We start from the raw sequence: 72,089 nt of genomic DNA, 5'->3' as shown, positions 1-72,089 counted from the left end.
GTCTGTCATCATACTTAAGTGGAGCATTGTCTAGGCCCTGCAGCTCCCCCAGATAAAACTGCCAGTGGTGCAATTTCCCCAAGACCCCTAAGGGCCCATAATTCTCTTTGTAGGTTGTCTGACAATTTGCTAAGCAGTTGAGTCAGGGACACAGAAAGACTGAGAAGTGCTGGAGCAGTATTGTGCATTCACTGAACAAGAGGTTCTACAGACGATTCTGCAAGGTTACATGAACCATTTAACTTTCACATTTCATGTATGGCAGGGAAAAACGGAAATATCGACAACTCTCAGTATGAAGCATACTGCAGTGCTCAGACATGCAAACACACAGGAAATGTATCAATTCAAATAACACAATATGTTATTTCTGAGAGGTAATATATGTTTAGGGGTGATCATCAAAAGAAGGGGAAATCTCACAGATATACAGCAGGAGCCTGAGGAGCCAGTAGGCAAAAGAAGAAAAGGATTTTGAGTTCCACTCTATCAAGCACTGGTGCTTTCTGGGCAACCCAGATTTAGTGCATTACATGCGTTAATCATCCTGCCAAGTGTAAAAATTGCACCGAAGGAGTGTGTTGGCTGTAAGCTAGAATAACATACATGCAGCACGCATGAGACGCTTCGACTGATGGACAACTGTACGGGGAGGGAGCCAAGTTCTGCAATGATGCTCAGTGTTCCCCTCCACTTGTCATGTTGCGGACGTGTTTATGATTCATGAGTGCTTCATATCAAGCCATCTGTAATTCTGTAAAACTCTCACTATGCCATTCACAACGACACTTGTTACTCCGAAAACTTAAATTTATGCAAAAATCTGTCGGTGCTGCCTGTAAAGAACTTTATATTTGTGGTGATTTGTGTGTATGAGAGCAAGAGACAAGAATAAAATCATTTATTTTTCATCTTACTACAGTTCGTGATGGAAATAAAATCATATTTCCCATCTTTTTCACATTTTTTTCCCCTCACAATAAACTATTCACAATCAACCTGTAATTGATTGTAAGAATGAAATTGCCTGTTACAATCTGGGATAGAATTGCCGCAGGGATGGCGTGAGGGAACTAAATAACAAATGAGAGGACAGGATGAAAGACACTGCTTTAATTCACCACAACTGATTTGATAATAAAACTCGAGCCAATTTCACACTATAGCCAATTATGTCTTCAGTGAGTTCCGCCATCACGGCTGTTAGAGTTTTATGCCTCACAATCAACTCCGTGGCTTATTCCACACCAGTGTGTCGTCTGATTTGAAACACCTTCACATAGCCAGTTACAGGGATATTATACATAATTAAACAGCAAACAATAATTACGTTATTACCTTGCATTATTCTAAGTTGTCAAAACATTTTAAAGCCCTCTCCACTTTGAAAACTTATATTTTATCGTGAGCCGTCTTGACTAGTTTTGCAATTCAAAACGCACAAGAGGGCTCCAAGGTGACATGAAGTATGACTCAATTCTTCATGTGAGGGAAGTAATTAATTAGGATGTCAAATTCAAGGAGCATCCATGCCTTCATTTTTCTTCTTAATTGGGGAATAATTTGGAATTTGGAGAGGTGGCAGATCGCATTTAATGAAGATTGACACCTGTTATTTCTCCCTGTCTCCGCCACCCACCACTGACTACGATTTATTAATGGCCGTGCCCTTCTGTAAGGTACATGCGCTGCCTCCGAGCTCGCTGTCAAAGGGGTCGTGTCCCAACACACAGCGACGATTGGTGGGCCGCTGGGTGCCACCTTTAAGGGCAGACCTGATGACAGAATAGGACTCTTCTCTGGCTTGACTACTCATATCCCACGTAACAGCTGTCTCTCACAGAGTGATGACTTCATTTTGGCATCAGTGGTCCCTCCTGAATGGCTCCTCCATGCAATTGCCCCCCTGAAACTAATATCAGCGTTAACATATGTCAAAAGGTCAAATACGTGTGTTTTCACCTTTCACTCAGCACACGATGGCAACGATCAGCCCACACTGAAATTAAAGCTGCCGCCTGGACGTGGAAGGAACATTAATTGCCCTCCACAGTCTGGTTGTACTTAATCTCGCATCCTCAAAGTGTGGCTATGTGAGATTAGGTTGCTCTAAGCCACTAAGCGCTTGGTGTACACACAGTCAGGGACACGTTTAGGTACGCGCACGCATATGTAAAACATAAAGCTCTGTGGGTGGTTGCCCAAACATATACGGGTTCAACATGCACAGATTCACTCTGAAACAAATGAGACCCACGCACACACACGCGCGTGCATGCACACACACGCACACACACGCACGCACAGCTGTTAAACCAACTACCAAATGTCAATCTTCAATCCAGAGTAATTCACCGGAGACAGACCCGTATGGGTTTGTCACAGGACAGAGAATCTTAATCAAACCTGAGCTCTGTCAGTCCGCTGCTCACCTTTTTTTTCCCACACAAAATCAAATTAAATGAGACAGGGGGGGGATGTATGTGTCTGTGCATGTGTGTGGGGGAAGAGTTACTGGTCTGAAACAAGAGCCACGGTTCCATCAAAAGCAGGACTAAATAATCATTGTTTGTGTGTAGCAGATTGGGCAGCTTGAAAGGGTTAAGCATGAGTGGATTAAAACGCTGGCACACATCCGTTTCCATACTTTAATCCTCTTAGTGCCCACTCCTAATACGTTTTTATATCTTTCCTATCTCTCACTGAGGTGAAATATCAGATTAGTTGCCAGGCTTTGACTATATCTTATTACAACCTTATCTAACACTGAGGAGTTGTGAGCTTCCAGTGAGGCGGGGTGTTCGCTGTGCTGGGCACTGCTCTCACTGACGGTTGTTTATAAAATGCTAAATTAAGATTTTGGAGATGCTGTGGTCTAAAATGGATAATTTCTGCTCTTGATGGGATTGTTTTCCTTCAAACCTATTAAATGGCAGTTAGCAGTTGTCATTACTCCTATAATTATGCTGCAGACTGTATATAAAAATAAATAAATAATTATAAATTATATAAATAATTAGATATTAGGCCTCAAACAGAGCTATGTGGGCATAGTGTTCTCAGGTTTTCTGTCAGATCCTCCCCTCGTTCATCCCCAGCTCGTCCAAATATGGTCACTTGTGGTTCCAAAAAACAAGATGGTGGCGGCCAAATTGCTAGAACTGAGGCATTGAAACAGCTGTTCACAAACTTGGGCAAACTGTACCTATTTGTCGGTCAGAAGGTTACTTATTTATTACGACCTCTCTTAGCTGTTGTAATTATGATGACAGCAAAGGAGGAAGTCAGCCATTGCACAAAGAGTGACAAAGTCCATGTAGGGAGGAGATCGAGAGGATTTGGACGATTTAAACATAGAACTTTCCCCCATGTAAAAACAAAAGTTATTTTGAAGTTTCGAACACAAGCGAACTTATGTCATTTTTAAAGCCCTACTGAGCCGACTAGGAGGTGGAACAGTAGCTGTATCTATAGGCAAGTCAATTTGTCCATCATCTTCTGATTTGCTTGTGTTTTACAGTTGCAGCCTGTTTGTTTACGGTTTGGTCTGATGTCCCTTCTCACCAGTGAGGAGGCTATTTGACATAAATTAGTGTTGATGACGGTAGCAGGAGATGTGATACAAATGCTGGATTTGGTAGAGGCAGGTGAAAATTAAGCTGAGCTTTCCTTTTTGTATCCGAGGCCTATTCTGAGAAAAACAAAGGGCTCTCCAGACATGACGTTTATTGACTCTATTGAAATGTACACACACACACACACACACACACACACACACACACACACACACACACACACACACACACACAGACATGTAACAATCCACACCTAGTGTAAATACTGTAAACAAATAGTCTATCAACCTGAGACCTAAATTCAATTTTAACATTGCCTCCAGCTGAACGAAATCTCATACTGTTAAAATCAATCATCTTCTTGCAAAAGTTAATGAAACATATGAGAACACAGGAGGTGAATCAATGAAAGTGTTCTCATGGAAGGTTCTTGGATGCCATTTAACAGCAATCTATAGTTCACAACTGCCTTGTATAGACAGAAAGTGCCACAGTATTGATTGTGTACTGTAGTATAGTGATTTATTTGGCATTACAAACTGTAGACTAAGTGCTTACAAACAAACTTGTCAATTAGTTTTCGGCACAATGACGAGCAATACAGTTTGTGTGGTGAAGTAGTGCAACTTGAGTCACACCAAAGATTATGAGGTGTACCTTAACCTAACTTGGTGCAGCTGGAGCAGAGCCTATAATCAGGTCACCATCACACAATTTAATTCAGAGCTGCAAAAGACAGACCATGACCACTTTCCTGCATTTTCTGTAGTGCAAGTAGTAGTATACATAACCCTGTGCCTCTGAGTGGCCTTCAGCTTCATCATGACATTTCTTGGGAATCATAAAACATCACACAGAAGACGATTTTGTGGCATTTTAGGAGAAGGAAGCAAAAGAAAGCATCCTTTTGATGCATTACAAGCATTCCTACATCATTAAAAAATTAGTACTTACTAGCCCTGTTTTCACACCATGTAAATGGAAGAGTAGCAAAAATTTGCAGATGGAATTGAATCCTAATTGGCCATTTTAACCAGATATAAACTCTATTTAAACGAACTAGTTCACTTGTAATTGTGGTCATATTAGATTCTGTTCACATATTTGTTTGTCGAAGCTTTCGTTCCGGAAAATATTGCAGCTGTTGGTATTTCCCTATTTCTCGTACTTCTAATAACCACTGGGAGGCTGTACACAGTGTTTTTCAAACATATAGGACTAGTAGCTATAATCGGTGGTCACATGTTTAATGCTCTTTCTTCTTCCTTGTTATTGCTTTACTATTTCATTGTCTCGTTATGATTTCTTTATTGTTGACATTTATGGAACAGCAGTGGTAATTTTACTGTTTTCATTTCTTTTGCCATCACTTCTGTTCTCCGTTGTGAATATTTACATTGGTTTAACAACAAACTATTGAATGCATACTTCTGCCACCATACTTGCCAACTAACAAAATACTATCAGTTACCTATTCACCGTGATACAATGCAGAGCAATTCAACTTTGACTTACAGTGTACAGTCTGCCCGCAATGCTCTTGCACTGTCCCTGCAATGCAGTGCACTTTCATATCGGCATAGAGAAAGGACCAGTTAATCCACAAGGTTAGGATAGTGAAAGTTGTTCTTTATCCACCTTAAGATGATCCTGCTTTTGCAGTCCTGTGCAGCCCAGATATCAGTCAAGAGCTGAGGGGAGAAAAAGTACACAGGTATGCGCTAAATGCACATCCTGAGGTCTGCAAAGGGCCGTGATGGCAAACAGTGTGGAATTGTTCAACCTGTGTGATCACTGAGGGACACAGCAAAGGAGGGCCAAGTTGTAGTACTGACAGCAGTATAAACACATATTGATGGGGAAGTTTAACAGTGTGGCTGTGTGAGAGACTGGAAGAAGCTGTTCCTATCCCTTCTGTAGTTTGACTACACAAGTGGTAAGAAAAATGGTCCATGTGAGATAGTTGCAGAGTGCATAATTTAGAAGTACCCTGCGGTATTGCGCAAAGCAACTTGGCAATGAATTAAAGGCTAAGGAGAAGAAAAGTGCAATCTAATTAACAAGGATGTAAACAATCCACCATTTAAAATAGTCTGTAACACAGAAAATAAGTTGTATGAGGAATGAATGCATGCAACGTGTTTGTTAGGTGTCAGGGATACACACGCTGAATACATATGTTTACGGGCCACCTTTAATCTAAAGCGACTCAAAATTGCCCTTTTTCACAAACTGTATTTCTAATGTGAGATAAAAACCACACTGGAAAAGCATTACCTCCAGAGTGAGAAAATATAAGCAGAAGTATTAAAGAGGAGGCACCTCTGCTCTCTACCTTGTGAAATATCTAATTTCTAACGTTTCTACACAGTCGATGCTCAGGTCTGAGTGAGTTTTACCTCCAGTGCCGCTATTCGGAGTTCACTTCCACAGTGCATTGATCCTGAACTACGTCTTGGAAAATAGCCAGATCCTATAGGGAGCAAGAAGAAAACTGTTGAGTAGCGACTCCAGAGATGTCCCCCGCTCGCCCAGCCCACCCCACCTCTCCTCTTTCCTTAGAGAACTGCTGACATCATCTGCATCTCTTGACTTATATAGCTCATAAATTCAAACACGTGGTTGGTTAAAACACAAGAATGAGAGGGGACACCTCAGGTGGAATACAAATAGCGACGCTTTACAACCGAATCATGAAGCGGTTTCCAGGGAAGCAGAGCAGAGCACTTGAGTGTGGACATCGCTCTTGCTATCTCTTCCTTTCTCTCCCTCTCCCTCTCTGTCTCTGTCTCTGGCTGCAACGTAAGGCTAGCTATGGGGAAATTACCCATGAATGAAACAACTGTTGACACAAAGAGAATTATTTTTTTGCCCTTGCTCCACTGTACAGGCAGTGGATTATGAAATCCTGTGATCCAACCTCAGTCCTCCGGCCTCGGTAAACATTAGCTGACACATGGGGGAAAGGAATCCCCATAGCCTCAGGCCTAGATTGCCTCCTGCCAAAATAGGCAGAGCCTCCCCACGACACAGTAAGAGAGATAATGAAGCCAGGAGGCTCCAGAAAGAGCAATTATCTTAAACATTCAGGTATTAACGACCTTAGCATACCTTGAGCTTGTATTGAATAAATGAAAAACTGAAGAAACGCGGCTGAAATAGAAAGATATATTAAATGTAACCTTGATTTTTATGATGACTTATAACCTTGAAACACCTCTGAATGGCGTCCTTTATACTTAATACACCTTTTGTCAATGACCGGTGACTACTAATCAAGAAGTGGCTGTAACCTAAAGACTAAATCAGGGTTAGTTAGTTGTTCATCACCATCGGTTGTTCACTCAGATGCCCATTACGACTTGTTTACCTGACAAGGACCTCTAGTGGCCATGTCAATTATAGCCGTTACCTGACAAGAAGGCAGTGAAAACATGTCAACAACCGAGCGTTAACACATAAAACCTAACACAGCATACTGTTAGAATATATTAGGATTTTACTGTACCATGCGGTAAAAAAGCATTGACCTTAATTGGCCCCAGTAACCTCGCATAGAGATGACCATAGAGATGATATGCATATCAGTATGCATGTAAAACTCCAACATGACTTTAAATAGATAATATATTAATTTGTAGTTTTCTTTACTTGGGAATTATAATTTAGTGCTTCCCTCAGAACTGTAGGGGCTTTACATTTTTCAAATTCTCCCTGTTTACAATTCCAATAAAACCATCAGGATTATCTTATCTGGTAGTTTCAACATAAGATACGTTTCTGAGTTTCCCTTTTGAATATGGCTTCATGTTGTACTTTTGCACTGTGAATGCTGCTAGGGTAATTTTTTACCTCAACTAATTTATCATGGCTGTGACGGAGGCGGAAGTCATGAAGTCGTGACTCACTCGACATACAAAAGTAAAATTATTAGCATGCTGTCTGCTGTTTTCAGAAATATGTATTGCTGTGTTGGATTTATGTTTAAAATGAAATAATTTTCAAATTTTTATTGATTAATCATTTTGAATCTTTGAAGACCCTTTAGTTTGCTGCCGCATAATTTAAATATGTACCATTTTGTCATCAGTCCTAATGCGCAGAACAAGTGAGGAAATGTTCAGAATTTAAACCAGACTCATCTCAGGCCCGGGCTTGCCTCCATCAGGTAGATGTTACAAATGCTAACATGTTTATTCAGAAATGTTAAGGACTTCCAACTCTCCAAGGATCAAAAATCAGTGCGTGATGCTAAAATACAATCTGCTTACCTCTGACCACTCCATAGCGAATGCACAATTAAAGTATTGTAAACGGCGTGATGTACCTTTCACGTGCCATTTCCTTAATTGCACATTGCGCAGAGGGTTGAGTCTCCCAAGGAAGTCAATCCTCCCATATCACTACGTTTTCTGTTCCTCAGATATCTGCAAAGGGAAGTGCCACCTTCCTGTAGCACCTCACACCACCTTTAACGCCAAAGGCTTTGAAGACAGCTAATTTCCATACTAATTTCTTTCTTTTCTCCCTCCCCTCACCGTAATTCTAGACCAGGCATGAGGCAAGAAGACATGTGTCGCTTGATCTAATGGCAGAGGACTAATTGCATTCTGGGATACATGCCTGGAATCCAAAATGTTCAACAAAAAAGCATGTTGTGCAAGCAGACCACATACAGAATCGAGACAATTAATAACCCCCCTTCAGGGGAGAAAATTTGGATTGTCCAGCCTCCCAGAAGACTGCACTGCTGCCTTTATTGATATCTGTGGCGAGATAGAGACAGGCTGGCCATCCCCGGGCAGCGTGACTCCGCTGGGACTCCACTGTGACTGGACTGTTATGAGGCCAACTTAGCCAGCCTGCTCCAATCATAGGAGCACAAACAAGCCCCTAACCACACTGAATGCTAAGCCAGATCAGTCTCGGGGGTGGTTTGTCAGGTTTTGCAGGGATAACATAGCATGAGATTATTTTTTTTTCTCTCTCTCGTGCACTCTCGCTGTCTCTCTTCCTCTATTTCTATCTCTGTGTCTGTTATTTTGAATTCATATCTCTCTGAGGAGGAGAATGCCTTTTCGACACATGCTGACACGCACACACACTTGCATCCATACATAGTGGCATAGACACAAACGCGCCTGTGTGCTCACACCCACACACACTCTCACCTCCTATCTCCCATCGATACAAGCTGCCAAAGCGTTCAAGGTCTCCATTTATATGGTTCAGATGTGGTTCAGCTGTGAAATTAAGATGAGGTGTTGACAAGCTAATGTTGAAATAACAAGACCTACTAATTTGTGGCCAGCCTTATGGAGCCTGTGCCATCAAATGTTCCCGAAGCCCAGTATTAGGGTGATGAAGTGTAACATTTTAAACTGGCACAATCATAGGGCAAAGTCCTCATTACCACGAAGGCACTGGTGGCACATTATGAAAAGCTATAAACATGACCCCCCCCTCATGCGACTGCATCTATCACAGCCACCCCTGCGGGCATATGGGTGCCTGCAGGGGTGGCTGTACTTACCCGCCCGGGGTTTGCTAACAACACTGTCATGGTCAGTGTGAAAGGAAATGTCATCTTCTTAAAAAACACTCCTTTTTCACCAACAGGAAGTCAACATTTGTTAAAAGGAGACTCTAACCTTCACTAGGGTTTCTGTCTTAAGAAAAATGTGTGCGGCTGTTTTGCTAAGTGTGTGGGAGAAGGAAAGAGGCAATGGCAGGCAGAGAGGATGGGTGGTGTGTGTGTGTGTGTGTGTGTGTGTGTGTGTGTGTGTGTGTGTGTGTGTGTGTGTGTGTGTGTGTGTGTGTGTACGGAAGTTGTCATCAGTGAATATAACCTCGTTGTCTCTATGCAGCACGCTGCTCAGTCAGGCTGGTCGGGATTTAGAGCATTACCACGGCTAAATCAGCCACAGCCGCTCAAAACATTTTGGATATTAGATTAGATAGACAGATTAGAGAGGAATAAAAAAAAAACAACAACAAAAAAAACACTATGTTTTCCTCTTCTTAGCTCCCCCATTTTATGGGAACAAAGATCAATAAAGACATTTATTTAAAACAGACATGTGTCATCTATAAAATGCAGCAAAGCATGGCCAAGCATGCACCAATTCAAAAGCGCAGCCAGAGGTAGTGACCATGACATCTCCGTTCACTGCTTCAGTCTGAGGGGGTGAAAAAGGTACACAGCCACACTAATTTGTCTTGACGAGAAAACAGCTGTAAACACCCCCAAAGGGGGGCGGGGGGAGGGAGGAGGGGCGACGAGATAAGTGCCATGTTGTTGAGATGGTATCAGATGGCAACGATGTCCCACCCAGGCACCACACTGCATTTTCAGGTGTTCTATCCACCATGTTGTGCCTATTAATCAGAGCTGACACTGAATAAACACAACAACACAAAGCTAATTGACCGTACGCCAGGTGAACAGAAACTTGTGTGTTCACAGATCATTTCTATTGTCTATTCAGAGTCTTGGGTTTATGTTGCTTTTGTTTTTTTTTCTATTATTTGTATTTTTTGTTTTTTCAATGGATCCAGGCCTCCTAACAAAGACAACTGATTTTGCACACTGGGGTAATCAGATGAAAATGAAATCTCTGGCTTGGTATTGTGCGGGTGATTACACCTATTGTGCTTCATGCTATGGAAACGGGGAGAGAGGGCTAGATATCATGGTTTAAAGAGTCACGCATTCACAAACATGCAGCTCCAAAATGTTTAATCAATACAGCAGACTTGGTCCAAAAAAGCCCTGGCTCTAAGAATGTATTTATTTATTTATTTATTTTACCGGCTCAGGTTGCCTAAAGCATTCACGGCTACTGTAAAATTTCGATTTCCCAATTCAGAAATGTTTAAAAGATTGTTGCTCAGAGGTCAAACCTTTTCAGGGAAAAATGAAAAGTGTTAAAAGAAGCACTTTGTTGATTTAAGAGAAATACTTCTGTAAATATCTAGAATGATGCAAAGCTCCAAAATGTCGGTAAAGCATGTCCTGCTTCTTTTTCTTCTTTTTGCGGAACTCCTGCAGGCAGAGAAGAGGAAATCAATAAGTGAACCAAAATGTTCACAGTATGTCCTATACTGTCGAATTGTTCAGAATCATCATTAGTTATCATGGTTATTGGATTCTACAGCTTTATAAACTATCACCTTTTCCATCCTATTGGCTACATGCATGTCTATATTCAAGAATTAAAAAAGATGAGCAAACTTCCATGGCAACAAATTTCTGTTACACTCAACTCTGTAAACCTAATTTTAATATACAGTAATATTTAATAAATAAAAAATTACACAAATAGCATCAAACAACTGCATACAATACAGTGAATTGCTAATGTTCTGAAACTGTAATTCCACTTGAACAAATAGCCATTTAGAGTTTAAATGACTATTTATCACTCAGACATTCAAATAGAAACGGGTCTAAACATGAGAGGACTGAACACAAAGTCTGTTAATTGCCATCTAACAGCATAAATAGCTAAACCAATTTGCACAAATAGAACAAGCTTCTCTTAAACACATTTCATTTCAGAAGCAAATGGGTCATTGGGTTACAAATTATTAATTGTTTAAACATCAACAAACTGCATATTTAATCAATGCGGTTTTTGATGATCAGGAGCCCCACCAACCATGTGACTTCAAACAGCCACGTTTAACAATTCTTTCATTTGCATCTGGATGTAACAAGGGCCACAACTGTTCTAATACAACACCATCTGCATCTGTATTCTGCTGGTGCCGGGCAAAGCAAGGCGAGAGACTTCATTTTCATGAAACCTGGGGGAGGCTATTCAAGAAAAACCTTTTATGAGAACACGTGAAAATCAACAGCAGGTCTTGCAGAACGAGGAAATATTAGTGGCCAACAAGTTTGTCATCAGAAGCCACAAGAAAAGTTTTGCTCTAAGCTAACATGGCAGCAGATAATAAAAGAAAGCACAGCACCTTAAATAAGCACAAACAAAATACATACACTTTATTTCCACTCGCTGATTCTCAGAGAAGTGATGGAAAGAAATGGTATTAACAGAATGAAAGACACAAAGCTGCAGCCACTGTACTCTATCTTCCTTAACTCAGCCGCGATGGGGTCCCAGGCCAGTGCTTTGAGGAAATTAGGATTAAAAACAGGATTAAATTAAAAAAAAGTCGCACAACAACCACCAGCACATCAGAAAGTAGTTGCTGAAGAGCAGAAAAAGAGTTGCACTAGCAGCCATGTTGTTGAGCCCAAGGGACTCTGTGAACCCTCAGATGGTGAGAGTTGATACTAATTGATGTATCATGGACAGGAACAGTGTGGAAGTGAGTGGAGGGCGTATCATCATTGACCAGAAGCCCATAGATTAAGCCTGTCAATTCCCCTTCCTTTTTATGCCTCTGGCAAGGGGTGCTCAGGAGGAATCAATTTTTTGAGAAGCGGAATGAGTGAGGACCATAATAATAACATCATCTTCAGCTCCGGCCAAAACAAGCATGGCCATCTTGCCCATTCAGAATCAATGCGCCACTGTCTCTGCCGTCTGAAACCTAGCTCCTGTAAGTCCATGTCTGTGCATGGCCGAGATCCAGTGCCGGCAGGACATAGAGGTGATAATGCCAGCATCTGTCAGAGAGGCTTAGATATTCCTTTCCAAGCAAGCAGCAGGGACAGACTACAGATGTGTGCCATTCCTTGGCAGCAGAGAAAAAAAACCTGATATGAAATAAAATCAGTCATTCCCTGTGTACTTTCAACTGCACTGGTTCAAGCTTTCCACCACAAATGCTTCAAATATGCTCCAGACTGATGCGAGGTTTTGAAATTCCCATGGATTTAAGTAGCCGAGCTCTGCCTTCTGTTGAAGAAAAAAAAAACAACAAAAAAAAAAACCAGCGCTACACATATGTCAGGAAGTGAGGAAATATCGTATTATACTTGATAAGAGTGGATTTTTCTACAAAAATAAAAACCTATGTTGATGGACAAGTAACAGTCACGCACAACATTGCAGTGAAGTTCACCGTGTTTGTACTTTCATACATTTTCTGCTCGTTTTTCATCAACAACAAATGGAGGCTGCTTAAATTAGCATAAAACTGTGACATAAACTCCTCAAAGCCTGAGTGAGGTCACAGTTTTTGTTTTCTTTTTTCTTTTGACAGCATTGTTCTAAGTCTTGAAGCACTGACAAGTCTGTAATGACCATTATCTCTTTCAAACTTCACTCGATGTAAAATGTATTTTTTGGGGTAAATACTTCATGTTGTGTTTTGAGGGAAGTTGAAATATACTCTAAGATCGTACAAGACAAGAACATAGAGTGGCAAGCCAGACGCTCCTGAGCCTTACAGACGACAGTTTAATGAATCAGTGCACAAGTAAACACATTTACTTCTCACAATTAGTTTTTCCTCCTTTTTTTTTTTTTTTCTTTTTTCCATAGAACAAATGACGGCAGTGAAAACAAACACTGATGCTAAACACTCAATGCTGCACCGCTCACAACAGAAAATTTAAGGATTTTAACATAGTGGTAAAATCAATACAGGACACAAAAGAAACGTCAACAGCAGGAAGTATATTGAGGTAGATTGTAGCTCATAAATGAAATATGCCACTGCTCTCCAAGAGAAAGAAATACATTGTGGCTAAATTACTGCCATAGTTTATGATCAACCCTGCAGCTCGAGGCAGAGCTGTTGCCTTTATTCACACTGCACTCAACAGCAGGGGGAAAAACATCTGCAACATTTTTAACCCTCTTAGCCCTCACCGTGTACTGGAGCTTTCCAAAGTGGACTGAAATTTTCACACTCAAGGATGTCTAACTCTCAACAGCTCTGGGTTAATGGCAGAAGCATCAACTCAACCCTTGTAACAAGAAGCAACACGCTGTCTTAACATCTGAAGAAGAAAAAAAGAGACTACAGTAATTTCAGAAATACATGGAAAACCTAAGTTACATTGTAAAATATCGGTCGCACATGCCACATATTCCCCTGTACATTCACCTAACAGTAAAATATCATTAGTTATTGACAGTTACCAGGGAGAACTTGCACCTGTTCGTGCAATCAAGCAGGCAATGCAAGCCTCTGTAACATGCCAGACTGACAGAAGCACGCAAGTTGCTATGCACCGTGTTGTACATATGGCCATCAGAAAGTCCCGGGGAAAAGAAAGTCCCCTGGCACTGCCTACGGTTGTTTAACTCGCCAACATTAAGAATTTATGAGCTTAAAGATTCTTCTGGCGCGCTCCTTATGCGTCTGCAACATGTCTTGAAAAGTGTTGTGGCAGAGCAAACAAGTTGCTTTGTTGATACTTACTTGTTTGTCAAGATGTGATAGCATTATGTGAGAGGAGAGAAAATATTTTCACCACAACATCGTGGCATCCAAGGCATTTAACAGCGATTCCTGTAGAGGAGACAGTGTGGCTTCACCTTTCTGCAGCTTCAATATAGTAGATGCTGAGGTGTAATTCTGAGCTTTTAAAGATAATTATTTCTTTCCTCGGGTGACCTGGAAGACACAGTCTCACATGGGTTCATATATTCTGAACAGTTTAATGGTAGCGAGGTCCAGATAGTGCTGAAAAATATGCCCAGTGAAGCTGCTGTAGCTGAGTTTTTATTAGACTGACACATCTGAAGCTTTTGAAATGAATAAAAAAAATATAAATAAATGAGGTAAATTCAATCACCATACTGCACAACAATGACCTTGTTGTCCTTTCCATATAGAGTTCAATCACTCTTTATTGATTAACAATGATTGGATATGGCCCAGGACTAATTCACCCCCTCGGCTGAATATTAATTGTGGTCAAACTGCAGACTTCTACTCCAATATAAAAAGGAAATTGATTTGACGGTGTGTTTCATTGTTATTCTTGTGGCACGCTGCTGTTTTTTCATTGGGGGTGAAGCAGTCTGGGGGTAAAAATGGACAAGCTGGAATAACGGAATGGAGCGGCGGCTGCGGACGCTAGGTGTCACCCTTGTGACTTTGAAATCGGCCTGCCCTCGACAGGATGTGATGGCGGCTGAGCGCGCCGGTGAGAGGCAGACAGGCAGGCAGGCTGGCTGCATGGGAAGAGGTGTGTGTGTGTGTGTGTGTGTGTGTGTGTGTGTGTGTGTGTGTGTGTGTGTGTGTGTGTGTGTGTGTGTGTGTGTGTGTGTGTGTGAGGGACCGGCTGGAAGCGAGTGTCGCTTCTATCTGAATGAGAAGAGTGAGATTTCAGGGAGGGTGATGACAGTCTGCAATATGTGTAGAGCTCCGGAGGAACTTTATATTCAACATTTTTTCATCGACAGAGTCGTTTTTTTTTTTTTTTTATTTATTTGTGTTGGCTGCCATTGAGCTGAAGTGAATTGTTCCCATCACAAGGAGACATATAATGTCGGCCTAAATTACATGGAGATAAAACAGAAGGGACGCTTTGAATAGCTAATAATTGATATGTTGCTCCTTTTATTATGATGATTAGCGGCAGGCTGGAGGTGAGAGTCCACTCACCTTATTATTAACCTTATTAACAAACGACTTCATACAGTTAGTGAAGGCTATTTATTAATTTTCATATGCTAAAATTATTTCCCGATAATTAAACACCCTATCACAGGCTGCTATCCAAACGTATTTAATGTCAAATTAAACGTGTTGGTCATTAATATCAAATAAATTGACTAGTTGTGATTGAGAGTAGTGCGGCTCAAATATGATAGGCCTGAAGAATGATTTTTATTTTCGTGACATCTATAAAAAAAATAAAAAAATAAAAAAAAATAAACTCTGTTATTATTGATTTGGCCTGTGGCAAGATTTCCTCTGAGTATGTTGCTACATGGAAACCATCATTTAAACCTATAATGTTTGTTCATTATTGGGAATTGCTTCACCACGGTCTCTGGTGCTGCTGAAGTTCAGACGAAGCGCACTTAAACGCAGAAGAGACACGTTATAGGCTAAATGATGTAATACGATGCGTACAGTTTCAGCGGCAGTATAGATCAACAGGCCCCACACTTGACTTTCAAATAGGCAGTATAAGGTAGCAGGAAATGCTATCTGGTCATGCGGTGATGCTATCTGCTCCGGCACAGGGTCACACCCTCAGATGTCGGTGCGTCTCCAGCAGATCACGGATAACAGAGGATCCCCACGGTGAGGATCTGTGCTGTAAAATATAATTGACTACTGCAGTAGAAGAAAAAACAAGGGCAGATCTGTGAAAAGTTATCCTGAGCGTCTCCTCTCTGTCTCTGCTGGGGGAAATTAGTCTTGTTACTCTTTTTTTTTTTTTTTTTCTGTTGCACCCATGAGAGCCTTCTCAAAGACACCCATGGGTCCCCAGACCCTACTTTTGGAACCGCAGCTCGACCGATCATCTCCTACTCAGGTTCGTGTTTCGACGTGCGCGCTGTAATTGCCCGTTGAGTCGTCCATCTGCAGGAGAACAGGTAGTTGGCCGTGTTTCATTGCTGTACTTTGCCCCACCCACCAGCAGCTCCAGCCCTCCCGTGTAACCCCTGATTGGCTGAGGGGATTGCGGGTCCTGAGACTGAGCGCTCGGCTCGGAGCTGCGCGTTCGCCAGTGTGCACCAGTGAAGCGAGAGGAGCGCTTGTTGGAGTCAACCAGACAGCCTACTGGCAACGAGTGGTGATTTCTTTTCTTTTTTCTGCCTCAACCAGACTGGATATAGGCTACTGTGCTTCAGTTTGCTGCAGCTCAACATTAAATGCTTTTTGAAGTAGGCTCTGGCTTCGTTTCCTCCCACTGGCTTTTGGCTACATTTTCAACGGATTTTTTTTTTTTTTTCTGTTGCATGGACTAATAATCGGGATATGTGCATCCCGTTTCCAAGTGAGATACGAGGAAATTAATTAGTAAGTAAAAGCTTAAAGACTTTCGGAGAGGATGAAAGACTAAAAACCTGCTGGAAATAAACAAGGTAATCGGGACTTGAGTGATGTGATGAGACATTCCTGCAATTGCACCCTTGTTCTTTAGGCAGAGATATCCGGACTCAGGCTGTTGAATAATTTTTTGTGACTGCAGATCCTTTTAGCTCTCTTCATCAGATGTGCAGTTTGAAAGCCTATAGCTGCCGACCGAAGAGGAAATTTGTATCACTGCTTGTAAAATATCACAGAGAACAAGATCTTTATCCGAAATGCGACTTATATATTGACTGACATCAAGGCGGAGAATTTAACACGGACTTTTGAGCCCCATCACTTCACCCGCACGGAAGATTCAAATCTTTTGTGGACTTGCTCACAGGAATTCTCATTTTGTGTCTATGCAGTCCGTGCATTTTTCCTCCTTTCAGCCCACTTGAATATGGACATTTCACCATATGAGTCATGTGTAAAACCAGTTTACCGCTTGGTAAGAGCTGCACGGATTTATACGACTAAATCACTATTGTGAGACGATTCAGCATGTTTACACAGATCTGTCGTCCTCAATGTTTCGTCCGCTGCAGTAGACCTGAGGATGTGCTCTGCCTGAGAAGAGTGAAATAGGCTGAGGCACTTGTTAGAATTATAGCTTTCACACCATGATATAATTTGCATCCACGAGAGATTCATCACTCAAACACTTTTTTCTGGACATTTTAATAAGATGATTAATTTGCATAATTTTTCCAGCTTTCTCTGACGTGCATTCTTGTGCGTAATTATCAAGGTCTTTATTAGGCACCGAAAAACTCAACAGGTACGATGCAAACCAAGGAGATGGAATTAATAGAATTAACTGCTGTTTTCCTCCTATTCTGGGTTGGGACTGAGGCTGTTATCAACCTAAAGTATGGAATAAACGAGGAGATGAAGCCCGGGTCAGTGATTGGAAACGTGACAAAGGACGCACTAAAGCAAGGATTTCAGATTGCACCGCAGCCCCCATACTTGAGGGTTATTTCCAATTCAGAACCACGATGGGTGGAACTCAGTCCAGCCGGAATTCTTACAACCCAAATGAAAATAGATCGGGATGTAGTTTGTCGACAAAACCCAAAGTGCATTATTTCCCTCGAAGTGATGTCAAACTCTATGGAGATCTGTGTCATCAAAGTTGAAATTGAGGATTTGAACGATAACGCACCCAGATTCCCAACGAGCCACATTGACATTGAAATTTCAGAGAATGCCTCCCCTGGTACCAGGTTTCCCCTAGAGGGGGCAAGCGATCCGGACTCGGGGATATTTGGAGTGCAATCATATTCCATCACCCCAAATGAGCTTTTCGGACTAGAAATAAAGACCAGAGGGGATGGGTCCAAAATTGCTGAGCTTGTTGTGCAAAAATCGTTAGACAGGGAGACCCAGTCCCACTATTCGTATGAAATCAGCGCAGAAGATGGAGGAGATCCTCCAAAGATAGGTGCGGTCCAGTTAAATATCAAAGTAATTGATTCTAATGACAACAACCCGGTTTTTGATGAGCCGGTGTATACAGTTAATGTGATGGAGAATTCCCCCATCAATACATTAGTCATAGACCTGAATGCAACGGATCCTGACGAAGGCACTAATGGAGAGGTTGTATACTCCTTCAACAGTTACGTCACCGAGAAAACGAGGGATGCTTTCAAAATTGACCCCAGAACCGGGATCATCACTGTCAACGGCGATTTGGATTATGAAACAACTCAAATATACGAGATCGACGTCCAAGCCAAAGATTTAGGTCCCAACTCCATCCCAGCTCACTGCAAAGTCACAGTGAACGTGATGGATACGAACGATAACTCACCTATCATCAGTTTACTCTCACTGAACACAGAGATGGTGGAAGTGAGTGAAAACGCGCAGCGTGGATATGTCATTGCGCTGGTGAGGGTGTCAGATAAGGATTCTGGGGCAAACGGCAAAGTGCAGTGCAGGCTGCAGGGCAATGTTCCGTTCAGACTGCAAGAATATGAGAGCTTCTCCACGATACTTGTTGATGGCAGGCTGGATAGAGAGCAGAAGGACACATACAACCTGACTATCCAGGCGGAGGACAGCGGCATCCCTCCTCTACGAGCCACAAAATCTTTGGTAGTTAAAGTCACAGATGAAAACGACAACCCTCCCCACTTTCTTAAGCCACACTATCAGGAGATGGTGATGGAAAACAACCTCCCTGGTTCGTGTCTGCTCGCAGTATCCGCAGAAGACCCGGATCTGGGGATGAATGGCACAGTTTCCTACTCCATAGTCCCTGGTGAGATTAAGCACATGGATGTAAACACATATGTCAGCATAAACCCATCAGGCCGCATTTACTCCATGAGATCATTCGACCATGAATACACCAGGACTTTTGATTTCAAAGTTTTGGCCAGAGACAACGGTAATCCCTCTTTATCAAGCAACGCCACAGTGCGTATTGTTGTGCTGGACGTCAACGACAACACACCTGTTATGACAAACCCTCCGCTGGTTAATGGCACAGCGGAGGTTTCCATCCCCAGAAACGCTGGGGTGGGTTACATGGTGACACAAGTGAAAGCTGACGACTATGACGAGGGGGAGAACGGACGCCTGACCTACACCATCTCAGAGGGGGACAGGGCTTTCTTTGAAATCGACCAGGTGAACGGAGAGGTGCGCTCCACCAGGATGTTTGGAGAAAATGTCAAATCCACGTACGAGATCACAGTCGTGGCGAGGGACCACGGCAAGCCCTCCCTGTCCGCTTCGGCCTACATAGTGGTGTACCTCTCTCCAGACCTGAATGCGCAGGAGCCTATTGGACCTGTCAACCTGTCTCTCATCTTCATTATCGCCCTGGGCTCTATCGCAGCCATCCTCTTTATTACCATGATTTTCGTGGCGGTCAAGTGCAAGAGGGATAACAAGGAGATCCGGACGTACAACTGCAGGTACTGACTAAATCCTGTGTGTGTGTGTGTGTGTGTGTGTGTGTGTGTGTGTGTGCTGAGAGAGAGACGGGGGGTGGGGGGGGGGGGGGGGGCGAGAGAGAGAGAGAGAGAGAGAGAGAACGTGCTTGTGTCCTCGATTGCGCCTGAAACTGCCAGTGTTGTCAGTGCATTGCTTTTGTCATGCAGCATGTAGAGGCCCTGATGTGAGGACTGCAGATTTTTTTTTTTCCACCGCTGAAACTGAGGTAGACCTAAATACAGCCGCCTGCTTTAAATCAGACACATTCTGCTGAGGCTCACTGTTCCGTGTTAGGAAAACGTGATTGATGGATTTAATCCTTCCATTGTAACCAATTGACTCATAAATACGACGGTTCAACTGTCATGTTCAATTTGCGGTAGTGTTGCCGGACAATTAACGTCCCACTTGGCTCAATAGCAGTCCCAGACATTTATTATTTAACGTCCACCGTGGCTGATTGGCTGTTATCAGCTTTAATCTAGTGTGATTATGGACAGTCCTGCAGGATCATTCAGATTCCCCCGCCCTCTCCCCCCACCTTTTTTTTTTGTCCACACTCAGCTATAGGAGGATGTACAGTAAAATAAAACAGTAATGACAGTATTAAAAACACTGTAGTTTAGATGCTATGAAATGATGTAAATCAAATCAGAGTCATTAACTGTTAAGACAGTTTCATGGAAAAGGAGCAGTTTATTATTTTCTTCAATCTTGTATACTGAATATTCTGTTTTGTTCATCAATCTGAACATCAATTCTGCCTTTGATTTCCCTGTGCCATATTACCATTGTAAATTTACATATAGATTGGATTTGAGAATTTAACCTGAAGGTATAATCATTATTTGCTCCCAAATATAATTTTGTTGATTTGAAGTTCACTTAATTTTTCAAGCAGTAATGGTTGTAAAAAAAAGGTTCTAAAAAATCCTCAGTATTGATTGGATTTTTTTTCTCAATATTGATCAGGAATTATGTTTTTTTTTTTTTTCCATCCTGATGTCGTATTTGGTTGAAATATTCACAGGTGTTTTTCAACATTGTTAATTGCAGAGAATGGAAATAAGGACGTTAATTCTATCTCTCTTGGTGTATTAGCTCAGAGGAAAATTATACCTCAAATCCACTGTGACCCTCCTTTAGATTGTTAACAACTCTTTTCTCCTGTCAGCATATAAATACTTTTCAAAATTTCTTTTTATTCAAGCCTAATTGGAAATACATGAGAATCTATGTGCTGACATTTTGACAGAAAAAATTGTGTCACATTTGAATGCCAGTTCTACATTTTGTTCAGAGAAGAAACAATGATAGACAACAAGAAATTCCAAAGTGAAAACTGCTCCCAGTACTTTACTCTCCTCGTGTGAGCCACTCTCCCTGCTGGGTGCTTTAATCAGCACTGATGTGCTCTGCCTCTCAGTCGCCACCTCGAATATGAGGAGCAGTTATCTCCAATTTATTGCTTGTCCTCTGTCAGTCTGTCTGACTCTGAAGATTTCCCCTCCCAAATTTCAATTTGGGCACTGAGTAGAGAGACAACATGTTAAAATGACAAATGAAAAAGAGATGGAGTGTTTTCTCCCCTTGCAGCTGCCCATTTTCTTTCCTCTGAATCGGGGGTGGGGGGGGCAGAATAGGGGCGGGAGCTGTTTTCAAGATGCCATCAAAAAGAAAAATGAAAAAGACAAACTGCAATGGTGCTTCTTCTGGGCCAGTTTGGTTTTTAGGAGCAACAGAGGATTAGTGCCGCAGAACAGAGGCCAGTATGGCCTGGCACAGCAGAGACATTTCAGACAACACGAGAGACAGAAACAGACACATTGCAGATAGTCCAATTTTATATGTAGCTATGGTTTAGTTTTGGCCTTAATATGGGATAATAAACCATATGCTCTGAGCCACAAGGTTAAAAATGAGCTCTTCCAGAGTTCGAAGTAATGCAGATATTAAAAAACATCAAAAATTATATGGAATATGTCTCGTGGGGTTTGTAAGCACCACTGTAGAGTACTTAGCATTTGCTCTCCTGTGGAAAACTGCAAGGCTGTGCGAAGAATGGATATTTCCCCCAGTCTGTGGATCCTTTGATAAAACATGGCTGTGTTGCTCATTTGCTCTTATTAAAGTCAAAATACTCAGTTCAAGTTTGCAGCAGCAACTGAGAGTAGCTAAATGAATTTGAATCTGCAGTTCTCCTGCACTGTGTACTGCTAGTGGGCTCGCTTGATAATGAAAGAAAAAAAATTGAATTACTGTGGGTTGTGTGCTTTGAATATTATTGCATATACTGGTAGTGCTGTTCTGCATCCCTGTGTTGTTTTGCTTTGCTTCTGTGGTTTTGGCATGTTTGCATATTGTCTGCCTGTTTGTGACATGTCGATTGTTGAGCATGCAAATGCAAACAAACAAGGGATGACAGCTCCATTGCAAGCCGGGTGTGGGAAGCCACTTAGGTGTGCCGTTCCACCCCTGGACAGGGGCAGTGAGCCTTTGTCTGGCACCCATGGTCGAACAGCGCCCTAGCTGGCATGGTGGGAGAGCGTTTTGACCGTGTGGACCGGGGAGGGGAAGGCAGGACACTGCTTTATTGAGTCTGTTCAGTTTCTTCTACTTGCGCAGGGTGGCGGAGTACTCATATGGCAACCAGAAGAAGTCCAGCAAGAAGAAGAAGCTGAGCAAGAACGACATCCGCTTGGTGCCGCGAGACGTTGAGGAGACAGACAAGATGAATGTGGTGAGTTGCTCATCTCTCACCTCCTCGCTCAACTACTTCGACTACCACCAGCAGAGCCTGCCGCTGGGCTGCAGGCGCTCCGAGAGCACCTTCCTCAACGTGGAGAACCAGAACTCACGCAATGCAGCTCCCAACCATGGCTATCAGCACCCGTTCACAGGGCAGAGTCACCAGCAGCCAGACCTCATCATCAACGGCATGCCACTGCCAGAGGTGAGATACAATCCACTCTGCTCTGTCCTTGATCCTTGGCTGGGCTGCTTTGGCTCTTAGGGGTAGGATGAAAGGGGAGGTTGATTATAGCATTGATTACCATGGTTAAATGCAATGTTTTAGTCGCAGTGAAAAAATAGTCAACTTTATAGGTTTAGTTTTTCATTCATCAAAAATGTATCAGGTCTGTTTGATCACACTAAATATTATGAAAGCAATGTAGAGATGCTATGCAGCACCCTTCAACACATCTCAAGGTCTAGTGCTGTTTAAAATTTCATTGTATCAAAGGATATAGTGTCAGAGACATGTTCGTCTGTTATTGATGGAAAAGCTGAGCTATTTGAAATGGCAATATGTCAGTCTATCTGAGTGGAATCCTTCAAGGCATTTGAAGGTGCTGAGACACTGAAGCTGACCTGCGATGAGAGCGCTTTGCCAAGCAGAATTTGGAGGCCTGACAAAGTGGATTATTTGGCCTCTCTTACTGCACTTGTTTTCTTTCTTTCTTTCTTTTTTTATTTGTGTGTGCTGAGCTATTGCAAAAAAGAACAGGAGTTTGTGCACCTGCCAGATATATTGACCCGGCTAATCAGCTCCTCCACACATCATTTCAGGTGCTAACAGAAAGAATAATCATTGCCTAAATCTGTATGTCATCCATTTGGCTGCAGTATTACCGCATGGTCGCTCTGCACAGCCAGCCATTGAATTACCCTGACATACCATGCGTGGCTCCAGCAGAGAAGTGAAGGCTTGACTTGAAAGACTATTCAAGCTGACAGGTGTATGCCGACCAGCTGATCTTTAGTTTATAGATTTTTGTATGTATGAACTTGACTATTGGATTCTTTTGGCAACCTTCCTCTTTCTCTCCATGAACCACTTCTCCCTGATCCTATGGGAGAAAGGGGACATTTATGTTTGTGGGTGGGTGTGTGTGTGTGAGAGAGAGAGAGAGAGAGAGAGAGAGAGAGAGAGAGAGAGAGAGAGAGAGAGAATGTGCATCACTATGTGTGTGTTTGCCTGAGAATGTGTATCTTGCTCACTTATATAGACAGCAGCAAGTAAGCCCCGGCCCCACACACACACACACACACACACACACACACACACACACACACACACACACACACACACACACACACACACACACACACACACACATCCATGCTCACTTGTAATTGATGAGACCAATCTCCATTTGACATTCAGTGAGGGGAAGGTGGGGGTGTTGGTTTGCGAGTGGGGTTCTTAAAGCAAGAAACACAAGATGGATATTGATATATTGACTGGATGATCCAGAGAGATCCAGGCACCGATGGATCCTGCGGGGTCAATGAGACCTACTTACAGGCATACTGATTTACTGGGCCTGTCTGAGCTGGTTCTGAGTCAGTGTGTGTGAAGAGCACAGGTGGAAAGAATCAGAAATGTTGTCGGGGGTTTTCCTGTGGTGTTATCCGGTTAGTTGAACCAGAGGTTGGGGGGGATACAGCAGGCCCATGCAATGACCCGTATTCTGTGATTGTGTTTGCCGATAGGTAGCGCCTGTGCAGGTCGCCCCCACCCTTCCTCAGCCCAAACATTTTGGGGGGATTTGGCTAACGGTGTAAAAAAAATTAAATCTCCAGCAACTCTCCGTCTCTGTGGCTGAAGCATCCAATAAAAGCACATTTGCCGCAGGATCAGGACACCCTTTATTTGTTTCAGCTAATGAAAAAGTGGAGAGGGAGACAAATAGGAAGGAGGATTGATTTTGATGATTCCATATGCAAAGCTTGGCGTTGTCTTGATAGAGCTGTGTGGAGGGCAGATCGAGAGATGAGGAGGATGAATCTCCAGTGTCAGTGCCAGGTGTTTGAGCCCCCGACCACGTTTTCTCATTTCTTAGAGGCAGTTGATTGGCTTGATAGAGGCCGGGGCTGTTTAGCATGCAGCTTCCCTCTCTTTCCTTCTTGCACTTGATGTTGACAAACATCTCTTTGACCCAGCCTTTGCACATTTTCGGTGGCCTAAGAAAAGAGAGCGTGTGTGTGAGATTGAGAAAGTAAGGAAGAGCGGCAGCCAGAGCGTGCCTCATCCTACAGCAGGGTAACCCAGCACAACGACAGTTGGCATTGTTGTCTTTCGTCCCCATCGTGACATTTGCAAGAGGCAGAAGTACACAGTGTGTACAAATGTTACTCTTAAATAAAAAAGTGTTTTTGGTATAATTACAATGCAATTTATAGCACAAACAAACAGCAGTGAAATGACTGATAATTGCTTTGTTCCAATGAGCAAGCTTGGGCTTGAAACCACTTGACTCCACAAGTCCTCAACCCATATCCCATTGACTGGCTAGGACACACGAGTGGCTGCACTGTTGTGATTACTGAGGCTGCTTTGTCCCCCAAAAAAATTGTTTTCATCCTGAGGGCAACCTCATAATTATCCATGATTCATTTATCCTCGGCAGAAGAGCTTTTTGTTTTTGCACCCGTGCGCAGTGATGTCCCTGTGTTTGTTTATTTTCCAAACGTGTAGTTTAAAATTATCATAGCCATCAAGAACGCGGTCGGATTTGGTTTGCTAATGGAGGGGAAGAGGATGTGAGCTGGTGTCTATTTGTCTATTTGTAATTTATGTGTTCGATTGATGCAAAGTTGTCCTCCATTGTTAGTTTATGTGGGGCAGTGAGCTTCCTGCTTGTGTCGGAGCAGCTGGAGTCGAGCTTTTCCTACTTCAGACAAAGCACGCTTGCGCACACACAAACACACAGAAACACAGCCGACTGGGCCGAGATAACAGTGACAGGTCTCCCCGAAGGCCTCATACCTGCTATTGCATTGTGTATATATTGTATTCTCCCTTGTGAGAATGTGTACCATATACCTCCCTGAACATCATTGTCCATTGTTTTGAAAAGCATCAGCTGTGAGATGTTTGTTAGACCTGCCTGTGGTAGCACTAATATGAACGCTCACAGGAGAATAGAGCTGTCTTCCATGGCTTAATTATAGTGAATCACTTGGTGGGGGAGACAATTATACAGTAAAGGAACGGCCTTTGGCTAGAATGTGTTTTTGAATTTGTAATGCGTGCTTAGGCTTCTCACACCTGTGATTCCAGATAATGAGCATAGCAGGAAAATGAGTTATCTTACTTCATCGATTAGCCTTATTCAGGTAAGAAAATGGGGATTTTTCTTTTTGACGGGCGACAAATTAATCAGAAAAAGGATATAAATGAATTAAAAACGGTGGTCGGACGTTACACTACATGGAGTGTGTTTCACAAGTTTAGTTCATTGATAATCAAAGCAATCATCCTCCAGATGCTCCCCATACTCCTTTTTAAAGGGTACTGTTATTACATGAGTCCTAGTGATGCTGTATTGTAGTGGATGGTCCAAATTCTGAAAACAACATGGCTGTACATTTTGTGTTTGTTTGTTTGGCTCTCTCAGTCAATCAAAGGACGCTTAATGAGAAAATGAAAATTGAAACAAAACAACTGACAGGGAATCTCAGTGCTTGCTGTTTTTCCCAGTTAGCAAAGAAGACGTTTGGATATTGATGTAGGAGAGACAACGGGGAGTGGTTCCAGTGAGGCTGCACATCCCTCGCTATCACTTCACATCAGGACAATATGCATGGGAGCATTCAAACGTGTCATATTGAGCATGCAAAGTAGATGTCATGCTGTCAGTGCATACTACACATCTGTTGAAACTGCCAATCTCCCCCCACACACGTACCCACGAAAACACACAATGTTTCTTATGGAGTGTCACATTTATTTGAAACATGGGCTGTGACATTATCATTTACATCATTGTGACCGACTGGGAGATCTCTGAGAAGCAGGGAACGAAAGGCATAATCCAACATTTTCGATAATCAAGCTTTGGTTTGAGTCTGCATTTATAGCACTCTTTGATTATTGTCGTGATGTTGTCAGCTCTGTAAGATTTCCTCAGTAGTTTCTGTCATTCTAGTAAAAGATCATACGTTCCTGTGTACGTGAGAATGTCACACATCTACTGTGGTTCACAACTAGTGTAGATAGATTTGTTTGTGAATATAAATTTCTCATCACCTCAGCTGTTTTCAGTCACTATAAAGATATATATTAACATTTTGAAGGTCTTTTTTCTGACGGTGTAGATTTCAAGTAGGCACTCCATTTTCAGTTTATCTTTGCACGCTGAATCTGGCAAAATCATGGAGCTTTGTTTGTTTGTTTGTTGTCTTGAACAAGCTGCGATTAACAGAAAGTTGAGGACATCACCATTGGTTGAAAGTGGAACTGAGAGAACAACATGGGAAGCAGAGAAGCAGAAATTTGGAAGTAAAACTCTCTTGTCCGGTCTGGTCTATCGTGTTTTGGCTGAAGGCATCCATTACTGCGAGTGGAGACAGTTGGAAGTTCTTTCACGATGTGAAAGTTCATTGCCTGATATTAGTTATGCAGGATGTGACTGTCAGCTTTGTATTTCCGTGTCTTTTGAAAGCGAGTGAGTGAGTCATTAGGTAAACTGAAATATACTGAGTCATAATAAACAGGGTGAAGATAAGAAGTAGATAAATAAAAATTAATAATTTATTTTCTGGTTATTTAAAAAGAGGTTTAGATAAGTGTTTATATATATATATATTTAGGTATACCGATAATGATTATGATTAATGATTAATGATTAAAAAAAAAACAGCAAATTCTCCAGTGATACAAAACCTTCTTCACTCTGAACAGTTTGTCAAAATCTAATCACACTGGGAAAGAAACACTGAAAGATATACAGACATTGTGCAATAAGAGAATGGATACATATCTGCTTGATCTTAAAAGTTTGTGTTTTTTTATTTTTATTTTTGATGCGTTGGAAGACTGGGAAGTGTGCGTTGCAGTCTTTAAAGTCTCCTCCTTTCAAAGCATTTGAAAAAGATTTGTTTCATCTCGAAAAGCTTCAGATGCGCGTTGATTGAGTGGCAGATGAACCTGTTAATTATTTAGAGAGGTTATTTGTAAGGCAGAGACTTCAGAAATGCTCAGCTTTTTAAGTGTCAGTGTTTATAAGGTGAAATAAAGCCGTGTCTGTCAAAAATAAATTAACAGTGTGACAGTGATGTACTCAATGCCCTCTGACAACACTCTGCGGCTGGCTCCGCCCATCATGTTCAACACACAAAACTGGTGGAGCTGTGGGTGATTTGGCAACATTACTCAACAAGATGGTTTTCACTTCATGCACAACCAGTGCTAGTTTTACACTTGGTTGGGTTTTTATAGCCTTGACCCTTACTCGCAACACCCCATCACCGCGTGTCATTCTTGATGTTGCAGAGGTACAATGAAATGACATAACAACCCCAGGCAGCCAGTCAGAAGCATCCAGGCCCGCCGGGCTGCCACCCTCTCGTTGGGATCAGAGCATCCAGTCAAAAGAGCTTAAGAGTCAAAACACATGAGTGACGGCGTCTGATGTACACGTCACTGTATGTGTCCTTAACCACATGTGACTTGTACAGATTATACCGAGGGAGCAATACTGCAGAAAAACGGCGAGGCCGTTAAAAATCGAGGGAGGAGAGACAGTGCGAGAGAAGAGGGGAGAGAGACCTATTTATAGAATGTCAATGATTTTCCTCAACCTGTATTGCTGCTGCCTGAAACATGTTATTTTTCTCTGTAAACAGCAGTGTTGAGAAAAGGAAAAGATTTTATTGCAAAAATCATATTAACCTCCACAGAAAGCAATCATGTCACTTTTATATTGCGTGGTCAAGATGCTCCTTTCTCCTAAAAAAAAAAAAAAAAACCAAATACTATGATTAGATTATTTGAGCGTGAGTGCAGATGTGAGAGGTGGTTCGAACACAGGATAGTAGTTTGAGCATAATTTAGACTTTTGTACCGCCAAGTGTTTCCCTTAAAATGTGACAGTCTGAAATCATCAATTGGGTGGAAATCTTGAGAATATCAGTGAGCTACATGGATACATGCAGGAGATGTTCTTAGATGTCAGTAGACACACACAGGCAGCTACACCAAACAAACAAAATGTTCACTCATATGGGTATAATCAACATAATTATTCCACAACGTTTTGAGACTATTCTACTTGGTTTAAGACGACAGCATTGAAAAGGAACATACTAGTTAAATTACTTTAAAAGCTCTATCACATGGAAAGAATTGTAAACCTATTAAACATTAAAGCGAGGGGATTTTTGTGAAGCCAAAAATAGTTACACAATGGCAGTCGTCGTCCAACAATTTATGTTGTGAGATTCTTTTTTGACACGTATCTAAATGCAAAAAGGGGTATAATGGCATTGGGCTTATAGGTTGATGAGTCCACCCGTAAATGAGAAAGGGCTAAATGGAGTGAAGGAAATGGACATCGTGATGATGTTTATCGCCAGGGAAGGGGACATGATTACGCACCTTGTTAAGCCCTGCAAGCAATGCTGCTTGGACGTAATTACCCATTTAAATGAGTTTCCCGCAGCGTTGTTTTTTTATTTTTATTTCTCAAATTAAACTCTCTGACATAAATATGCTGCATTGTGTTTTCTTTTAATGGAAATCCTTCAAAACTCAAGTCCCAACACAGAGGGACATAGAGGTGTGGAAATGTACCGCACACGGGTTCATTAAAACATTTTGAAGTGGTCATTTACAGCATTTCACACATTTTCTAGCAAAGTTTGTGTGCCAAACGTATGCCATTATGAAGCAAAACTGAGGTGGAATTTTAAAGAAAACAAACTAACAATACCTCATAAAAGTCAGAGGAAAACTTTTGAAAAGAGAAGTCTCCAGGAGAATAAAGAAACATAACCCCATCTCTCATTAATGCAGATTTTGCTGCCTGTGCTGGAAATGTTATTTACATTAATATAGGATAGAAAAGGTCAGCTTACACATTTAAAAACACAAAGCCTGAGACTTGTTATGACCAGGAGTGAAATCTATTTGCAGAGGAAGCTGACAATATTATTTTCTCTTGCATTCGGTGTGTCAGGAGTGGCCACCTTTGTCCCTATGGCTTAGGAATATAAAAACAGAAGCATTTGTACATGGTGTACTGGAATACACTGTAAGATAACGTAGACACTGCTTCAATATATTTGTCCCTCCTTGCAGATAGGAAAAACAAAGGGCTTGTCAACCATACTTGGGGGAAATAATTTTTTTCTTTTCTGTTATGGAACAACAAAACCAGAGTATTTTTCAGAAAGTAAACGAAGTGAGAAAAAAAGTAATTACTTTTCTCTTGTAATGACCATTATGGGTGCCAAAAACTCATTTCATCCAAATGTGCAGAGAGAGGAGTTATTAATTAAAATTTATGTGTATCAGGCTTGTAACATTTTTTTCCACTGTCCTGTCTCAGTTGAACTGCAGGTTGCCAGACTTTGTTCAGATGGTTCCCAGGGCTTTCTCCTGAGTGCTGATGCTAGGCTTTTTGAATGACAGGGAAATGGGGGGAGGGATTCTGTGAAACATAACAATACTCGCTGTGAACGGAAACTTTTCCAAGTAGCCGGCTCTGACACCAGGGAAGAATGACCTTTCCAAGTGTCCTGTTTTTTTTTTGCCTAAAACAAAGAGGAAGCAGGAGGATGTTAGTTAGCATTTCCCCCATCAGATTAAATGTCAAATTCTGCATGCATAATTGTAGAACGGAGAGGAGGACGACATGAAATGAACCAATTTGCTGGTGGATAGATGAATCCTGAGCTTAGTTATTCGCTGCATTGCAGATATTGTCACGATACTTTCAGTAGCTTTAGTTGTGTTGTGTTTGGATCTCTATGTAAGGACTGCACCTGCCGTAATTGTAACATCAAGTGAAACTGAATTCAGTTGTAAACTAAAGAATTATTCATTTGTCACATGTGTACCTTTTTAAAGAGGTTAAAGAAGGCTGAGCAGACAAAAGGGCACAAACGTCATTATATTACTCGCACAAACGCTGCATTATACCTTTGCTTTGTTCGCTCCGGCAGTGGAAGCAGCCTTTGCCTGTTCCTGCCCTCCTTTCATTTTAGCAAATTCATACAGCGCTTTTGTTTCTAGACATAAACCTGGATTTGCATTAGGGAGCGCATGTATGGGATGTTTGATGAGCACAGAGGCTGTTGGCAAGCGAGCCACTATAGCAGCAATATCAGCCTCCTCAGAGGTATGCAGCAGTATGGCTGGAGGAGCAGCAGGGTAGCGTAATTGTGCATTGTTCATCCACAGAACAGAGGCAGAGCATGTAATGAGCTGTAGCATTTTCACCCAGCCAGCCTAATGGGCTATGACCGAGTGTAGGCCTCTCAGAGCCCCTGCGCTCCCCCTGCCCTGTGTGGCCACTGTCTTGGGCCCCCTCTTTTCTTTTCTCCCATTCTCCCCTCGTTCTCCACCCGATCAGCGTCAGCCATTCCTTCACCCCTGTTATCCCCCCTCCTTTATCTCTGCTCCCCCTGCCCATTGTCCCCCTGTCTGAGGAGATGGTGGGACCCCTAATGTGTTCAATGTGTAGCTCCTTTTCTCATTCATGATGTCTGTAAAGCCTCTAAGCAGTTAGTCTGATTCAGCCTGACATAAATCAGAATAGCTCATTGATGGCACGCCGAATGCAGTGTGATTATATTAAAAAACCCAAACACTGAATACAAAGTTCAGGAGGAGAATTTGCTGATGTTAGTTGTAGGGGATTTGTTGTTAGAACTCGGCACATTTTTCTATCAGAGGCTGTTTTGCATTTTGATTATCTAGTTTCCCTGAAAGCAATTCAGGTGGGCCTGTTTCGCTCAGGTTTGTTTTCCTGGGATTAGGGCTTTTCAGAAAGTGCCCAGGCATATTATTTACACCATATCTACTTCCGTGGGAGGCGGGAAACCATTTCTTTGTTGAGTGTACCAGGTCAAGTTGGAAAGACAAGAATGTGTGTTTGGGAATAGATTAGATATCTAATCTGAACTGAGTGCGGAAGATGGAAACACTACTAATGATAATAGTTATTATTGGCTTGCAAGGGAATTGATAACGACTTTTCCCACATCTTTGTGCTCTCTTATGGCATCAGAAAACAATATCCAGAGTTCGGTCGTCTGGCTGCGGAGCACAATGGGACATCAGTTTTGACTTTCCTCTCACGTCCACGATTTGACATACCACAGCACAGGCAGCCAAGTTAATGAATGAAAAGCACTTTGCCTCTGTCAGACTGCTGCGAGTGCAGTACGTTCCCCAGTAACCTCCTCACTTCAAGATTAGCTGTTCCCAGTTCAGTCTTATGGGGAGCTAGAGAGCACCGAAGGCAGCATGTCTATACTTGTTAAAGGGAAGATTGCTTATAATCTCTGTGCTTTAATAACACAGATCGACTACTTTGGGGAACACTGCAGGAAGGTCACCAAGGAGTTGAGTTCGAATGCTCTTATCTTGTTCAGGGATTACATGATACATGAAAGCAGAGTTTAATGCATCAACATAAGAGATACATGTGCATATACATGCATGCACACCAAGGAACATCCCACAAACAGGGTGAAGCATTTAGCTTCCCAAAATGGTCCAATATTTGCCTTAAAAGAAACTGTTGGCAAAAAATTTAACATTTTAACTTATTAATTGTTCAAATATATTAATATATAATGTCTTGATTAACAAGCTTTAGTAGCGCTGGTATACACATTTTGTTAGATGTGTCTGTCAGTTGCTAAGCTAACCACCTGCTTGTTCCAGTCTAATACTGAAAACAGAGACTGAAATCAATCATCTTTTATAACTCAGCAAAAAAGGAAAATAATCATATTTCTCAAAGTGTCAAACAATGTCGTTCATTTATTCATTTGTAAATGGACATTTTCCTTGACTAAATTAGATATTCCAGAAGAAGAGAATCCAGTCTAAGCGTTGTTTTCCTCTCTGCCCCAAAATGTAGTCCATCCTAAACGTTAATGTGTGGCTGTCCCCTTTTTGTTTGTGTGCGATGGGACGGCAGACAAAATACCAAGAGTGCTGGGGGAGGACAGACATGGGAGTAGTGTTCTGACTTTTCATTTGTTCGCTACCCAGTAATGATTATTTTAGCCTCTAAGCCCCAGATTTGGCCTTGTTTTGCTGCGGGAAGCGGCATCAATAGGGACAGAGCAGCCTTGCCCTGGCTGAGAAGCTTGTCTGTGGCTAAGCTGGTTGGCAGCGAGAGTCAGGTACACAGCATGGAAGACATTTTGAGTGTAGTTGCAGGAGGTCAGCTGAGAAGGGAAAGTGGCAAGAGAACGGCATAATATTCAGATATTCAGTTTACGTGGAGACGGGTCTGGTTTTGCTACTGTGTTACCGTCGTTTGTTCATCTGGTGGCTGAGTGAGACGATTTTCTAATTATAGACCTCCTTCGTTTGCCTTGTTTGTAGCGCTGGTAACAAGCCAGTTGCCAGCTTGCATGAGCAACTGCAGAAAGCTGACTTTTGGTTTAATTTGGAGGACTAGCTATAATCCAGACTAAGTCCTTTAAAGCTGAAGCCTCCCCCCCCCTCCTCCCACCACTGTTGGATTACGGGAGTGTCTTTAAAAGGATAAGGACCTGCTTATCACTGCTTCCCTCAACACTTGTTTGGGACTTCAGATGTGGGGGAGGACGGTTCATCGTCACCCAACGTGGCCAGTATGGATATGAGTCATAGAGATTAGGGATCTAACAACTGAGATCAATGATAATCACAATTTTTGCTTTTTAAACCCCCACAGTTACAAAGACATACGGATCTTAGCGTCTATGCCTCTGCTCCCACCCCTGTGAGTCTAATCAGCGAGTGGAATCTAACTGGAAAATAGCAGCTAAATTGGATGTCGAACAGCACGCATGAGTGAAATTCTTGTTGCCTTTAATCACTTTCACATGTACATTTATGAACAGTTTGACACTATAGTTTCAGCTTTTGTTACAGGAAAAAAAAAAAAAAGGTGGATTTAAGGCCACTGGAATATCAGTGAAAATCATCTGAGCGTATGTCGAGATACACCGATCAAAGAAGCAATAAAAGGATTTTGCAAATTCCCACTATATTTAACAGTGGTTCCACATTGACTGTCAAATTAATATCATATTTGCTTGTAGACAGCTTTTCCTCTTCTTCAAAAAAAGATCATCCTTTTTAGTCCCAGTGGTGCTGATATTTTCTCCACTAATAAAAAAAAAAAATCACTGAAATACCTTACTAGTGCAGCTGATGGTTTTACATGCGTTCCCTCTTTAATTCTTCCTTTTAAGGAATAGTTTTTTGAGTTTGCATATCACTACGAGGTTGCTGGGCAACCCAACAGAGACACCAGGAAGTCACTTCTCCTGGAACTGATAATCCGGCACATAACTCTTTATAAAACAAGTTGCGGTTTTAGCATTTGTGCATGCTAAACAACTGACGTATAACACATTAATCAGTCAATTTATGAGTAGTGTAGGTAAGTATTTCCCTTTTGGACAGAGCCAGGCTTGCTGTTTCCCACGTGTCCACCATGTATGCTAAACTAAACTAAGCCAAGCTCACTGTCCACTCGTACGAGCTTCACATTTAACAGATGAGTGTAGATTGATCTTCTTCATAAAGAAAATTAAGGTTGTTTCCCAAATGTATCTAAATGCTTTAACAGATATTGATGCAAATCACGAGCTGTTTACAGGCTGGGAAATGAACAACAACAAAAAAAAAAAAATCTAAAAACATCATGTTTTTTTTTTTTTTGTGTGACAGTTATATAAAGTGCCCTATTGTTATAAATGAGCTGAAAACATGCAAAACAATGATCTGTTAAGCAGCCCGCGCTCAATTGAGGTGACAGACAGGAGCTATATAAAAGGATTACCGTACCAGTTTAGGGCTGTTTGTATCGCTCCCTCCTAAAGAAGTGTTGTTGGGGGCTGTTGAAGGAAGGGAGGGTGTTTGCGGTGCAGCAGGGAATAGAGACCAATCTAGCACACATAAGCATATGTGTTGTTTGAGATGCTATATTTGAGTGCGAGGTTGCTACTTATCTCATCGGGGTGCGATGGTGGCGAGGTGAGGGAACGGAGTGAATTCCTGGCGGACCTGGAGCGGGGACCCGGAGCTCCCAGGGTTAGGAGCAGGCAGGGATTTGAAGAGACAGAGAGATGGAGCCAAACCACACGGGAGGGCGGGGGGGAGCATAGAAATAGAAGTACCTCAGCGTGAGTACTTGTTTACCTCTGTGTCAACATTTTTGACTCAGCTCATTAACCTGTGCACTTGGGTGGATCAGAACACCTTTAGCTTTCTGTCTCCTCATCTCTCTCTTTCACAATTAATAGCGATAACTAACGGTAAGCATAAACATGTTAGACTCGAGCTAATGAACAGATGCAACAACAGGGTGACGGGGCGGCTATCACACCTCGAAGGGAGCGAATCGATTTCAGCTGATACTAGTTCACAGATACACCCTGTAGCACTTTCCTCAAATCTAATCATGGATCCATTTAAACTGCGTTAGCTGGGAGTCTACTTGCCATTAAAATGGGTTTTCAATTTCTATTTTTTTGAGAGCATTGGTTCAAAAAGAGGCAAGTGCAGAGGTAAAGTAACAACTATACGTCTTCCGTCTCTGAAATACAGAAAAGGAGAGGAGTCGCAGCGTTCATCCGAGCCCTCCCCTCCTCTCCTCCCATTACCCATGCAGCCAGCATCCTCTCGAAATTGTTTTGCGTGACCTTTGCTACAGTAGCTCTAATTATTACCATCACACAGGCCCTGTAAGGCACATAGCTAATTATACTGGATTTATCTGAAGGGACATTGGTGCCATTCTTCATAGACATGTCTTGGCTACCGTCAGTGCGGGTGATCGAAACCCAGAATAAGGTTAATTTGGGTAATACAGTAATAGTAATTAGAGCCACAATAATTACAAGCATAGTTGTAATAACAGTTACGAGCAGCCTATTAGTAATAGGGATCCAAATGATCTCGCTACACGTATGCAATGTAATTGAGAAGAATGGCAATGCCAAAAAAAACAGACTAAGGGTGAGAAGTGCTGTGCAATATGCATAATGACATTATTACAGAGGCAGATTGTTGCTGTTTCCCTCACATTGCTCACAATTGCAGTTTGACAGTGGTAGTTGAAAGATATATTTTCAAAGGCATTGTGGGATTATCTGTTAATGTAGGTACCAGGACCTCTAGTCATTGCATCTCATAAAGAGTTGTTACTAGAGGAAGCGATATTTTTCAAAGCTCCAACATGAATGAAGAAGGGCAGTTGGAGCCGTCTTTTGGCTGGCGGGCAACTCATGTAATGAGCCTAAGAGGGTTCCAATTATTCCACTTGCGATCAAAAAGGAGAAGGAGATTACTTCTCTTGCCTCTTTTTTCTTTGACATTTTACACAGTAACATCTTTTGATAGGGGCTGGGGGAGAGAGGGAAAAAAACGATTGCCAGTGAGTAGTTGATAGTCTTAAACAGTCTCTGTCTCTACTGTCTTCTCTGTCTAGCAGAGACAAGGCAACGCTTTTGAAAACATTTTTAATTTTTTTGGGGATGTGTTTTTAATAAAACAACTTTCTCCCATTGCATGGTACATCAGCTCTCTCTGAGTACGTCACCTGCACAAGACAGAGAGGAAGCTTTCATATGACCGCAGGCTTTGGCTACAACAGACTTGATGGCTGATCGCTGCCATATTTTTCCACAGAGCTATTGTAAATTGTGAAGAGGCATGTTCCGTACTCACTCACTCACTCACTCACTGCAGCTGTTTTCCTCTTCTGCTTAACAGTGTAAGTCATGTTACTCACAATACAAAAGGGAGTTGAATTATTCGATTGTGTACAGATTTTTTTTCCCCCACTGCTTCTCCCAGATTACAAGTAAAAGCACATCAGATGCCTGGGGGCAACTAAAAAGATTTCTCCACTATAGAACATCCAACTATATCAGCCCAGGAAAAAATAAAGGATGAAAAAAAAAAAGAAAAGACAAATAATATTATGTGCCACTGCACTGAGACAAAGAGAACTCCTCCAATCTGCGTCAGCACAGATAAACATCCACCCCTAAGATATGTTCTTGGTAGATAACAGCTTAGTGCGTGTGTTTGCAACACACACGAGCATAGACAGCAAGTACACAGAGCAGATTTGATAAGCACCGAAAATTACTACTTGTTGTTTATGGTGGCAGAACAAAAGGATTCAGGGTCTTCATTTCAAGAAATCAAGCTATGGAAAAGTGGATGCAGGGTGTAAGTTGCATGTCAATTGGATAGATTTGACTTGATAATATAGACATAATGAGGGGGGAAGGTGTTTGTGTTTGTGTGTGTGTGTGTGTGTGTGTGTGTGTGTGTGTGTGTGTGTGTGTGTGTGTGTGTGTGTGTGTGTGTGTGTGTGTGTGTGTATCTGAGAATACAGTGCCTTGCCTTCCCCTGTGGATCTACTGCAGGAGTGGGAGGCAGAAATCCACCGTCTGTTGCTGTTTTCCATGACCCTGTACATCCCCCCGCAGTGAAAAACGATGTTTGCCCCCAAAGACGGCCCTAATTCAAATTAAATTAAATGAAGTCAGTGCGGCTAATCCCTGTGTGTTTCAGCTGCTGAAACCCCCCGCTCCCCCGCTCCCTGCCTTCCTCCCTCCCTCCCCCATGAGTGAGTGGGTCAAGCCTGCTGCATCTGGACCCCTATCCACAGGCCCTGCTCTCAAGCTGCCAGGCTCCCAGTCCCTGACGGAGACGACAGCAGGCCCCGCTCAGACTTTCTGCCCCACTGCGACTGTATGTGTGTGTGTGTGTGTGTGTGTGTGTGTGTGTGTGTGTGTGTTCACAAAAACGTGTATTTTACTGTAAATTTGTGTTGCGTTATTCTCTTTCTGACTCACATAGTGTTTATTCCCCTTTGCTTGTTTTGCCTGTGTGCTTGCATGTGTGCAGTTCTTCAAAAAAGATTTATTTTTGTTTGCGACTGGCTTACGCGTTTCACACACATTCCTTGTTTTTGCCTTTTTTTTTTGGTTTGTTTAGTTTTTCCGGTAAAATTAAAGTTAGAGATAAAATACAAAGAAGTCACATGTCCGCATCTCTGTGACAATGTAGTTAACAATGGTAGAAAACAAACAGTAGAGTCAGACCACAGCGCAGTGGATGGAGCTTTGTTCTGCCTGTGCACTGATGGCAGTCTGTCACAGTCCTGTTAACAAGCTGGATTTAGAGATGCATTGGTGATGTGCAAGCAGCTAATACTCTGCTGTCAATCCCGGCAATGACAGCTGCCCAGAAGGACCATCCCAGATTTTAGCACCAGATGTGCTTCACAGTGAAGCACCGGCAAACAGCATCAAAAAGCGAACCAGGCTTCCGTGACACGATCACTGATAGGAGTAGCCTTGTTGTGACGCAAGCTGGAAGATGTGGTAAATAAAAAGCCCCTTTCTATTATTCGTATTTTGGCATGGGGCCCAATGAACCGCCTGTGATTTGAGCAGCAGCTCTGATTTGTGAGACAAAGTGCATCAACTGAGTTACAGCAGCTGGTGTACACAGATATTGTGTTTCGGGGGTTGTGGGTTAGGAGGGCAGGTGGGTTTTTGATGAGCTGGAGCTTGGAGTATATGTGTGTGTGTGTGTGTGTGTGTGTGTGTGTGTGTGTGTGTGTGTGTGTGTGTGTGTGTGTGTGTGCGCGCGCGTGTGTGCGCGTGGGCGTTGCAGGTCTGAGCACCTGCACACATGCCCTTTGAAAAGCTCCATCACCCCTCCATCCAGCCAACACGCAGTGTAAACACGGTTTGTTTGAGCGAGTGGCCTGGGGTTGTTGGATTAATGAGCGCTGATGAAGTTCCACTTGTATCCTAGGTGCTGCCTCCCTATTTGCTGGAGTGGCTGTGATGTGGTAGTGTGTCTGGAGGCGGTGACTCATTCCCTTTACCCAGTGTCAGATTAAGGCATGTCAATAAACAGACCCACTCAATCCATCTCCGAGTGACTGCATCCGCTCACAGAGCCTCCCAGTCTGTAATGAGCTGCTGCAAATCTCCATCCAACTAAAATGTCTGGAAAGATGCCTTGTCACAGTGAGCAAGAGAAAAAAAGATGGAGGGAGGGAGGGCGAGAGAGACAGAGAGACTGCATCGATATGACTGGCAGCCACCTTTAAGCTGCTAAGAGAAATTGTACGAAGCCGCGCTCCGTCGTGTCGTGGAGTGCAAGTCGATCTGCACTCCCCACAGATTCGCAGATTTCTCATTTCTGTTGTCCTCGTGTGCATTGAGTTAATCAAAAATGAATTCTAAGTTTACACATTTCAAAAGTGACCGAAAGTTATACTGTTTGTTCAGTCACAGCTCTCGTGTAAGCGTTTAAGGGGAATGTGTTTACATAATCTGCAGTATTTCTAAGTGTTTATTTTTAAGGCCCAACCCAGGGGAGGTGGGAGAAACCTTTGGGAATATCTCGTGCTCTAATTTAGCGTGGCACCCCTTCCCCCTCAACACTGGCTAATGTAGGCCACAACTGAGAGGAGACATCGCTATCGAGTAATTATTTCAGAAAAATGAAATGACTGTGTTTGTAATGCTTACTTCTAAAGGGGCCGGAAACCTCAAGATCTACCTGGATTAGATGTTTCTTTTAACACTTCCGTAGTATATATATATATATATATATATATAATATTTTTTTTTTTTTTTTTTTAAATCACCACCTGTGGCACCATACACACATTAACGGATTTTGGGATGAGAGGAGTGTGAAAACTTTTCAGTCTGACATCCAAATTAAAGAAAATCCCTCAAGACTTGCCTAAAGGGGAAGTTCCTGGTATTTGAGTTTGATTGGGCTCCGCAGGCTTTAAGGAAAGTAAGCCGATTTCTTTTAGGCAACAGCGTAGATAGTCGTCTTTTTTTTCCTCCCTCCCCACTTTTTACTATGTAAAGCCATGAATCCTAATCTCACAGATACGCAGGTTTTCTATCTGACCTGCAGATACAATGAAAACACATGCAAAAGCCTGAACGCTGAACAGGTGTTCAATGAAACTCTATCCACTCTTAAGTGCCTGGTTGACACAGTAGACCCGTATTCATTGGACACTATAACTCCATCTGAGCGTCTTAAAAGCACTAGCCTTGTCTCTGCAGACAAAGACAAAACAAAAACACCGACCCAGGAAGCCAAACAGCCACAAACGGTTTGAAACATGTCGGCCCGAGCGGTGATTCCCTGTAAGACAGCAGCTATGACTTAAGCCTCTTTAGTGTCAGCCTACTCCGCTGGAATGCAGACGTCTGCAAAGGGGGCCTATTATTTAAAATCTTTTCATCATGCTGAAAGGGAGGGAAATAGCTTTGACGTTGAGAAGTTCATGAATAATGAATGCTGTTTCTATCAATGTATGTATAATTAATCACATCTCTACTAACTGGACTTCTGTGGAGCCTGTAGTCCTGAGTGACATGGAGACTGGTCTGGACTATTGTCTCTGTGTCAGAAGAAAAGACAGCAGCATGATCTGCAGTTTTCTGCATGGTTGTGATGCACAGGTGGAGCAGGCAATAGCCGCAGCACTTTGGCCTTTCTCCTTACTTTACGAGAGCAGGGGGTGATTGTTTTGGTCTGAATGGGCAAATATTTGTTCAATTTCACACGGGAAAGCAAGCAAAATGAGAAGGAAATGCAAGCAGGAAGTGCTGGATCTGTTTCATTGTGTTCCAGAAAAGCTGTTATTTAGTTGGCTCAAACAATACAGTACATTAAACACATGTGGTCAGGAACACAAGTGACCTCCTGATCGCGTTTAATTCACACAGTTTGTTTTCTTTTGTCCGGCCGCCAAGACTGCAGAAATGTACAAACTACAGCAGAGCAAGGAAATCTTGTAAAATCCTTCTCTCAGAATCACTCACTTTCATAACATGATTGATTTCCAAATGGGCTACTGGGTTTGGGGTGAATTGATGGGTGATGAAGTGAAATGATGCAGAGAATGTGGCAGGTTATTTGTCACACGTGTACCCTTCTGTCACAATTGATTGTGTATAATTTGAGTTTGCAGGGGAGCCAGTTGATATTAAATGGTAACAACTCTCTGTATTCATCACAGCAGTCCCCTTTTAGCAGGCAGAAATAGAAAATGTAATCTCATCCACAACCATGGCTGTGCCTCAGGCACTCTTTCACCCTTTTTACCGCTGATCCTCCCTCAGGGGCCCTGCCCTCTCTAAAGGAAGAGGGAAATCTATAATCTAGCAGCTGGCAGAGGGTCTATGGGAAATTTTATAATCAGGAAGAAGGTGGTGATGATGGTCACCGGGGTAGAGGCCAAAGAGTTGGTGCTGGTAGAGGGTTAGCACATCTCGGGGGCCGAAGAGCGATTCTTCTTTCTTACGTGGGAAACAAAATATAAACTCAATCCAGGCGGGGGCATTCGCGGTCTGCGTCTTAGTCACGGGTGTCTTGCAGACTGAATCGGAGCGCCGCCGGGTACAGACCCAGAGACGGGGACATCGGGCGCCAGCACAGACCTGCAAGTCAGGGATTGTTGGAGCGGTGCTTTTGTAGGGGAGTGGAAGGAAAGAGTCTGTGTGTGCAAGAATGTGAATGTGCATGACGGCCGTAGTAGTGAAGCAGTTCTTTTCGTAGTCCCTGTGTATAGGATAGGAAAATCACCCGCATACCCACACACACTCACACACTCCTCTGCAGCCTCTCTGCAAAATACACGAGGGCAGTGCATGCATCTACAAGCAGCCACTTTCACATACTGACCATCATCTATTGGAATTTGTTCGCTGTACTCTCCTTCCCTCTCATCTTTTTTTTTTTTTTACCCATCTCTACTCTCTTAGCTTTGCCACAACCAAGCCGTATAGTGAAACCATTTTTTTTTTTTTCTTAAATACTCTAATTGCGCCTGGCTTGCCCTGTAAACCCCTGTGGACCTCTTCCTACTCATCCCTTCCTTAAGCAATGGGAGATCAATAACGGGGGACGTAATGTGTAACATTTCCTTCCGGGGCCGAGGGGAGCCCTTGAGTGAGCTGCAGCAACGAGGCACAACCTCAGACTGCTCAAACGCAAAATGAAGCAGCAAAATTTGATCTGACATCTTTAATAGATTCTGTCTAGTCTGATGTTCTGAATGTACAAACTGAGCATTTCAGTGTGACAGTGAGAGCATTTTGTGTCCGCAAAGAGCGTGGCTAGATGTTTTTTTTTTTCCAACTAAGTTGATAACGTTAAAGAGTTGCAATGCATGACAGAAGTGAACCACTCACTTCTGTAATTGATTTTTCTTCTTCAATTTACAATATCTCAATCTATAATTTTAAAAAAAATTTTTTTTTTTAAAAAGGTCACAGTGAAACTGTAAATGGAAGGAAAAAAAAGAAACAAATTTTTGAGTAAAAACAGATTGCTGATGGCAGCGTCTTATGGATCCTTGTTTTTCAAGCTAGCATATCATTAGTGCATGTCGTTACATCTGTCCATATTTTCCGAGCTTGCTTCCTTGTTTATATGTTGCACTGCGCAGCATCTGCCTCGATAATGCATACAGTGGGGCAGCTGTGCGCCATTTTTTTTTTTTCTCTCTTTTTCTCTCCTATCTGTGTGACATCTGCTGAACTTGTCGGGTGTTTACTGGTGTAACAACTGGTGTCTTCACTCCCCTCCTCTTCTCCCGGGTGCTCTCCATGCCCCCACACAATGAATACACTTGCATCCAGACTACAGAACCAATTGTCACGCTGGGAGGAAGGCAAATCAAATCTTACGGCAGCAACTAGGCGAGGAGATTGCTTTTCCTCTCAGTGGCAGAGAAGCAAGTCCATCGTCCCTGCGCCTCAGGTTTTTTGCTGGAAAGAATGAAGCAAAGGGTGAAAAGGGGAACGCTGCAGCAGCTGGACCGCAAGTATCTCGCGGGTCAAGTCTCACCCATTTCCTCCCATCTTCACCGTCTTTGACTCTCCGCTCCCTTTCCACTTCTCGCCCCAGTCATCCTGACACTACCTATCCGTCACCCGGCGATACCAGGGACTACACTCCTGCCTCCAGTCCTCCAGAAGAAACGGAACAATAATTATGGGGATAGAGTGACTCTGGCCGGCAAACTGGGGCCGTTCAAATCACAACAACACATTGTCCAACCTGATTAAGTAGCCATTTGTGGCGTCCTCGCTGTAGTTAAGCAGTCCTCATCCTCTTGCCTGAAACTTGACCTCCCAGCGAGATATATTGACATGTCCTCCAATTTGAGGTCGGTCCGAAATGTGGGGGAAGACATTACATTTCTTTACAGGAAGCCCGGGCTAATGCTTCCGATTCTTCCTCAGAATAGGCATTCTTCAGTGATTCATCATTGCCCAAGGTTATGCCCTCACATGATGGGTGTGTGTTTATTTCCACTGACAATTTGATAAACAGAGAAAATAAACCACATTATTAGATTAATGAGGATCTGCAGTGTTGAAAGAAGAGCTGGAGTGGAAGCGGTGGTGAGGCATAACTATTGAGTCCTATTGAAGTGTCTCCTTTGGTTGCACCTACTACCCCCTTAAGAGTGCTCCATGTAAAATAGAAAAAAAAATTAATAAATAAAAAGCCCTGAGAGAGAATTGCATTATGGAAAGTACAGTTCCATTTCAGGACAGCACCAGCTTGAGAGCAGGGGCATGCTGCCTCCCTCTCCAGGCCCTGCTCGCACGGAACATGCCAACCAAACCAATTACAGGCTGCAGCCAGAGTGACATTCACAAGAAAATTCTCTATCTTGTCTTTTAAATGAAGTTTTCCCCTTGTTACTCATGCCTTGCATTTTCATTAGTTTCTCACTGGATGCGCAGCCACTGTAGCAGATGAGGCAGTTTAATTCGTGTACACTGGGACCAAAGTGGAGCGCGAGTGGAACACAAAACCTTATGCACATACAGATTGCTTTGGCATGTCATCATTATTATTTATAAACATTACGTCATCTATAGGATGATCTATTATCTAAAATAAAAAACGCCGTAGCTATACACTGTGTAGTTCTGCTAAGGGAAAGATTGTGAATGTGAAATAATTTCTAAATTAATGAAATAAAAGAATCTTGATCTTTAATGAATGATTAATCTGAGTTGCAGTATGTTGCCACTACCGTTACCTTTGATATTTAATGGAGTCAAGCTGAACGGGAGCAAAAGGAGTCAGGGGTAATGCAAAAGAACAAACACTATGTGCTCCACATTATGGGATAATAATAAAATGTTAATTGAATTCCTTATTATAAATTATCTTCTCGATACTAATGAGTTAAAGTTTAATTAGGGGTAAATGGTAAAAAGGAGAAGGAGCGATGCTAACCTTCAGCGCGTAAACACATTGCATCATAATTTAACAAACTCCAATCAGATGCCTGCCCTGCATTGTTGCTTGTTGTTATACAAGTTTCGTGCCAAACATAATGAGGAGTAAAGGAGGTGAAAAGACAAGCAGCAGCTCATCTGATGATTTAAGGTAGACTCATTGGAGAATGTTGAAAAATCAATACACTTCTGATTTCCATACAAATTCACAGTGACTCAAGAGACCAGACCAGTGTCTGCAGCAGGCAAAATTATAATGCTGCAGAGCACACTGCATATTATGTCTTTGAAGCCACGTGAAAGAGGCATCAATACCAAGAATCTGAACAAGCAAGGACATGCATTTGGTAGCATTAACCATCCTTTACATTTTCATAGACTGCAAACAGGTCATGAGAGCTATTTGCCAGAGGTAAACACCATACATTCGCTGCTGTGATCTGCCAGCATCAACTTTTATTTACACATGTATTTATTTATTTATTTCAAAAGGAATCTAAGAAGACTGGGACGAATGTTTGACATTTTTTTCCTTCCGCTTTGCTCCCCCTCCCCCGTCCCTCTTGCTCCGACATTGTGGTCTCACTTCGACGCAGACGCTGTAAAAGTTCAAAATGTTCAGCCCCATTAGCATCTAATAAGGAGAGTGTTCGCCCAGTCGCACACTGAGTTTTAATCCAAATCTGTTTGGTCAGCGTGTATGACAGCTGTGCAGGGCCACTGCTACCTCAACAGCAGGACTCTGTCAAACGTGGAGCTCACTTGATAATCAGCAACTGTGCTCCAGTGCCAGCATTAACCTTTCTTACCATCAGGGTGACTTTTTTTTTTTTTTTTTTTTTTTTTTTTTTTTTTTTTCCTAGCAGGGCTTTGATATCGGCACTGTAGGCTATCGAGTCACAGCTTTTATTGGGACGCCGTATCTGCAAGGTGTAATTTTAAGTGAAGGATCTGCTTTCTTTCTGCAGAAAACACCTGCATTTTATCAAACTTACTCTACAGGGTCATATCCTGGCTTTTCGAAGCACTTGGGGAAGTCCTTTGAGAGGCTTTGATATCCCATGGCCCTCTGACATCTTACCTAGTGTGAGTAGATACTTGGCAGATGTAGGAGGGGGCTACCTGCTCCGTGTACACTGACTCCTCTGTCCATGTGCTCCCCGCACCAGACATTCTCCTCGCTCAATAAATGTTGAAAAAAAAATAATGTAGGATCCCTTTGAACTGTGTTCTCTAATGTGGGTCAGAGATCTATCGCATGCATATTCTGAAAGCCTTTTCATCTGCAATTGCGGAGTTAAGATTCCCCTGGTACACTCTTAATTTCAACTACTTCTCCCCGCAGTTATTTATTAAATATTTCTACATTAATGTCTTCTCAAACATGGTAAAAATGAAGAGTTCAGAGAAGAAAAAAGGGAAACTTTTCTTCTCCCTCTGTCTGCAAGTCTGTCCTCCCTAATGACTGCATTTTAAAGACATTGGGCTGACCGGCAGTGGAGGGAGGGAGCAAAGGATCGAGAGTGGGAGGGTGAAGAGGAGAAGAGAGGCTGTGCTCACTGCAGCACTCTCCTCAGCTCTCAACTCCCAGTCAGCCTCTCTGTGTGTGTGCTTTGAAAGAGAATAGGATTCAGCCCTTTGAAAGCCGAGGCTGCTCACCAGGGCCTTTGTGTAAAATAACATTTCTACTGAAAGCCAATTACTGCTAACATTATTTTGGTTGCTCCCATTAATAAAAGTACCTCTCTCTTGTTGCCCCCATCATCTCCCCCCCTCCCCCACCTGCTCCCCCACCGCTCATCACTCTCTTTCAGACGGAGAATTATTCCATTGACTCCAGTTACGTGAACAGCAGAGCCCACCTCATTAAAAGGTATGTCTTGATTAGGAATTGTTACCAGCACCTCATTACCATTGTTATCTCTAATTGTTTTATCTAATGAGTGCACAGTTACCATTGCAGCAGTTTGCATGTGTACCTGCATGTTTTCCACTCTGGATAATTGCAAAGGGAGGATAAGATTTTTGAATAAATAGCGTTACTTCATAATGCGTTTAGTAGACACTTGTTGAGCCACAATACTTTCAAATTATTACATTACGCAGAGCTGCAGAATGTGAAAGTAATGATTTCCCTATTTACAGATAACCTTATTACACTTCTGTAATTTTGTTCATTAGCAACACGTGCGGCTGGAATCGCATCAGGTTACAGCTTAAAACAACTTCTCCGTGATTAAATGATATTCAAAAGATTTCTCCTGTGTTTTCCCAAACAACAGTTTCATGAATAGTCAGTTATTGCATTCCTTTTTTTTTTCTCCTTGCGTGAGGAAGAGGAGAATAAATGTTTTCATTGTGCATTGTTATTCAGTCCACCTGAACCAGGATATTAGATAGGTCTACAGGAATGCCGCGATGGGGGTTGGGATGGGGGTCATCTAATAATTCCCTCCAGCTATAGATGTTTTTGTGACTGGGCTCATTTCGTAAACTACAGTTCTCTTTTTCTTTCTTTTTCTTTTTCTTTTTTTTTTTTTTTTAACCTGCAGCTTAAAAACATTCCAGGCTTTCTTTTGTTTGAGGCTATCCCAGCCTTTTGAAAACCCATTATGGCAATTTCACCCTCCCGCCAAAAAAGATTCCTTGCATTAATGTAAACAAAGAGCATTCAAGTGTGGGCCTCTGCAGCATACTACAAAGAAATCCCCTCAGGAGCCAGTGAGCCTATGGTCTGGGACAGGTGCAATTACAGTGATAACATCAGAGAGCCAGCATTACCTCCACTGCAGTCCTCTCCCAGGCTGGAGAATGGGAGGCTCGGGTTGGGGAATGCACCTTGTACTGTCCTTCACTTCCTCTACCTTTCTTTCTGTTTGTACATTTTTGTTTACTCTCATTTTCTCCTATGTCTACGCTCTCTCTCCTTTCCAACCTCTGTCCTTACGTGACCTCATTGTTTTTTTTTTTCTTCTTCTTCTGCAAGAACACATGTTCATATATTCACCCGTGTTTAGTGTTGTTTGTAAAGCAGAATGTGTTCCAGAGGGATGGAAATCAAATGAAGGGAAATCACGCAGTTACTGTGCAGCTGTTGCTTGTGCCCCCACACCCCACCCTCTTTATTGACTGTGCGCCCCAAACAAGACAGATGCTCAGTTTGTATGCTTCCAGCGTTTCCCACATCCATCTTCCTTCCAGGAATTCCTGATTACTGCACTATTTGTTTGATTGCAGTGAGTGAGTGCCTCCTGTTTGTTCAATGCGATGTCCTTGAAGTCAGCGCATAGACAGACATCCCACAGCTTCTGCGTTATGTGAAGTAAAAAAATTTCCTCTTAATCCAACAAGACTCTAGGCAGCTTTAAATCCTCTACTTATTACATTGTTACTGCAAACAGAGAAGCTGTGGAGACTCTTTGTTCTTTGCAAAGGTGTTGCATTTAAATAACATTTACAGCAAAATAAATTACTATTCATCTACTTTGAATCCATGGAAATGGACTGTGTTAAAGGGCAAAGAACCCTGAGAAAACATAAAAAGGGACAGGGACGGAAAGACAGACAGCTCGTCACAAACCATTAGAGACACGGGGACAAAGGAGAGCATGTGACAGAAGGTGATGTGACAGTTAATCAACATTTCCCATTCCTCCCTCCTGGCCCCCATGTAGCACATCGACATTCAAGGACCTGGAGGGGAACAGTCTGAAGGACAGCGGCCACGAGGAGAGCGACCAGACCGACAGTGAACATGATGTCCAGAGAGGACACTATGTTGACACGGCTGTCAATGACGTGCTGAACATGACTGTCCCCCCCAATGTTTGCCAGCTGCCTGACCAAGGTAGGAAAATCTGTGTGTGTGTGTGTTTAGATAACTGAAATATCCTGTGGAGTGTGTTTTTCCAGTTCAGAGATAAGACCAATGTGTATTTGTCTGTGCACTTCAGACAGTTTTTTTGCTCCCAGAGCATCTTTTAAGATGCATTATGCCCATTGCAGGTCTCAGATGTGCATGTATGAATAACATCAGAGTTGTTGTTTTTTGGCTTTGATGTCCTGCTTGTGCAGCTAATGTGAGGAATCTCTGACAGCTAAGGCTACCCTTTGATACAGGCTTAGGCAACATTATTGACTGATAGTAGCCATGTCTGCTCTTGAAGCTGAGCTGACTTCAGATGTGCTTGGATGGTAGCAATTAGGCTCACAAAGGTAGAAGGTGGAAATCTACATATCTCCATGTGCCCTCATCCATTATTCAATGGGATCATTTAGCAGGGAATTAATGTTGATGTTTCATTTCTGACTCACCATTTAAAAAGACATCCACTTGGCTGGCAGAAGTCAATGTCAGGGTCATGTTCATTCTTAACTACTGCCAGTCAGACTGAGGGAGAGAGCGGGTCAGTGACAGGCAGAGAGGAGGATAAAGCTGTCTGCTGCAGACCAGGATGTTACTATATGCACCGGAGGGTATTTACGGAGCTCAAAGGAAACACCACATGCACAGGTGCTGTGACTCAGTAGAGCCAGAGTCAGCTGTGTGTGTGTGTGTGTGTGTGTGTGTGTGTGTGTGTGTGTGTGTGTGTGTGTGTGTGTGTGTGTGTGTGTGTGTGTGTGTGTGTGTGTGAAAAATGCAGACATTTGAGGATGACTCCCATTAGCAATTTCATTCAGAGAGAGAGAGAGGAAGCGCTAGCCAATTCCATATTAGATGCTCACACTTGAGGACAGTACTTGCAGATATCACTCACCGTATCCCAACTTTACATTTACACTTTGCTCCAACTCGAGAATTGTGTGCCAAATTTAGGTCTTCTTCCCTCAGTTAACGCCGACATAATTTCGGCTCCCTTTTTACTAACACTGCCCCAGTAAGGCTGTCTACTTCCTCACAACTCTTACTTTCTTCTTCCTCAGCTCATATAGAGGAGAAATTTTAATGAGCAGGAGATAACGAAAAAGAATCCTACTTTATAAAAATGCATAAAGGAATAAGGATTATGTGATTTTTTTTTTTATTTTTTTTTAATTATTTATCCATCTATCTATTTGTATCTGTGAAGTGTGTGGGTGTGGTTGGAAAAGCAGTCATAGATATCTGTAGGCTCTTTCTTGTCTAGTCCCCGGCATATATAACTAACCAGATGCTTCACGTAGAGCCATGTGGCTGTTGATGTTGTTCGACTGGAGGAATAATAACATAAGACTCCCACATTTGGTGTTAATCAAGGCTTGAGTTAACAAATGGACCTGCCCTCTTGGCTGGTAGCTCACACTTTGTACTGACTTAGCTGAGAAGTACATATAGCAGTAAATATGGTGAGGAGGTATAGTGACCATTACAATCAGATCGTAACTGGTTGTTCCCCCAGCGGTGTCAGACGATAATGAACAATGAAAAGTGAATTTGCTGACTATTTGTTGCCAGCTGTAATTACTTAACAACCTGCAAAAAAAAAAAAAAAAAGAGTCCCGTGCTTTTAAAAAATGCCTGCTGACAGGTCCTCGAGATGTGGGATCTCATTATTGGAGACAATTAGAAATGATGTACATGAAGAATATTACAAGTGGGGGAAAGCTCTCTCCAAGGCAGCTCTTTTTTCATTAACACCACCAATGATAGTATCTGTTTCAGCAAAATGGATGTGTGCCGCCTGAATGTGTAATGCAGCACCACACTGCTGGTAAACAGAGCAAGAGGCTATTTCACAGTGCTGTCCATTCTTTTGACCAGAACAAATAGATGATAACAAATGTCTGTTTGGAATTACAATTTGATGGTTTGCTTTTCCTTTTTTCAAATCTTTTATTGCTGCAGACTCACTTTTGGCCAGCAATTTTCTTCACTGAGGATTTTAAGAAAATGGCTCCTCTGGAAGCTTTTTTCTCTCTATTGTTTTGGAAGTCAGTCAGCAGCAGTGGTCACACCAGAGACTAATGAGAGGCTGATTGTAATCATTAAATGAATTGACCAAACATCACGTGCAGAAATGTAATGACATGGCAAATGAAATCGTCCCTCTTTCACCATCTCGACGGTCTAATTACATAGTTAAAGGGCATGGTGGAATGACAGTGATGGGCAGGGTTTTACATAATCAGATTTTTTTTTTTTTCTCCCTCACTGACTGTTCAGGAGAACACTCACTTCATCTTTTCCCACCTTCATTTTCCTCAGTGCAAACTGTCTCGAGTACAAAGGCAGAAATAGAACAGGTTTGTCTAATATGAGCGGTGCAGCGGTGACATGGTTTTACTTTGAGCTCATCTGTCTTAATTGACAAAAGTGGACACTATCTGCTGGCTCTATTGAGAGAATTTTCTGAAAACAAATAGGCATGTTCACTAAAAACCCCGCTGCTTAGATGTCTTCTGGGAGTAACTCTGTTGTATGGTGCGCCTCTCCTGCCAGCTAAAACAGAAAACAAGTTGAGAGACTGCAATTGCCAAAGGACAACAGCACACACAAGCTGAGCTTTGTGTGTGTGTGTGTGTGTGTGTGTGTGTGTTTTTTTATTCTTCTGTTTTCTTCTGTTGATAAGCGCTGAGAACAAAAGGAGGCTGGAAGAGGAAGGGAGGAAGGGTTAAACTCTCAGGCTTTTACAGTGCAAATGTTTACCATTCCCAGTGCCATGTAAAGATGTTGTTTGCCCAGGATACAAGCTGTTACCTTTACACAAAGACCATGCATCCGCGTCATCTTGTGGGACAAGATTTAGCTGCTAACTAACGCAGCGCCCGTCACAGTGGGCATCTGTCCCTTCTGAGGCAATTTAGGAGTTTGATATTTTCCTTTTGTCCGACAGTTATGCTTTTTCTTTTCCACCCTTCGGTGATGCAGTTTCAGCAACGCTATTCATTACACCAGCCACTACCAAGGTAACTTTCAGTGAAGCACTCGTGAAGAGATTTCCGACTTAAATCTGAGTGAATAACTCTTTGTTGAATCCCTGCCAAGAATCTAAAGAGGCGTGTGTGCTCTTTTTGAAGACCTGACCTTAAATATCCTCACCCTGCGGATTAGATTAGGGAAGTATCTGAAGAACAAATTACATTAAATCTCTTAAAATCTATAAAGGAAGGGATATCTTTAACATGTAATGACTCCCTCATATCTGCCAATAGAATAAAAATGGATGATATCGCTGGAACTATAAACTGAGGAGAAGAGCTATATAAAATGAATTCTTCTTTATCTTTATAGGCATGTCTGTGAAGTTAGGGGGATTTGGTTGAAATGTGCGACATGCTAGCTTTGGCTCTGTGGAACCATTAGTGTCAAGGGAGAAGCAAGAGGAACAGACTCCGAGGGGGCTCGTGACAAAGGGAGCTTAATCTATTTTTTTCAACTTCCTTTGATTGTCATAGCTCACACTTTAATTCCTCCCAGACATGGATGAGCCTTGGTTTTCAAGGATTAAGATTCATGTATTGTTAAATTGCTCAAGTTATCTCCGCGGGAGGGAAAAGGAGAGCATGATGTCATTTTACAGCGTCCGATTTGTGGGTATAGAGGTTTGTGGACTTGGTTTTGGAATTGTTTCCAGGTCAATGTGTGAGTGTTCTTCAAATAAAATCCTCTTCCTCTTGGCTTATTAGACTCAAAGGGATCCAAGACTGCTCAATTAGCCAGAGCAGGGAACAGGCCTCTTTTATTTCTGACATATTCCTTGGCCTCCACCTCTGGAGAATATCTCTCATCTATCTGTTAGCTCCCTGTGGGTGTGTGCCTGAAGCTGGAGCCCAGGAATGGAAGCCCCCTCTGCGGGCTGCAGATTTCTCCATATTCCTTTTCTCCATCAGTAGATCCGCAGGGTTTCACTGTTCCTAATTGATTTCATCTCAACCCCACCACTTTTTTCTTTCTCTCTCCCTCTCTCCCTCCGTACGTCTTCCTCGTCTGTTTCCATCTACCGACTGCAAACATCTCCAACCCACATCTCCCAACTTTGTGCCAGTCAAGCAGTTCCGTCTCCCTGTTGAATTAAAGAAAGCGTAAAGGCACCTCACATGTTCCTGCCGCAAACTTGCCCTAAATTCACCACGGGAACATTTCTAGTTTGCAGTTCTCTGATCTACTAACAAAAATGCTGACAGGTGTCAGAATGAGGAAGGCAACATGAACAGGGCTGTGCTGACAACACGAGAGGGGGAGAGAGAGTCTGCGTGTGAGGGAGACAGAGATTGAGAGATGAGCTGAGAGTCTAGTAAGCAGTCTTAGCGAGGGAAAATAAAAAGAGGAGATGAAGAAACAATCTCAGGTAGGACAGATTTTTTTTCTTTCCCTTCTCCCACTCCAAGGTAACTGTGGATGTGCCAGAGCATTTGACTGATTCTCAAACAACATTTGATTGAATTAAGCATCAAAACTCATGTTGTCATTCGGGCTGGCAACAACACGTGTTGCTTCATGATACTTTATGATTCGGTTAACAGATAAACTCTATACTGGGACCATCCATTTTGATTTTGATTTGCTTAATCTAATGTGGAACCAGTGGAGGTAAAATGGCTGACAGTGACAAAGAGCTCAGTGCAATACAAGCATTAAGGAAGATCGAGTGCAAACACACTGCATGCTCAAACACACCAGAGGATGCTCGCAAGCAGGTGTCGTGAAGTCTGTAATGAAGAACCGAGATGCTGATTTTGCCTCGGAGATGTACAGACTTGAGGAAAAGAAAGGAAATAAAATGTCGTTTCAAGCTGTGTCCATCTGGGCTCATCGTTTTTAATGGCTGCTGAATGGAAATGTGCGACTGTGAGATCTTTGTAAAATCAAAATTACACCTAATGCAGTAAAACAGAGCTGACCAGTATTGTATTACTGACCAGATCTGTATTACTTAAAGGAAAGATGTATTTCTTTTTCCTCTTTATTTATACATATCTAACTATGTGAAAAAGAGGTGCTTCTCCACAAACGATGCTGCTTTTATTTCCTCTGTGAATTTAATTTCTTTTATTATCCTCCTGGTAGTATTTTGTTTGCAGTACTACACCAACAAATTCTTTAAAAAAAAACATGTACATTCCTTTAGTTATTTAGTCAATTCCAAGTGGGAATAAAGAAAGAGATGTGAACGAGAGCTTAAATAAATGTGAGATATTCTGATTCTCTGACAACTTTTTACAAGCATCGCCTCCGGCTGCTCTTCCTCAAATGCGTGCGCTGCCGCAGACGCAAACAAAAAAATGCATACAAAAGTTCTTAATTTCCAGCCCAGACTGAAAACATATAGTCATGTTATAATACTATAATGGCATCCCCTGAACCTTCTCTGTGCCAAAGCTCTCCTGAATATACCCAGTGTATTTAATCAGCTCAAGAGGGGACTGCTTATCTCTTTGCACTTGTCATGGATAGCGTATTGAACATATCAGAGAGAGAAATGGGAATAGTTCATTATTTTTCTAGGGCTCACAATGAGCCTGATGTATCTCATTGCAGGCCCTCCACTGACAGCTCATTTTCTAGACAATCCTGGCATTCAGTTCACAACGCGGCAGGGCAAGGGAGAGAAAGACGGGGGAGAGGGAGGAAACACAGAGGCAGGGAGAAAATAGGGCTCCGGATCTCCATTGCTTATTCATGACGCTGTGGCATTCTAGGTGTGTTAATAATCTCCGCAGAAACCAAGTGAATCACAGTTGTTTGTTGAACACCTAGCCAAGCTGGGCCCCAATCGACAGCAGATGGGAAAACAGGGGGATCAGGATGATCCCAGACAGAGGGAAGGAGATTAAGAACAGGTAATGTGCAGAAGTTGATGGGGGCCGAGTGTGTATTAAAGGGAGAAGAGAGAGGAGAGAGTACCTGAATTTTAAACCTGTCTGAGAGTGTGTACACGGTATATTGAGTGTGTGTGTGTGTGTATGTGTGTGTGTGTGTGTGTGTGTGTGTGCGTGCGTGTGTGTGTGTGTGTGTGTGTGTGTGTGTGTGTGTGTGTGTGTGTGTGTGTGTGTGTGTGTGTGCGTGCGTGCGTGTGTGTGTGTGTGTGTGTGTGTGGCTGCAGGTGTGTATCTTTAAAGGTTAATCAGAGAAGGAGTGGGGAAGAGAGAGGGAGGAATATACAGAGATGGCACAGGAGAGAAATGCTACAGGTTAAGGGGAGTGGGGGGATAGAGTGAAATTCAAGAAGCAGAGCTATAACTTTGTCTATGGTCTGCTCGCCTTTTGTGGCTCTGATTGATTTCAGTTCTTGTCTCAGGAACAGAGGTGGCGGCCATTTTTCTAACAGCACCATTGTGTTTTTAATTCTTTGAGGTCACGGACAGAAGCCCTTCTCCACTGTAATACAAAGCAGTAATAAAGTTGTGGGTAAAACAGAAGGAGGACTGCAGCACTGAAATCACAAACACCTAATGGACCTGTTAGGGCGAATTTACTCCAAAAAAAGAATCTGTTACTAATTACTTATTAATCTTAATATGACTATAATGGAATTATTTTACCTCTTCCATTTTACTAAATGAGGGACATAATCACTTTTCTCATGATTTCATTTTTTTTTTTTCCTTTTCTGTCCCCACATCACCTCCCAGTGATTCTCACCACCTGCTCCACCTCAGTCTGTTCAGCAGGAGTCAAGATATTCTCACCATCACTGTATCTTTATTGTGACGATGTTTTTGTGCCACAGGTTTGATGTGGTCTTTCAGCCGCAGACAGGCGATCTTAATCTAAACTCTGATTTACATTCTATTTTGATAATCTTATTGTCCTGTAAAGTCAACTTAATCAGAGGTTAAAAAAGCATCCTCTCTGCAGTGGTGGCCTTCATTTACAAACCCACAACCCCCCACTCACGCAGGGTGGTGCAGCTGGTGCAGACACTGTTGCGCACACACCTGGTGGCAGCAAAAAGTGCAGCGAGCCAAATCAAATCATTTCTCCTTGAAACGTACCGTATACTGTTTCTCATTCACTCTGCTGTTGCATGTTTGTTGAATTTTTACAATGTGGAGGAACAGTTAGAGACTGTCCTCCCAAGGATAATGACAACATCGGTCGTTTCCGCAAATGCACCCTTTATGTTGAAGTGACAAAGCCCTCTAATCGCCAGAGTAATTTGGCAGGAACAAAGGAGGAAGTGATGCTGTTCCAGAGCGGCAAGGTCTAAAGAGGGAGGACACGGAGGCAGAACCGTCAGACGGTTCACAGGGAAACAAGTGTTTCTTTACTCTTACACTTTGAGGTTGTCATTGTAAACATGATGACAAAGTTCCCCTGATTTGTGTCTAACCAAATCTTAAACCACAGTGTTGTCACGTCATAAACTAAGTTATTTTTGGACTGTTTTGGAAAGGGATAGATAAATGATGTAATCCTGGTGAAATGGACATCAAATCCGATGTGTGTGTTGTTTTGTTACATTGTATTGAATTACATTACTGTCTAACTGGAAATGGTAATTCGATAACACGGCGTCTTTTAACACTTCTTGCCCAGCGCCGGCCTGGATATCCTAATTCTGAGTTTTAGTGGAAATGAGGAAGCGTGACCGCGGTACTAAGTCTAATGGCTGCCGGTCGGCTCAGACAAACATTTTTATGGCGCTGCAGGGATAATGCATCCCCAACTGATTAGCCGTTGTTGTCTCTTGTGTTAGGAATGCAATTTGTGTGCATAACAGTAAAGTTGTCCACCAGAACCAGTGGGCCCCCAGGACAGAAGGCAGCAGACAGAATAAGTACAGAGCACACCCTGATCCTCTGTTGACAACTTGAGTTCCTGTCACAAGCCCATAACACTCCTTTAGAAAAGCATGACTTACCACAGCCTTGTTGCTGAAATGCTATGACTCTAGACTGATACCATTTGGAGTAAACAACCTGATGAGGACATAGTATACACATAGACTAACTCCAAGGAGCCTCAGTGTGTGTCTGGAAGTGGGCAGGAGAGTCACAGAGTGACTGCCAAAGCAAGGCTTGTATTACAGGGATCCCAGGATATCAGACACCAGGCGGCCTGTGCTCCCTCCAGGCAGGGCAGAGTCTGGCAGCTGGCCCATAGCCCAGATAGCTATAATCAGCTCCATTACCTGTAGCACTGGCTCCCATTTAGGAGTCCTCATAGTGGAACTATGGCTGCACTGTGGGGGACTGGAAGGATGCTGCAAAATTTAGGATAAGTACAAATAGCATGCAGTTGCACATGCTACAGCTACACCTGCTGCAGACGCATACGTTGCACACACAGGAGCGCATTCATAACTGCACGGCGCACCAACGTGTAGTGAATGAGGAGAGATTTTGTGGGCATTATGTGTCTTGGCACGAGGCATTTGTTTTATCTTCTCCCTCTGTGAAAGGAAAGATTAGGAATATACCATGCTCTGTTTAAAGGGGAAATCAGCTGTCTTCTGACAAGTACATTGTAGCCTGCAGTTTTCTGTCCAGAATACAAAGAGACATTTATCACTGCAGCTGGGGTAAGGGAGGAAGGTGGGGGGGAGCGGGGGTATCGTGCTGCAGCAGCGTGCATTTCTTCTTTTTTTTTTAACCCCTATTACTTCCTTTCTGTGGGAAAACCGCCATACCTCCATCCTCTCTAATCCATCTAAGATTTCCTTACGTTTTATTTTTTCTTTCATTCCGCTGTCTGCCTGAACGCCTTTGTCATTTTCATCTTGGTTTTTTATCTCAGCTCTCATCACCTTGGTTCTCCTGACAACATTATAACTCAGATGGAATATGTTGCAGGAATATGTAAAGTTATGTCGTCCTCCTCAGTTGTGGCAACAAAAGGTTACTACCTCAGGCAGAGTGCGATAATATTTCCATATTTTGCTCCCCTCATGTATATTCAGTGAGAATGATTTATCCTGAAACATTTTATAGTCACTGAAATGAAGAATTTCTCTCTGCATATAGAGCATCGCATGTGCAGACTGTGCTCATTGGATTTGTACTCAGCAGAAGTTAAACAGAGGTTAAAGAGAAGTCATCCAAACCAGCTCTATCATTACTATCTTTCATTCACCAATTAGTGTCAATGCTTCCCTCGTTGTCCCCTAGATGACCTTGCTCAGATGAGCTCAGTATGTTGTAATTCAACATTTCGAGTCAGTCTCGGTAGTGGGAGGCACCTTGTGGCTGCTCGTGACCCAGATTATAAACTATTGATGAGAGAGTGAGGGCACTGTTAAAGAGAGGAGGGACCTGCTGAAGTGTGTGTGGACTCACAGAGCTTCCCTCCTCCTTTTCTTGGCCACTACACCGTGCTTGCATTTTGTCTTTCAACACGTCTTCATACTCAAGAACCTGTGAAATTTAACACTCTGCGCTCCTTTTACTCCTTATCCAACCAATTAAAATGAACCCTCATAATTTAGATTAAAGAAACGCAGGCTGCTACCAGGGCTGACACAATGGGGAAATTTTAGTCAACGGTTAATTACCACCAAAATAATTGTGATATACAATTATAAAAAAAAAAAAAAAATGCTCTGCTCATTTTATGCCACTATTAAAGTGTAAGCCTAATTATAGTTTAATAATACACCTTATGAAGAAGAAAAACAGGAATATATTAATATTAAACATAGATAAGTTAAAATTCCTGTTTTCCTTTTAGGGTTTAGACACAAAAACTGCACAGGGCAGATATAGATAATACCTTTATAATACAAAATCTATTACTGAAATATACAATTCAGAAGTTGGTGCGATGAGATGACTTTATGAAAAGAGCACCAGTCAAACTATATACAATGGAAAATGACACGATGAAAATTTGACATTTCTGTTAGTTTCGTCCAGCTATTTATATACACATATGAATGGAAACAATTCTAATGATTATGCACAATGATTGCTGTGAGCTCAAAAACTTGCGATCAGGCGTTTATGTAATAATTGAGACAGACCAAGCTGCTGCTGAGCTTAACGATGAAAATGTGCATCACCTGAACACCACATCAAGTTTACAATCTGAATTGCTGCGCAGCACACACACTGCGTTCTGCCAGTTTGTTTCATTTGTGAGAAAGGTCAGGAGCTGAACAGGATCCAGAGTGGTGTTTCTACATCGTGGCGTAGCTGGCGGTGCTGGATAATCAAATTAAAGTAAATTCATCAGCATTAAATCACAAAGCAACTATTTTTGCATTGTGCTGCTAATATGTTGTTTCCTTTAGGCTACCACATATCTTTCTGGGCATTAACTTAATTATCATATCACATTAGCATATTATGTAAAACCGGGTTATTGTGAAATATGTAAAAAGTGCAGAAACTGCGATATTTATCTGCTTATCTGCAGAAATACCATTAAAAAAATGTGTACACAAAATGCTTTTGATAAATTCCAGGAGCCTTTGATATTTCTTCTTCTTTGTAAAATCGAATGATGGACAGAATTCACTTAATGGATGCATCTTGCCAGCCAAATGTGACTTCTCAAACCCCTGTGTCTCCCGACCTCCTTAAAGGGGAGGATAAAAGGTAATGAGAGAGGTCGGCTGTTAAGTTTAATGGCAGACAGGGAAATCTCAAAATGGCTCTTTTTAATGATGTGCCTCTTCTCATGCAGTCCTTGTTAAAGACGAGGCCAGAATGCATGGAGAGGACAGAGGAGGGACTGTTGCCACACATAACGCCCCCCACCCCCCTCCCTACCTCTATCATCTGTAAGATCTTGCAGCGCGGGTCTCAAACCCCATTGTGTGTTCCCCAGGTCGTGGTAGAAATCCTTCTGTATTCAGCTCACATTAGCATCAGAAAATAAATAAAGCAAGCAATCAGGCCGTGACCTCTTATATCCACAGTGCTTACAGACCCCCCCTCTCCTCCTTCCTCCTCCTTATTCCTCCTCCGCTGCTGCATTCTCCGTAGGTTTAACTAGCTTGGATTTGCAACTGAATGTCAAGCTTGGTGTTTGGCTTTACCACGGGGCAGCTTGTTCCTCTGCCGTCTCCAGAGAAAAGGAAGTCAAGGATCGAGAGGAGTGAGGGAATTGGATCTTTGACACCTGTCACTTCCACTCCGCTGCACCTTGCTCCCTTGCCACACATAAGGACTTTTCATGTCACAGCTCAGCATGTTATCACGAGTGGGCACAGGGCCCTGAGAAATCCAATTACTACCACTGTGTCAAAACCATGCCATCATCCTTATGTATGCTATAGCCATGTTCCTCAAATCAGAGAAGATGTGCCTATTAGTTCCTTCTCTTTTCTTCAGACTAGTCTCCCACCTCCATTTCAATCTGTGCTGCTCTGATACGAGCTGCAGCTCTCCTCGAGGACTGCCTCGTTTCTGACAATCCCCCTCTCTAGTGCAGCGCTGGCTGGTGGGTGGCTAATGCTACGGACATTGGTTCTGACTGTCTTAGATTAAGTGGTGTCATGGTGCAGACCTCACTGTGGTGGATAATGGAGAACCTGGGAGAGAATCAACATGCGTCCCAGATGCCAAACAGATTGTCCTTTGTGACAGTGAAATAGGAAGTGTGTTAGAAAGGCCTCCTCCTTGCTTTTCCTCGACCCAGTAGGTGTAAATCTAATGCATCTCCACGCAACGGGGGCCTCGCTGGGTTTTTCTTATTTCTTTTATCTGCCCTAAGTGACGTTGTCTATCTGGTTCAGTGGGAAATGGAGGGGATTATTTTTCAAGCCCTGATCTGTTTCCCAAGGTGGCCCACCTCCTCTTACTGTGTACTGTGTGTTTCTGCTCACCGAGTTAAACCTGCCCATCACACCACACAGCCATAGTCACCATGTCACACTGTCCTATTTCCAGAGGTTGTTAAAACTGCTGAGAAAAGGGGACAAGTGGATTTATAAAGAAAAAAAAAATTAAAGGAAGAAGAAAAAAAAAAATTGAGAACATGAGAGACTAGGAGCCATGCTGGTACTTTGGTTACAAGATAAAATGGAATATAAAACACATAGACCTGGCTAACACAAAGTGAACATGACTGAATGAGAAGCCACATTGTATTAATTATGTAAGGCTGTTCTTTGGAGGCACAGAGGGAGAGGAAATTCTAAGATATTGGTTTGCTGCCCGGTGAGCCATCCATAGTTGTTTGGAATCATTGAAGACAGTATTGTGTTTATTTCACATGGCTCCGAGAAGTAACACTAAAGAGAGGAAAACTATTATAAATGTTTCTTCATTGCAAATGTTTGAGAATATACAGTGATGTTTTCTTTTCCTGGGCTGATTATAAATTGTTGCAAACACTTAAATCAATTTTTGCCATGTTTGTTTGGGAAGAAAATGTTGATTTTTAAGTAGAAATCTCGATGTTGGTGAAACATCTTTAATTGCTCTTTTATAAAGGAAAAGCCGCGTACCATACGGAGCACAGTTTTCCATTTTCCAGTATTATATTTCCCTGACTTGTGCAGTTTGTATTTCCTCTCCCGCCCATTGAAGTTTGTTGAAACACTTATACTTCTAATAGGGTTATATTACCGTTAACGGGACACCTTTATTCATTGATTAATATCTAATTGTCACTCTTGGTTTACTCAAGAATGAGATGAAGTGACCTCAATCTTTTCCTCAGTGTTTTGACATCAGCGATCACGTCCTTCTCCTCTGCGATCTCCGCTCACCGTCTAACTTTCATCTACCCCCCCCTAACCCCATTCATGGATGTAATTTAAAAGGCTGCTTCTGCCCCTTTGTTTCTCCCAGACTCAAGGGTTTCGGAGCAAATTAGCTCGCTAGCTCGGTCAAGCTTAAACACAGAAATGCTGCATTTGTTCCAGTGTATTTAAAGATGTCCTCTGCCGATGCATTGTGGAGGAAGCGAGCCAAGCAGACAGAGGCAGGCAGGCAGGCGGGCAGGCAGGCGGGCGAGCGGTCTGGCTGGCTGGCTGGCTGGCTGGCGGGGTGGAGTGGGCAGGTCTGCAATTGGGACGCCAACAGCCTGCTGTGCTGAGTTTTGGGAGCGCATTGTATTGTTGCTGTGGGCCTGGAGCGCCTGAGCGCAGGTTAATTTGAAGCTCATCATTAGAAGGGCAATTTGGATGCGCACAATTGACAAGGGTGATATTTGCTGTGCCATTATAGCGAAGAACATCGCAGCACAACCCAATACCTGTAATATGTTAGGCGTAATGTAATGTAATCGGTTTGAAAAAGTCTTTGTAACGTTTATTATCTGAGTTCTGCTGCTTCAAACCATAAAAGCAGCAAAGTGAATGTGGTTGTAACTGTAAATTATGCATCTGTTTATTAACTGTCACTTGTGGAAAGTGAAGTTAAGGTCAGGAATAGTCACATAGCAGTAACTGTGGTACCCGTAATTTACTTACGCTTAATGTTGGTCTTGTGGAAAGTGGTTACAACCAATTGTGCAGCACTACAGCAGATATTTTCACAGAAAATGCTCCTCCAATCAAACAAAATTACAATTCTGTCCCATTTTTCTTCAGATACTTTTGAGAAGTTCCTTCCTGCCTAATGTTCCCCCCACAAAACAATTATTTTAAATGGAAATAAATCGAATGATGTGAAGAAGTTTCAGAGCTCAAGTTTCATTTTCCTTTTGACTTTAATTGCGTTCTTTTTCATCCTGTATCTTTCACATTCTGAAATAATTGTCCCTGTAAAACACTTTTAACCCCAAAGATGAATTCTCTCGGATGAAATTCATCAATGAATTAAATCCCCTGATTAGTTTTTCTTGGAGGTGTTATATATGGCCACACAATTATCTCATTTACTACCACAAAGTTATTAAACTGATTTCTTCTCCCAGTGACAGCGATATGGTTGGCATCATTATCTCGTCGCTGAGGAAAGACATATTACAAGTTCTTTTATAACTTGTAGTAATTAGCTGTCTGTAATTAAATCCTAACCAAAATAAACTTGATGATCTTCCTCCCGTCATCATAACAAATTTGCAAGGGGAATAGGAGTTTACATTTCAAATATTAAAGTTTATTTTTCTCTTATCTGCCCAACACATCTACAGTATCTGCCTCCCCCCAAAATCTTTAAACTGAGGATTTAAATATGACAATCTCATCATCTTTTTTAGACAACAATATTAGCAATTAGCTGTTTGGCCAGCGGTCACTTTTCTGTCGTAATGATAAGTATTTTATTGTCCGGTGAGGGATGCACGCTGGAAGAGTGTCATTTTCTCTACAAAGTCTCTGCATGTTGTTGGATTGGCACCGTGCTCGAACAGTTTGGCTCTTTTCATGCAGACATAATACCGGCCTTCCCACAGGCTTTCTAGGGTTTTGTGGACACATACTGTAAGTGTATTGTATTGGTTGCTGGAAACTTGTGAGAACCTCTCTACTACCTCATTAACACAGTTCAGCCTTGGGCCGCCAGGCCGAGCTCTTTATGCTTTCCTGCCTGGGTTAAATCCAGTGCAGAGTGCCTGTTGAGGGAGTTAAATGGTCACTGGCTCATGTAATGTATGAAAAGGAGGGCAGGAATTATAATATTGACTGCTCTGAAAACATATCGATCACACAAGACTTGACCACTTTAAATCCTGCCCCTCCAGGTTTTGCACATGTCATGACAGGAGACTAGGGTAACGCTTAAAAAAATAGATGGCGAGAGACGGAGACCTTTAGGAGCCAGTCATAGTAGGAGGAGGGTAGTGTAAGGTGAGAGAATCCTCTCAGCAAAATGGTATTTGTTGGCCGGGCATTGAAACGAGCCCACCCACGTATGTCATCATGACAACCAGCTTGCATCGTTTCCACTACATCAAACAGTCCATTGGCTAGTGGTCCTGCCCTTGAGTAAAATAGTGCTCTGCGATGACATAGCGATTTATAAAAACAGCATAGCGATTGCTTTTTTTGGGTGCTTTTTTTCCCGCCTGCTGCTGTTACACAGCTGTTAAACAGATGCTGTTTGTACCAATTTAGAAGCGAGTGCATTGTTTGTCAACACCAGTTTGGAAATTCATTCTTTATACTTTATACTATGTTACAGAATGCTCTGCTGGATGGGCCGGCTGCAACGCAGTGGAAGAAAACCTTTTTAAAACAATTATTGACAAGCACTTGAATAGAAAAGAAACTGCACCAGTGGCTGGGAATTATGTTAACTTGTCATCTCACATGAGTTCTATGGGAGGACGCAGGCAGGCCTGGTGGAAGTGACAAGCTGTCAGACACTCTCCGCAGCGCTGGATGGATTAGACAGTGAAATTTGTTCTTGATAAATTGACTGCTACTAATGTTCAGAAATAAAACCAGGGCTACATGAACCCTTGGCTTCACCCGCCATATGACAGTACTAACAAGGCTGCCCAGTGTGTCTAATTTTCTCAACGAGTAATATTTGATTGGGAGAGTTAAAGGAATTCTGGTCAGATAAGCAGAAGTGAGAGGAAGAGATTTTTGGGTGAAGGATTCATTTAATTACATCAATGTACGTGAGACAGCAGCACTGATTAGATGAAAGAGGAGGACGGAGGGAGGAGAGGAGAGGCATAAAGGATGGCCTTGTGCGGGGAGCTGTGAGGGATGGATCTGGGGGTTTCGGGGCGATAGCTTGATGTGACTGAACCAGATGCTGTAGGGAGAAGGAGAGGGCTCGGTGCTGTGCAGAGAATGATGGCTTGCGTGGCGCAGTAAGGGTGCCCCTCTACTGTTTGTAAAAACAAGACCATCACACTCCATCTTGCCGCTCCCGCAGGAGCCAAGCCTCCGGGCTGATTTATGGCCCACAGACTGAATTGGCTGGCTGGGATGACAGCAGTGCTTGGACTTTCCCTGGTGAGTAGTGCAGGAGGCTGCTTGGCCGAGCTTCAGCCTCAGCTGGCCGTAGAACTGTCCTTTGCTGCAGTTAGGACAGACTAGATGTTAAGCTCCATTCCCAGTGTTAGGATCAGACGGGGCCAAACCTGTTAGGTCTCGAGCACGCTTTGGAATCGGAGCAGCAACCACAGACAGTCACCCTCTTTTCGGCTATATCTTCAGATTTCTTTTCCCCTCCCCTGTGATACTTTCATCAGCTTCTGCATCACAGGCTCCATCAAGACTCTGTAGTAACAATTTAGATTTAATCAATCTTTGCCATGTGACTGCCAGGATGGAAAATTAATATGGAGAGCAATTAGAAAACAGCCGTCTAACCGTCATAGATACTCTCGAATACCACGACGAGGGGCAAAGTGGACGACATTTTAGCAGCAAGTGAAAACCTGTTCGCTGCTCACACATGGCAGCAAGGACTGGCTGTCCTCAGAAAAGGTCCTCAGGGCTGTGGTCACATTTATTTAACTTTATGTAGATGTAGTTCTTCTGGATTTCACACAGCAGGGAAAATGGGCACAGAGCATAATATTTCAGTCAACAGAGCTGAATAATTGTCTTTTCAGACTATAGACAGGCTGTTTGATGGCTTTGTCACAGAATTTTAATGGTGTTTAATATCAAAGACAGCGAGGGAAACAAGGGAAATCAAAGGCAAAGTCTGCAAGCCACAAGTAAAGTAGATGTAGGTTTAAATTGCTCCAAATTATTGTCCTTGATGCCAGCCACATCACAGGGAGATGTACATTATTATACTGTCTGGCTGTCTGGTCAGGGGTATCTATTTTCAAATGACAAACAGAATCAGGACATTTATTGTTACCGCTACAACAACAAAAATGTCAGCTTACAGGGGAAATACAAAGAAAGTAGTTTAAGCCAAAAGTGGCAGACATTCTTTGTAAAATGATTTATCATGCCACACTGCTGTTCCAAATTTTTTTTAGGCTTCATCGTGCTGTTAAGCCAAACTGACTGAATTGTGTCACACTGCGAGTCCCCCATCGTCTTGTGGTTCCAGTTAAACCGAGAAATACAGAATGATGAAGATCTTGTCACCTGAGTCTGGGTTCACATCCACTCAGCCCCGTCTCCGGCCCTCCTATCTGGCCTTCTGTTTCTCGTGGCTGCTTACACTCATTTTACAGGATAACATCAGGGTTTTCAACCTTGAGGCTGTGTGCGCTGCTTTTTTGGATGGATAAGCGCCCGTGTTTTTCCAAGCTGGGCTCCGTGTGTGTGTGTGTTAGTCAAACAGGACGCAAAATAGCTGGCGAAAGCTCAGGGAGTGTTACCGGGAGTTGCCGCTCTCAGTGAACCAATCCCTTTCCTTTTGTGTCAGAGGATTTCAGTCTTTTGCTGATTCCTCTTTATTTTTTCTACATTCACAACAAACAAATAGCACCCGCAGCTGTATAACATGAAGGAATCATTACATGAAGCGCACAAGGGCAAATTGAGCAATGAGCTTGTCAGGTTGTGGGATTCCCACGCTGTAGCTAAAGATCTGTCTGCTGTAAACCTGAAGTTCAGATGCCTTCATCTGATTGAGGGAGAAAGACGGGATCGCGTAGGCTGCTGGCAGGCTGCGGATGCGAGATGAAATGGCAGTGAGCATGCTGCTTTTCTCCCTGTGTTGATGCGAAGTGATGCTATTGCAGGTAACTACAAATAGAAAAACATGCACAGCACTATCAGGAGAATGTGGCATATGCGTTTGAAGTGGTAATATGTATTATTTCACATTGCCATACACTTTTGTACATACATATTAGATTTTCTTGTATTTTTAAAAGCACAACATTAAAAACATGAGCTGCCTCCCCCTCCCTTAGTAATTATTACGTATTAATTTGTACATCGGAAACGTTCCCAATGACATCCTGTTTTGTGCTGTACTTTAAGTCTGATCCTGGAACTGATTGGCAAGCTTATTCTCCTGATGAATTTCAATACACATTCACAGCAGTCAGTGCCGTCACTGTCTTCTATTCTGTACTTGTTGACTTCCAAAGTACTGCTGTAAAAGGCTTTAATTCAACTCTTACCATTGCAGTTTCGGGGTTTATTTGAAATAGGAGGAGATGATGTTTTGTCAGAGGTCGATGGCCTGTCACTTTTTTTTATTTCATTTGAATTTTGTCTCCTCCATTTTTTGTGGGTCTTTTAGAGCAACATCTGCGTTTTATGAAGCTCTGAGCAGAGCAGGATGTGTGAGTGTTAATAGCACTTGGCTTTGATAACAATGTCATTTACAACCCAGTTGCTCCCCCATAGACCCCTAAAGCAAAGGAGAGAAAATGGCATTCACTGCATATGCGTGCACTGCTAAGTGGAGAGCATACAACTTGTGTATATTTCTTTGTGCCTGGAGGCTTTTCATGCCTTAGAAAGTGCTTTAGGCTATAGAAATAAGCCAAAGTGTTTAGAGGAAATTGCATTCATTACCAAGATGCTTGTAAATTTTTAATGAGTGGAGAAAAATAACTACTTTGTCACATATGTCAAACTAGATTTTGGGAGAATTTTTAGATTAATAGATATATAACTTTAAGTTGCCGTCATGACTGAAAGATTGACTGCCAAACAAATCTGTATTGTTAGCAATCTATCAAAGAACAAGGATAAAAAAAAAGGACCAAAATCAGCGAATGACATTTTTCTCTCCTTTGCATTCACACTGTTGCTGATAAAGCAGCTACATAGTATTAAAAAAAAGGACACAAAAGGAATGGCTTGCTGCTGCATGGGACAATCTATTATATATTTTTTATTTTTATATATTTATTTCCTATTCATCACCCTCCATTATGTTCTTGGTACCTGGTAAAGCCTTTCTGTTGTGATTGCATTATTATATTCTGATTAGTTTAAACAAAACCTGCAGCTTTACGCCTTTGGTCTCCTTGATTGCTGCCATTGCAGTTCTGCGGACCAATCAGCATTCATTTAATATGTATATATATATATATATACAGTATATAAGCTTTTGCAAATTTTTGCATGTTGGCATTCTCAAATGACTAACTATATAGCGACTTCATAAAACTCCCTGTTTATGCTGCGTCCTGCATAATATGGAGTTCATATTTTGCACTGAGAGAAATCTTAAGCTATGAAGATATGTGTTTACCTGAATTGTTACTGTTGACTGCATCTGAGATGCTTGTTGCAAAGCAAGAGGATTTCTAAATCTGCATTTGTTTGAGTTAATGCCACGTCTGTGTGGGTCAGTGTGTGCACATTTAGACACACCCGAACAAAGGAGTTTTCTTCTGCGGCGCCTCTGTCTCCTTCTGAACCAGTTGTCTTTCAGACATGAGGACCTTGGTCATTCATGATCTGCATTCCTGGTGCTGGTGTTCATGTTTTCTGCCCACAGGCAAGACAATTGCTCCAGAATTCCGCTCCTCATATTTGGGTTGAAGCAGCCAATGATACCCTTTACTCTTTCGTTCAGTCATTTAGTTACTATGTTATCTGTCAGCCTCATCAGATTATACTTTATGAGAGACAGCTCTGGCATATCTGCCCCTGAAAAGCCTGTCTCCGATCTTTAAATATCGATCCCCAGGGCCTTAGCAGAGGTGCCTCTCGTGAGTGCAGAAAAGAAGGGAGAAAAACAGATCATTAGTGATTTTAATTAGGTGATCTGTCAAGCTGCGATTGCCAGATGTAAGCGTATGCATTTGGGTCGATCGCAATCCCTCTCACAATCCCTTCTTGTCACCTTGGGCCTCTGGAAGGGGCTCTTGCAAGAAGTGACACAGTAGTCGTGGAGCACAGAAATGTGTCATGGTGTATCTGTGTGGCAGCTTCTTTCTTAAGATTGAAGCTGGTAGAAAACACCACAGTGCAGCTGCATAGAGGGATTCTGGGAAATGAATTGTTCTTTTTTTCTCTTGTGTGCTACTAATGTGCTTTAAATCTGTTGTCATGAACAGCATTTCTTATAAAATCTACACAAGACAAATCAAATAATCTACAGATTTAAAAGAGTACTGACTGTTAAAGTGTAATTGTGAGTTAAAAACAAACAAAAATTACAGCATTTGAATTCTAGACTTTGGCTATTTTGTTGTTGTTATAATGATGCAAAAATGTTCTTGAAAGTTCTTCCCCCAGCACAACAAAGTACAGAGGAGCGCAGTTATACAGACTCAGACAAATCTTTTTTTCACTCCAGCGTTAAACATCATTACATATTTATAACTCGGCGCCAGATGACAGAGACAGAGAGGGAGTGAGATACGAACCAGGCAGCAACACCGCAACTCGTCTGGTGTCTTTCTCTGCAAGATATCTGATTGCACTCCTTAAACCTGCCTTTCATCTGATGTTGCTACAGAAAACCCAATTATACAAGAGCTGCAAATGGACTTTTGATTTAACAATACGTAATTTAATTGGCATATTAGACTTGCCCCAAACATCCAGCTCTGGTTATGAGTGAGGGTTGTTAACGGGACTGCGGTCCTGAGCACATGTAGATGGAACCGAAGTGAAAGAAAATCATTCAGGAACGTTCAACTTGGGCTGTTTGAATTACAACTAAATGCATGATTGTTTTTCATTTATTTCTCCTGCTATTTCATGACAGGTTTGACACACTTAAATCAAATGAGGATGACATGGGAGAGTTATTATGATGAGATGTGTGTGCCAAGTCGAAAATCAAATCTAACAATCGGGTTTTCTTTTTTTCTCTCCAACAGATCCCAGCGAGGGCTTTCACTGCCAGGACGAGTGTCGCATCCTCGGCCACTCTGACCGCTGCTGGATGCCTCGTGTCTCGATCCCGCCACGTACCAAGTCGCCCGAGCACGGCCGTAATGTCATTGCTCTGTCTATCGAGGCCACCACAGTGGACGTGCCGCACTACGAGGACGGCACAACCAAGAGGACTTTTGCCACCTTTGGCAAGGATGGGCCTGACGACGTGGAGCGGGGAGACATAAAGGGAAAGCGGACTCAGGAGTCTCAGGTGTGCAGCCCCAAGGCCAATGGAGGGGCTGTTCGCGAAGCTGGCAACGGGCGTGAGGCGGCCAGCCCCATCACTTCCCCCGTGCACCTGAAGAGCCCGGTATCCAAGCCGTCGTCTGCCTACAACACACTGAAATGCCGCGACGCAGAGCGAATCGCCAACCACAGCCTGCTGCGGCAGCCGGAGGGGAAGGACAGTGAGCCGGCCGTTCGGGAGATCAACACGCTTCTCCACGATGGCCGAGACAAGGAGTCCCCCAGCAGCAAGCGCCTGAAAGACATTGTGCTTTAGCGAGCTTCTCTATGACACACGCCACCATGCATACACACATACAGTGTAAACTCGCATATATACTCCGCAATAGCTGTGTGTACACAGAAGAAAGTCAGGCTGTGGACATAGAGAGACACCCATTTGCAGTATACAAAACTCAAGAACCAGCTGGGGCTGACGGGAATGAACTGTAGAATGCTGCAGCTAGTTGTGTGCTCGAGCGAGGTAGTGGATGTGGCTTTGTTGTAGTCGCAGTACTTTTTTCCTTGTTTGCTTTATGTTCAGTTTTCTCTCTATCAGTCTGCAATGAGTGGACAGGCAGGTTACTGTTGACTGCATGGACACGGCCAGTGGAGCTCTCCAGCCCTTGAGCCAAAGCAGGACACTACATGTTTGGACACCTGAGGTGCCAGTTCATACGTACAGTTATGCCTTTTGAACTACTTTTGTATCACAAACTGACATTTGCCTTCTTTGGTTTTGCAGTCTGTTTTAGCTGCCAAATCGCTCTTTGTTCCTTTGTATAGTGAGCTCCGTCACTGTAATAAACAGCAGCAGATATACGCAGGACGCATCCAAAAATAACGTCAATTTACTCCTCCGACAGTTTTCAGTGCATTCAGGAGAAGGAAGGAGAGGCCTGTCGGTCTCATTTGCCCCTCTCCCAGACTAATAAGAGAAACTTTCTCCGCGTATCCCCGAGGACATCCTAGTGTCATCAGACTGTGAGGTCCTTACAGTATTTATATTTTATCACTGATGGAGCTAAATGAACTCTCGCTATCTGCCAAGCCGCTCTGAACACTGGAAGTGGGACAGACAGATCCTCGTGTTCAAATTAAGTTGTATGAAAAAAAAAAAAAGACTTACTGCTTTTGAAATCTCCTGTGCCCAACCTTGATTGTAGCCAGTGGAGCACAAATTAGAACTTTGTGCTTTGGTCTTGTACTTTTTTTGACTTTTGACTATGGGGCTAGGATAGAAGGGATCGTCACTCATGTCTTGCTATGTGAAACTCTGTATAGGGTTTACTATTATCATTTTTAATAACCTGTTGTTATGTGACAATCCCTTTAATGTTTTGTTTCAAGAGAAAAAAATGAATAAACATTGGTGTTCAACTGAAGCTACAGTAGCGTTTGTTACACAAACACAAAAATAAAAAAACATATATGCCAAAATATATTTTATAAATAATTTAAAAATGTATAATGAGAATATTTAATGCTGTGTAGTTATTTTATGAGTAAGTTATACTTGAAATTAACTTGCTTTTGTTCATTTGTCTTTTGCTTTTATATTGAACCTGATTAGTTTTTTATTTTCAAAATGAACTTGGATTATTTTTTTGTTTACTGTGTGATCCCTGGCAACTGTTGACTTGCAGTCTACCTTGTTGTAAAGAGTTTCTTATTGGTCAGTTCTTGTGCCATCCAGTTTCTGTGTGGGCTACTAGAAAATGTGAAAAGACAAAAAAAAACAAAAAAAACATACAACAACAAAAAAAAAAGAAGCAATTTCAGCACCAACATTAATGTGTCAGTTCTATGAGCTTAGAGTGAGATAGCAAAAGAAACCAAAAAAGATGCAAACAAAACCTTAAAGATTGCAGGATGTTGCTTAATCTTAGTATCTAAGGAGGAGAAAGAACAGCTTCCAGTGTTCTTCAGGCTGTAACAGGGTTCCACCTATTTTATCTGTGCAATAGGTTGGCTTTCCTATTGGGCCCAATCAAGTTTAAACAAGATTTTTTCAGCTTCATCTGAGGGCATTCTGATGTGCAGACTAGCTTTACTCAGCACTGCTGTCACACTGTGCCATCTGTGACTCAGCTGATCTCACAGATAAGGTTGAGACCACGGCGGTACGAACAGGGCTCTCCCCTCCTCCGAGCACCACACAACAGACTGGGTGGAATCGTGTTTGAACCAACTAAGGTCTTGGAAGAACCGTGTTGCACATCAGCAAAGTGGTTTTATGTTGCTTTGCAGTAAACTATGTACAATGTGGAAAAATATGAATGAACATGGACAAATTGCATACAACAAACTAGATCTTGTAGCTGAATGTTTTGCTGGTCTCACCCATGGCTTCTGGCAACATGAAAATCGGAATAATCACTGAATGTATACAGCAGCTTATAATTAAACTATTAAATGTTCTCTGCTTTGTTTCCTTGTTTTTACTCAACACGAGGGAAGTTTGAAGTTGAAAAGCATCATGAACATCATGTACACATACAGAGTAACGTACAGATTACTGTAATCGCTGATGAGAAGCAATGGCTATTGAATCAGGTTACCACTCCGCTGAAAAGTAAAGCCATTGCGCAGTGCCTTAATGTGCAATACCACCAAGGGCCACTAGGGGGCTGACTCCAAAAAGCTCCAGGCTTCCTATTCAGAAAGCATTAACTTCTCTCATGAAGTACAAAGTCAATAAATGTTTTGCACAAGTCATTATGGTGTCATTAGTTAAATGTACTCTTTCTGATCAGTGTTCTGGTGGTCCTTCTGAAAGTAATTTCATAATTTATAAGATATTAGGCCTCAAAGAGAGGTATGTTTGGAGATGTGACCAGTTACATTGACATCCCTGCGGTGCAGTCAGGTTGCTGGTGAAGGTGGGTGGGCATAATGTCATCTGGTTCTCAGTCAGGTCCTCGCTCCCTCCCAGCTCGTCCAAATATGGTCACTTCCAGCTTTAAAAATCAAAGATGGTGATGGGCACAATGCCAGAGCCAAGGCTTCAAAACAGCAGCTCACAAACTAATTGGTAACATCACAGTCAGTTGCCACTTTGTCACAACAGAGAAAATAAAATAAAACTTAAATTTATCCCTTACAATTCTTGAGTGAGTATACACAAACCAGACCAAAAACTGAGGATGTTTGAACTGATTTCTTAGCCAATAAAGATGTTGATAGCAGTCCAGATGCAACATCTACATCTAATATGCATTGAAACTACCATTAGTTAACTTAATAATCTAAAAGCCAAAGTGGGAGGCGACTATACTGTATCAAGTTTTCCATTATGAAATAAATTTGGCCTCACCATAGTGCATTTACAGTCTGAAATATGATGTGAATGTCTGAGAACTGCTGTTGAAAACAGTCTAATAACATATGGACTGATGTCTCTTCTATTTGTCATGATAAAATGGAAATTAACAGTTTCAGCCGAGGCTGGCGCCAACTCTGCATTAATATTCCACGCATTCACTGTTGCTCTTTCCCATTATTTCCAAAGCAGACCTTTGGGATTATTCCAACAAGTGAGGTGTGT

At 42.4% G+C, this 72,089-nt stretch overlaps 1 protein-coding gene across 7 annotated transcripts; it reads left to right on the top strand.

The window, feature by feature from the left end:
- Positions 1-16,170: 16,170 nt before the first annotated feature.
- pcdh19 (protocadherin 19) lies at positions 16,171-70,962 on the top strand. 7 transcript variants are annotated; one of them, XM_069170747.1, is made up of 5 exons: positions 16,171-19,468; positions 22,113-22,227; positions 45,596-45,654; positions 47,456-47,628; positions 68,260-70,962. In XM_069170747.1, exons 1-5 carry the CDS (start codon positions 17,322-17,324, stop codon positions 68,817-68,819), a joined length of 3,054 nt encoding a protein of 1,017 aa, XP_069026848.1. In that variant the 5' UTR covers positions 16,171-17,321; the 3' UTR covers positions 68,820-70,962. The 7 variants fall into 7 exon arrangements, with proteins under 7 accessions (XP_069026848.1, XP_069026846.1, XP_069026845.1 ...); XM_069170745.1 differs by having other exon boundaries at positions 22,095-22,227; positions 45,596-45,655; positions 47,445-47,628; XM_069170744.1 differs by having other exon boundaries at positions 16,172-19,468; positions 22,113-22,440.
- Positions 70,963-72,089: the final 1,127 nt, after the last annotated feature.

Source organism: Embiotoca jacksoni, unplaced genomic scaffold, assembly GCF_022577435.1.
Source record: "Embiotoca jacksoni isolate LCO1_2020_lvr unplaced genomic scaffold, fEmbJac1.0.p SCAF_5, whole genome shotgun sequence".
Lineage (NCBI taxonomy): Eukaryota > Metazoa > Chordata > Actinopteri > Embiotocidae > Embiotoca > Embiotoca jacksoni.
Note: the sequence above shows the minus strand (reverse complement) of the source record. Positions and strands in the feature narration are given on the sequence as shown.

Bases quoted from the DNA above. Each gene is read 5' to 3' on its own strand.
- pcdh19 (XM_069170741.1), top strand. From the start codon at position 17,322: ATGCAAACCAAGGAGATGGAATTAATAGAATTAACTGCTGTTTTCCTC. The intron at 19,469-22,094 runs GTACTGACTAAA...GAGTCTGTTCAG, and splicing joins ATCCGGACGTACAACTGCAG to TTTCTTCTACTTGCGCAGGG. The intron at 22,441-45,595 runs GTGAGATACAAT...ACTCTCTTTCAG, and splicing joins ACGGCATGCCACTGCCAGAG to ACGGAGAATTATTCCATTGA.